This window comes from Magnolia sinica, chromosome 2, assembly GCF_029962835.1.
Source record: "Magnolia sinica isolate HGM2019 chromosome 2, MsV1, whole genome shotgun sequence".
In the NCBI taxonomy this organism is placed as follows: Eukaryota; Viridiplantae; Streptophyta; class Magnoliopsida; order Magnoliales; family Magnoliaceae; genus Magnolia; species Magnolia sinica.
In genome coordinates, this window is record NC_080574.1 from 130505657 (window position 1) to 130577745 (window position 72089).

The 72089-nt window shown below is 40.7% G+C and overlaps 2 protein-coding genes and 1 non-coding gene across 4 annotated transcripts; 2 read left to right on the forward strand and 1 right to left on the reverse strand.

Moving 5' to 3' along the window:
* The first annotated feature begins 32225 nt into the window (after window positions 1-32225).
* LOC131237650 (caffeoylshikimate esterase-like) lies at window positions 32226-38733 on the forward strand. 2 transcript variants are annotated; one of them, XM_058235539.1, is made up of 8 exons: window positions 32230-32606; window positions 33357-33386; window positions 33924-34053; window positions 34584-34730; window positions 35287-35417; window positions 36591-36728; window positions 37381-37479; window positions 38112-38733. In XM_058235539.1, the coding sequence occupies exons 1-8, from the start codon at window positions 32319-32321 to the stop codon at window positions 38334-38336; spliced, it is 1188 nt and encodes a 395-aa protein (XP_058091522.1). In that variant the 5' UTR covers window positions 32230-32318; the 3' UTR covers window positions 38337-38733. The 2 variants fall into 2 exon arrangements, with proteins under 2 accessions (XP_058091523.1, XP_058091522.1); XM_058235540.1 differs by lacking the exon at window positions 36591-36728 and having other exon boundaries at window positions 32226-32606.
* A 5469-nt stretch (window positions 38734-44202) lies between these two features.
* LOC131237652 (non-functional NADPH-dependent codeinone reductase 2-like) lies at window positions 44203-48476 on the reverse strand. The gene is made up of 4 exons (XM_058235541.1): window positions 47869-48476; window positions 46438-46681; window positions 44921-45094; window positions 44203-44678 (listed from the first exon to the last, which is right to left on the reverse strand). The coding sequence occupies exons 1-4, from the start codon at window positions 48405-48407 to the stop codon at window positions 44454-44456; spliced, it is 1182 nt and encodes a 393-aa protein (XP_058091524.1). The 5' UTR covers window positions 48408-48476; the 3' UTR covers window positions 44203-44453.
* Window positions 48477-62814: 14338 nt separating this feature from the next.
* LOC131238238 (small nucleolar RNA R71) lies at window positions 62815-62921 on the forward strand. Its single transcript, XR_009167645.1, has one exon. It is a non-coding gene; the product is annotated as a small nucleolar RNA R71 (small nucleolar RNA).
* The last annotated feature ends 9168 nt before the right edge of the window (window positions 62922-72089 follow it).

Consider the following 72089-nt stretch of genomic DNA (forward strand, 5'->3'; position numbering starts at 1 on the left):
GCCTCACTCAATTTCATGTTTGCCCCGCTGAATTTTCAGTTTGACTGCGAAGTGATTAAAATTGACCACGAACTGAATGAAATGGATTTTCGACCACCGACCCGGTAGAATCTTGGAAAATAACTAGGTTGGTTGGCTAAATTAGCTTCTCCTACCCCAAAATCATATGTGGTAAGTTAAGTAAATCATTTTAGTTTGGGAGATATGCTTATTAAATAAATAGACAAAGAAATGAATTAAAAGATAGAAAAATATTTTTATATAATTATATATACATATTTACATAATTATGTATTATAGAAAAATGTAAGGGGGAAAATGTTCTCCACGTAAAAAATAAAAATAAAAAAGAGAAAAAAGTGCATAGCTCATGCTCGAGTCTCAGCTCGTGCTCGGCTCGGATCGGCTTTCGAGCTCGGAACAGCAGCTCGTGCTCAACTCAGTCGAGTTTGAACTGCGTTCGAGTCCGGCCAGTGGTCACTGGTCGGATGGGTTCCGCTACTCAGACGACCGGAAAAAATGGAGAGAGTGGAGGATAGGACTCACTTTCGAAGAGAAGCTCGTCCAGACAGACGCTGGAAAAGGGAATGTCACCGGGCACAGAGTATTGGGCGGAACTCGTAAGGATGGAGATTTGGGCGATTTCGGCGAAAAGGATGGAGAACAGGTGGGGTTGCTAGTTTAGGCATACTGGGTAGGGTCGGGTGACTGGGTAGGGTTTTTTAAAAATCTTTTATATACTAACTTAAAGTCGAGTCGAGTCGAGTCGAGCTTAATACCGAGTCGAGCTACGTCCAGCTCGGACTTGACTCGAAATTTTCCGAGCACCCAAAATATGGCTTGACTCGGTTCGAACAGCGTTTCGATCCGAGTCGAGTCAAGCTTTTTCGAGCCAAGTCGAGCGAGTTATTGAGCTTAGGCTGCTTGTGTACAACTCTAACTGTGATATATATCTGTATCTGTTTATCCATGTCATCCATTTATTTTGCCAGCTCATTTTATCCACGCCATCCAAAGATTAAGTGGACTACACTATAGAAAGCCACCGTTGAAACTTTGTTAGGGTCCACATATTAGTCATCCAAATATGTTCATAAGATCACAAACCTAGATGAAGCGAAAAAAACAAATATCATTTTGATCCAAAACTTTTGTGGCCCTCTAGAAATTTTCAATGGTAAGCATTCAAGTTCCACACAATCCGCGTCCCTTATCATACACTTTGAATTACGACTAATGGCTTATAAGCCACAAGTTACACAGATCCAAGAATTCCAACAATTCAATTGGAGGACTTTTCAGAAATAAAATAGATGGTTGTAAAAGAGTCAACCACAGTTACTTAACCATCTATCCAAGGTTGGGACAATTATAATATGTAAATGTTTTGCATGTGTCAAATATGATACGGTGCATTTTCAAATGTCTTATATGTGTGATACGCTCATATTTCAATTTGCCCGGCTGTTTTTCTAGTTTGCCTCGCTCATATTTCAGTTTGCCCCACTGTTTTTCTTGTTTGCCCCACTCATATTTCAGTTTGCCCCGCTGTTTTTCTATTTTGCCCCGTTCATGTTTCAGTTTGCCCCGCTGTTTTTCTTATTTGCCCCACTCATATTTTAGTTTGCCCCGCTGTTTTTCTAATTTGCCCCGCTGTTTTTCTTATTTGCCCCGCTCATATTTCAGTTTGCCCCGCTATTTTTCTAGTTTGCCCCGCTTATATTTCATTTTGCCCCGCTCATTTTCATGTTTGCCCCGCTCATTTTCAGGTTTGCCTCGCTCGGGTGGTAGACTATTAGGAGTTTCAACACCCGGTCAAGCATTCAAGTATCCATAGGTGGTGAAATTCCACTAGTGTGAGTGTGTGGGGGTGTGTGAAAAAAAAAATCATTCTAACTTAGGAGATATGCTTGTTAAATATATAGACAAAAAAATGAATAAAAAGATAGGAAAATATTTTTATATACTTATATATACATATTTACATAATTATGTATTAGAGAAAAATGTAAGGGAGAAAAAGTTCCCCATGTAAAATAAATAAATAACAGTGCCGCGGCAGTATGTGAATTTTTATTTTTATTTTTTTGTAATGTTGCTTTTGTGGGTCCCATCATGAGGTCTGTGTTATATCCAAACCGTCCATCTATTTGGCGAGCTCATATTAAGGCTTGAGACGAAAAATAAGATAGATTTAACTATCAAGTGGACCACACTGTAAAAGGTGGTGGGGAATTGAACCGTCTACCATTGAAACCCTTTTAGGGGTTACAGAAGTTTTGGACCATTATGAAATTTGTTTTTCCTCTTCATTCAGGTCTTTGTGACCTTATGAATGAACTTAGACGGGGAGGATTTCTCACAAACATCACAGTGGGCCCCCTAAATGTTTCTAATGGTTGACACTCATTCAACATTGTTTCCTATAATGTAGTACACTTGAGATTTGGATATATCTCATTTTTCGTCTCATATCATAAAATGATGTGGAAAAATATATGGACGGCATGGATGAAAAGTATACATCATGGTGGGGCCCACGGACCACCGACCGTCCGCCATTAGCTGGTAGCAGGGGGAGTACCGAATCCGTTTCCGTCAAAGGGAGGGGTATTTTCGTCCTGAAATTCCGACTCGGTACGAGCAGGTCAAAGTGCGTATTCTAAGTTTGTATTGCTTCAAAAAAACCGCTGGATAAAAGATAGGGCCAACGGTCGTAAATTTCTCGGCAGCCACCGACGAGGAATGGTACGCGAATTTCCTTCGCATGTGGAGCCCGTGAAATATTCTGCAACAGTGGGAAGCCCGTAAAATAAAAAGATATCTAGGGCCCACCAGAATGTTTTTATGAAATTTTGTCCGTCCATGAAGTTCTACGGATCATGTTAGTACGAGATAAAAAAAAATCATGTAGATCCGAAACACAAGTGGGCCACACTACCAGAAACAGTGGAGATGGGGTCCACAATTGAAACATTCTTTGTGCCTACCAAAGTTTTGGATCCAACTTGATATTTTGGTTTTACCTTCATCCTGGTGAGACTCACCTTATGAACGGGTTGGATGGAATATAAACATGGCTATAGTCCCAGGAAGGTTTCAGTGGTAGGTGTCTGTGTCACTACAGTAAAACTGTGGTGTGGCCAACTTGAGCACGGGATCTGCCTGATTTTTGAGGGAGTGGATTAGGTGAGCCACGCCTCACCCAAGAGGGTGCGGCCCTTTCCTTGGGGCCTACTTTGAAGTATGTATTCTATATCCAATTCATACGCTTTTTAAGGTTATTTTAGGGCATCAGCCCAAAAACGAATAAGATCAAAATCTCATGTGGACCACGCCCCACCATTAAAAACTTCTCAGGGCTCACTGTAATGAATCCGTAATGTTTATTTGCACTCCAACCTCTTGATAGGATCAAGTAAACCCGGATGAAGTTCTAATAATAAATATCAGCTTGATCCAAAACTTACATGGTCCATTAATGATCAATTACCACTGTTTACTATAGTATGGTCCACCTGAGATTTGGATATTCTTTCATTTTCGGGATCATATCCTACCCTAAAATGATACGGAAAAAGGAGCTCGGTTTGGTAGTTCACTGAACTACCAAATTAGTTGCTCTCACACACTGCAAATTAAATGAAACTCATGGCCCACCAGGCCCTGAGACGGACGGTCCTGTCAAGGGCTCATGGCCCACCATGATATATGTGTTTTATCCACTCCGTCCAGCCATTTTAGATCATTTCAGGGCATGGCCCCAAAAAGATGCAGATTGAAGGCTCGAGTGGACCACACCGTGGGAAGCAATGGTGACAATGATCCCCACCGTTGAAACCTTATTTGGGCCCATCGTGATGTTTATTTTCCATCGAACCTGTTCATAAGGTCAATTAATCCATGATGAAGCTTGATCTAAAACTTCTATGGCCCCAAGTAGTTTTCAGCGGTAGACATTCAATCCTCACTATTTCCTGTGGTGTGGTCCACTTGAGCACTAGATTTGCCTCATTTTTTAGTTTATCACCTAAAATTATTTATAAAACTGTATGAACGGCGTAGATAAAACACATACATCACGGTGAGCCCCACAGAACCTCTGAGGATTATCCGTCTCTAGCTATGTCTTGGTGCGGGTAGTACCCAATCCGGATGTTTGAAGAAGCGGCACACGTGTGCAAAATCAGGATACACGTTGAACAGGCCCTGGCTGAAAAAATCAGGTGAGTCCCCTATCAGGTGGCGACATGTTGACTGTAGAAATGGACGGCTAGGAACAACAGGTCAATTGTCTATTTTCGAGTGCACGTGTTGATTTTTCTGGTTCACGGTCTAGGGCCCATCCACGGTGGGACCGAAGATATGGACAACCTGGGTCGGCGTGCACGTAAGCCATGTACGTATACCGTAGGCGGGTTGCAGCGTCTAGCAAGGCGCTTTTTTCTGTTTTTTGTACTTTTCGCGCATTTGTGGACATATATTCCCAAACTGTATACATTGCAGAAAATGAGGCTCCAATCAAAACGACGACATCTCAGCAGCCACCTCTCATGGGCGGATAGCTAATGGACGGTCAAATGATAAGTGTTCAACGGTCGAATTCACAAGAGACGTGTCCACTTCCCCAATGGACGGTCAAATGACAAGTATTCAACGGTCTAATTCACCTGAGATGCGTACATTAGAAGGAAGTTCCTACGGTCAGAAGATGTTTGTGGGAAGTACACCGTCCATCCATTTTTCCATCTCGTGCTATGATATGAGGACCCCGTTGGAGTATTGTACCACATAACGCCAACCACCACAATGTTGTATGTGTTTTATCCACGCCGTCCATCCATTTGCCAGCTCATTCTATGGCATGGGCTAAGATCCAAATCTCATTGGACCACACCACAACAAACAACGGTGGTTGCGTGCGCACCATTAAAAACTTCCAAAGCTCATTGTTACGTTGATTAGGTCATACAAATCTAGATAAGGGAAAACTTGAAATTGCATGGTGATAAACGTCCACCATGACATGTATGGAAGCTCGATGAAGCGATAGGATTATACTTAACTCTTAAAGAGAGGTAATTAGGACCGGTTTAAAAATTATTCAATTAACATGTCGACTCTATCTTCGTGAAATATACGGAATGATCCATCCTTCACTAACAAGGGCAAGGGCACGGGCTATGTACAAAACTCACCCTATAACGAGGGACTTATTGATGGCAAGACAAGGAGAGCTTCGCGACACAAGTCAATGAGGGAGACAAAAAAGAGTAGCGAAAGTAGTTGAGTAGGGAGCAACATATGCATTCTATTGGAAATTATACAGATTAATATTATTTTTGTATAATGTGGAAACCGAAAATAAAAAAATTAGCTTGAATAATGACAGGCTGAAGCACGTCTGAGACGTTGTCCTTAAAGCGTTATTGGCCCCTACTCAAGTGAATTGAGTATGCTGATAGGTTACAGGCAAACCACTTCTAGGATACGACAAGCCTGATGTGGGTCTGTGTTCAGGAAATACGAAGGCTCACTAATGGAACTCTGTTACACAGTCTGACAGAAATAAAAAAGGAAAAATCCCAGAAGAAAAAGAGAGAAGAAGAATATGTGATTTAGACCACTACATTGGTCAATTCTTCAGCCATTGTGTCACGCCCTGAACTTGGAAACCGGGCTCACAAAATTCTCGATCGCTGAATCCAGCGCCAACAACCTCCGTAGTACCCCATTCTCGGCTCCCGGTACTCATACACCAGGTTCCGATCCTCGAATACTACAAGGAGGATTTATAATCATCAGTCTGATTCATAATGAGCATAACCATAAGCATAACCCACGAACAATAACCACAAGAACACCATCACAAAATCTACAATGATCAAAAACTTTTGAGTACAATGCGCATGAAGGGAAAATACAATATAGTGAAAGTAACAAAACTTTAGAAGCTCGGCTGCACGCTCCAACTGCGGCGAGACTATGGCTGCGACTGCGTCCTAGCGTCACCTGCACGCATCAATCGTGCATAAGCTTATAGAAAGCTTAGAGGGTAGTGTAAGTGTGTGCGTAATATAAGCGTGCTCAGAATACAAGGTCAGAGTAATGTAGAATCATGCTGATGAGTACATGAATGCAATCAGCCGTACCAAGGCTATGCGATGCAAGATAAGAATGCTATCGGCCATAACACGGCCATGCGATGCGAGATGCAACTCAAGCATGCCAATCCTCATCATATATCAATACAGTTCTCATTTTGGATAATCACCGGAGTTTAGTACACTCCAAGTGGCACTGCCGCTCTCCTAGCCGCACAGTCCAAGTGAGCGTAAGAAACCTCACTATCCGCCTGGCTAATAGTCTGTCAATACCTATCCGGCACGTCGATAGCAGACCCATTCATGAGCTATTCAAACTCAGCCTAATATTGCCCCCTACCCTCGGGCGAGTAAGGCCACACCCCTTTCCAACCGACCGCGACACAGTGAGAAACGCGACCTCCTGGTATTCGGCCCTCGTGTGCTCATATATCCACTCGGTCTCGACGTTGGAGTCATCCTTTGGTACCATCGGGTTTAAAAATTTTCACCCAAGGACATCTGTGGTGCCCCGATGCTTAGTAACAATATTTTCGGTATCCAATCCAGCCACCCACGATGTGTCTGTGGAGACTATGGCCCTCATGTCACTAAGGCATACAGAAATCACAATCACATTAATGCAAATATATGAATCATGCTATCAGACATGCAACAATCCTGCGCGTACCGAGTGCTCATGTGGGGCAACTCCGCCTGTCAGGGAGCCCATAAATGATCTGCCCAAAGGCATATGCTATGATCGGTCACTTCTCATATCAGGCATACATATGATGCGTATGATCATGAATCATACATCTATACTATACATGTTATGTGGTGATGGGCTCTGATCAAAACGAAGATGGGCCTAGACGGCCTATATGCTATAGGTAAGGGCCTATTAATGGGTCCTAGGGAGAGAGTGACAATGCGGACATCTAACCAACATCATCCTTACAATGTGGACATCAAACCATCATTGCTCCCAAGGTATAGCCCGCTATAAAATTAACACATATACCATGGTGGAATCACTACAATGGGCCTTATATACGTTCTATTGGGCCTTGACCGATGAGCCTCATACATGGGTCTCGTCTATATATATATATATATATATATCAAGGTGGGCCTCAACGACGAGCCACAAATGCATTAAGATGGGCCTAGTCACATGGGCTTTGCATACATCACAATGGGCCTCATAATATGGGCCTTATACAAATCAAGGTGGGCCTCAACAAGGACTACCAATACATTAAGATGGGCCTCAACAATGGGCCTTAAATTATATCCAAAATGGTTAGACGATTTGGATGAAACACATGCATCATGATGGAGCCCACACTAATAGAGGGTGTGGATTACAATACATACACAAGTGGGTCCCATGTGGGGCCTACCATAATGTTTATTTTCCATCCAACGCATTGATAAGGTCGCTCAGACCTGGGGCCCACAGTAATGTTTATTTTCCACCCAACCTAGGCCCACTGTAATGTTTATTTACATCCAATCTGTGCATAAGGTCACGTGGACCAGGGCCCACCATAATGTTTATTTACATCCAACCTGTACATAAGGTCACGTGGACCAGGGCCCACCATAACGTTCATTTACATCCAATCTATTCACAAGGCCACGTGGACCTGGGTGGGACTGGGGCCCACCGTAATGTTTATTTGTCATGTAACCTGTTGATAGGGTCACACGGTTAGGGAGCCCACCGTGATATTTTTTATTTTTTTTTTTTTATTTTTTATCACGTGGACAGGGAGCCCACCGTGATGTGGTTCACAAATCCAGCCCACTCATTAGGTGCATCCCACTTGGTTGAGGGTTCAGACCAAGTTTCAACCACATCCAAATTTCAGGTAGACCCCACTAAGTGATTTTATATGTTTTAAGCATGTCTTCACATGATTTTAGATGGTATGGCCCACCTGAGTTCCGTGTACGGCCAATTTTTGGCGGGGGGGCCACTGCCCTAGGGGCCCACCCAATGCATGGCGTTGATGTTTGAAACGCATCACGGCGAGGCCCACAGCTGGGGTCGTGGGCCTAGCTCATCAGTCCGTGCATCAGGCGCAGGCGTTGCCTGCGGACGCTCTGCAGCAGCGTCAGTGCTGCTTCTCTTTTTTTTTTAAATTCTGTTTTTCTGCGGTTTTTCCATGATAGGGCCCACATTAGTTCGATCCGACCCAGCCATTGGATTCTACGGCCCATGATTGACGGAATGAGACCAATATGCAACGTGTTTTTGGCGAATAGAAGGATCAAAGTGGGTTTCAATGGTAATACTGCTATTTCCTATGGTATGGCCCGCCTTAGAGTCGGTTTGGTCCCAAAATTTGGCTCAACGCCTAAAATGAGCTAGAGAATGGAATGGAGGGCTTGGATTATATATATACATCAAGGTGGGGCCTACATGAACAGCCCACCCCAAAAGCACCTTTATATATGTATATATATTTTTTTGCTAGCTTGAAGTACACACCCACGTCAGTGCTCCATGTTAGCCAACCCATGTTTAGCGTCCAGGGACGCTGGACGGTGCAAACACAGGCATCATGGTGGGGCTTCATATGCATGTGGCCCACCTACGCCTATATACATATATAATATATATATATATCTTATATTATATATATAATATATTATATTATATATCATATATATATATATTATATAAAATATAACATATAACAAGAAGGGCATTGGATCCATTTCAACAGTGGATGGTGCAGACCTTCACCTACAATAGGGTGGGCCACACCGTCTGATGTTGATGAACGGAATAGATATCACACATTTTGGTGGGATCCACACCATCACAATGGAAAGAGAGAGAGAGAGAGAGAGAGAGAGAGAGAGAGAGAGAGAGAGAGAGAGAGAAATAAGAGAGACGGTGATGGAGAGGAGGGACCCCGCCACTATGGGCCCTCCATTGATATAACACATACATCAAGTGGGTCTCACAACAAGTGGACCCTAAAATTTGAAATTAACGGTGGATCACCCACCTCTAGGCCTCCTCCTTGCTCCCTTATCCTTCTATACTTCTTGCCTTGCCTTTTGATGGTGGTTGATGAAAGATGAATGGTTGAGATGGGAGATGAGAGAGTAGGCCACACTTAGAGTTGAGAGAGAGTGTTTGGACGTTGGAATTTTGGGTTGCTTGAGAGATTTGAGAAATAAGAGAGGAAGTGAGGTGATGGGAATAATATGGATGGGGTGATGTAAGGAAAGGTATGGGTTGGGTTGAAAATTGGTAAAAAATGTATGGTTGTAGTTGAAATTGTGTAAAGGGGAATGGTGAGGTGGAGAGAGAGTAAACTTTTGAAAAAAGTAGGGATGGGTTGTTGTACTTGGAGTAAGGCTTGTACTTGACATTGATTGATGGGCCATATCGTAGAGATTCCCTCGATAATCACAACGCGTGGCGTTTCTTCGGAATGAACGCAGGCCCACATTTCCTGGCCTGGGTATCGGTTCGGTGCGCAAGTCACGGTGTTAGAACCGCGGCAATAATGCGGTCGCTATAATACAAGTTTCAGTTCAAACCGACTTAGGTATGCAGGACCCGGTTTAAGATCGCGTGCAAACGTCAGATACGGTGTGAAGGTTGCCGAAATTCGACCGGAAGGACCGCGGAAGCTAACGGAACGGTACAAACTAGGATACGGGTCTTACACATTGGTTTAGTTGAACCGTTCTAGACTGCACCGTTGGTCTGTTCTTCAAGCAAAGATTCAACCTTTGCTGTCTTACTGGAATCACTAGAGTATAGGAGAGGAGTGGTGGGCTGTCTCAGTTGGTATAAGTCTACTAGAGTATGTTGAGAGATGGTATGGAAACCCATCTAGATCATCCTTTTATAGGCGATGGTGGTTGGGGGTTATGGTCCAGGGAAATAAATCCCATGACCGTTTTCTAGCTGTTGGAGAAAACTAGCCATTTTATGACCATTTTCTGACTGTTGTGCATGGGCTATTAAGCTGCTGCATACTGACTGTTGTGAGACAACAGCTAGCTGTTTTCTAGTTGTTGGCCTAGCAATGCAGCAATTATAGCTGGACCCTGCACTAATGGCACAGCTGTTATAGATCTGCTTAACAGCTCTTTTTCAGCTCTCTATATATACTAGAGGACTCTCATTCAGTCCTCTAATATCCCCTTTAGTCAGCCATCCCCCTTAGCCACTTAGTCACACCACGACTCGCATAGGTCTCGCTCCAGTTTGCTTAAGTGCAAAGTGCGCCACTAGCGCCTCTACAGCCACACTGCCTCACATGCCCACACCCTCTCACCGAACCCGAGACCGAGCCCTAGTGCGAACGCGCCCGCGCGGGTGTTCCAGTGCTACGCATTGGAACACCACAAGTTCCTTTCTCCTTTGGATCATGTGGGTAAGTATTATAATACTCCACCATTCTTATATAAAGTACTTTTTCTTCTCCTCTTTTTTCAATGTGGGACTATTCCCAAAACCCACAAAAAAGGTATTTTTCAAACCTTTTTATAATATATATATATATATATTATATTAAAATATATTTAAAATCAATATTTTCGCAACAATCCCCTACTTAATTTTTAAAATATTTTTTTCCTCAATTAAACATTTCTGCTAGAATAATCAGCTTATATGCATAAAGAAATATATCTTTCGATTTTAATCTTCCCTTAGTGTAAGTATCTCAAAACTCTATCGAAATGACTGGTAGTTGTAGCGTTGAAATAGTTATTCCTAGATAACAGAGTCAGAGAAGCCGCACACATATTCGCTATGTGTTTGTTAGAGTTCTCACAATTTTGCTCAGTACAATTAATGGCCATGTACTTATCCTAATTTATGAACGATCCCGAGAGAAAACTAATTAAACCAGTTGAGTAGCGAGCGGCGTATGCATTCCCATCACAATTGTCTTCTAAAACTAATTAAACCAATCAAGGCAAATTAACACTAAAACTTCCCAGTCAAATTAACGAATATATCGATCGGATCGAATGGCCCTTTGATGAGATCAAAGGTCCTTCGATAGGATCGAGATGGTCATCGACAGGATATGAATTTTCAGCTGAAATATTGCTAGATAGTTTTCATGCATCGAGTGGAACTTCGATCCCATTGAGTCTTATCGACAATCTATCGACAGGATCATGATTCACTCGAAAACTGTTGTTTTTTATATATGATTTCATAGCAACCTAACACTTCTTTCAACCTTACTTATCATGTTCTAATTGATTTCCTAAGTTTAAAGGATGATCAAACAAGATTTATTTATTAAAGTTAAGATTATCTGAAGGCTAAGGTTGTTTTAAGTCTAAGGTTAGGGTCACCAAAGCACCGTGTTTACCTATTTTTTACTTCCTTGGTGCTTTAAGTCTTCATGTATCTTTGGTCTTCAACTTCAAAGGGTTCAACCAACTGCATGACACACAAACTCATGTGATTGATAAATAAAGTGCACAAATCAGTACGCTTACAATCTCTCCCATTGTCAATTATGTGACTAAAACCTAGCCCAGACCTTATCATGGTCTATACCAATGACAAACCAAAACAACTCAAATATTATATGTCCAATATTATAAAAATTTACAACTTGAATATAATAAGACATGTAAGACCGCATTGCTCCCTCATAATTACTCTCCTTAACTATCTTCATCAATTTCCTACAACAATAAACAAATCCTATAAAACAGAATTTTACTTTTTTATGGGACTTTCTCTCCCTTTTTATCAGTATTTGACAAAGATTTAATTTCAAGAATATACTAATAAAAATATATATAATATGAGAAAACTCTATAAGTCATATATATTACTATAAGCACATACTTACAATGAATTATAGGGTGCATGTAAACATTAAATGCATAATTATAGGGTGCATATAAACATTAAATGCATGAAGCATAACCGCTCAAAAGATATTCATATCAAGAATAACGACCAATGATAGTCTAAACTAAAAACATATGATATTAAAATCAAATAATTTTAAAACTTAAATTATCAAAAGAAAATAGGCTAAAATCTTCAAATATACCTATTAAGCACAAAATAATGCTCTAATACTCGTATTTTCCCAATGAAACTGAAATGCTCTGATTTAAAAATTAAGCCCTCATGAACCCTCATGGGTAAACATAATTCTAAAGCCCCTTTGAATCAGCTCTAGCCAGTTACGCTCTTCAAGAGTTACCCTCTTTAATGTCAATTAAAATTGTATACTGGGATAAATGTCTACAATGACATACGTGAATGCTTAGCGAAGCTATAAAATTATGATCAAGTCTTAAAGGGGGTGATTACGACCCATTTAAAAAATCTACAATTAACATTACAATTGCCTACTTAAACTAATTTACCAATTAAACTAATCAAGGCAAATTAAAACTAAGGATTTCAAGCCAAAGTGGGTCCAATCATGTAGACTACAAAGATATGACAATTAAATAACTAGTCTATAGGGTGATTGTGAACTTATGTATGCTTTGCAAGTTAAGTGCCCAGCATAAAATTCAATTCAAGCATACATATAATTTAACTAATCATTCATATAAGAAATAATACAATTGTGCTAAAACGCAATCATAAACATAAGCATGTATAGTGATTCAGTTTCCTTACTCCACTCCCAACGGACGCACTCTCCTCGAGTGTACCAGTATTCACTATCAAATGTTTTAAATTAGGTTTACCTCTAACCTTTAAAAGCGTACACTTCTTCACGAGCCTACACGATGACTTACCCACGTACTCACCGATGTCGGTGGCTCCTATGGAAACTAAATTGATTTTCTATCGGCTAACCAACAACCATTAGTGGTCCTAATCTAAGGACCTACGTACACTCCCTCCGGAGGCTTACATGGAGACTAACACGTATACACTCATGCTCAATAGACTACGTACACACCCGTATCGGTGAATTTGACCATGTACAAGAGTCTAGGTCTTACACAAGAACATATCGAGTTTAGGTCATAAACTCTTACATTCAATCCTACACAATGAAATAGTGTATGTTGACTCTTACAAATGACAACTTGTTAGATCAAGACCCTGTTATACCCTTGCTTAAGTTCCTTATTCAAAGCTCTCCCTTGTTTGAATCTACTCCTTAATTGCTCCATTCCTACGAACGTTCATCTTGCATTTGATGTACCAATGAGGTGACCAAGGCAAGGGCGGATGACAAATCTCCTACAACTAATAAAAAATTAAAATATTAGAGGATTCACCTATGTGGATCTTCCTAGAGGATATAGACAATGTTATACTAATGAAAGTAGTGTTTAATATGTAAAGAATGTGGAAATTAAGTTCATCTTCAATACGGAGGTTGGAATCCTCATTAGAGTCATAAAGCTTAATAATATTAATTAAATCTTATTGATGTGGAGGATTATGATGTGAGATATGAGTAGAGAATCACTTAATTTTTATTTGCACTAAAAAGTCATCTTTTAGCCTAAGAACCGAAAACCTTTTTATAAGAAACCGTGTTCCAATAGCTATAAAACAATTGGTTAATGTTTCTATCAATCGAATCAAAGAGCCCTTTGATAGGATCGAAGGTCCATTGATAGGATCGAGATGGTCCTCGTTGGGATTGAGCAATATGAATTTCTAGCTGAAATGTTGCTGGATAGTTTTTACGCTTCCTACTCGATGTCATCGAGTAGTATTTCAATTCCATCGAGTCCTATCAATAGAATCGAGATTCACTCTAAAACTGTTGTTTTACACATATGATTTCACGAAGCTTAACTCCTCTTTTAACATTACTTATCAAGTTCTAATTGGGCTCCTGAGGCTAAGGGATGAACAAACAATGTTTACCTATTAAGATTAGGATCATTTATAGGTTAAAGTTGTTTTAGGTTTAAAGTTAGGATCACTAAGTTATCTCATTTATTTGTTCTTCACTTCCTTGATGCTTTAAGTCTTCGTATATCTTTGGTATTCAGCTTTCAAGGGCTCAACCAACTGTATAATATACAAATCGACTCACATAATTGACAAAAAAGGTGCACGAATCAGTGCACTAACAAAACACCAATACCATCTTGATCCAAAACTTTTTGTAGCCCCCAAAGAGTTTTTAATATTGTGTGTTCAATCACCGTTGTTTTCTCTGTATGGTCCACTTGATATTTGGATTTGCCTTATTTTTGGCTCATGCCCTAAAATGAGCTAGGAAAATGAATAAACATATAAACCTTTTCATACAGTATATAATTCGGACGTACTATACAATCCTAGTCCATGACACGAGGAGCCCCATTGGATGGATCATGATCGTGGGGCCACCATGATGTATATGTTTTATATCTACATTATTTATCTATTTTGCCATTTCATTTTAGGGCATGATCTTAAAAATGAAGCATATCCAAATTTCAAATGGACCACACTACACGAATCAACACCGTGTGAACATTTACTATTAAAAAACTTTAAGGCCACGAAAGTTTTCATTGAAATTATTGTGTTTTTCCTTTATTCGTGTCTGCATGACCTTATCAATAGGCGAATGGAAAATAAATATTGTGATGGGCTTTAGGAAGTTTTTAACCATGCATGAGATTCAACCAATGTTGTTTCTTATGGTGTGATCCACCTAAGATCTGGATCTACTTTTTTGGGTGAGGTCAAAATGAATGGACAATATATATAGATATATAAAACACATACATAATAGTGGCCCCACAACCATGGATACTAGGATCATGACGGCCGTGGTATTTACCGAGGAAGACATGTGCCCCAGAAATAAGGCAAATCTAAGACTAAGTAGTCACCCGAAGGAAATAAAGAAAACGAAGAGTGGGGTGGAAAATGCCCACTGTCCATTGAAATCTTCTCAGGTCCACTTAACGTTCATATGCCATCCAAGTAGTCATAAGGTCATTCCCACCTGGATGAATTGCAAACACAAAAATATTTGTTGATCTAAAATTTCTGTGGCCCTTTAATGTTTCAACGGCAAGCATTCAATCTCCACCGTCTTCTATCTTGTGGCCCACTTGAGTTTTGGATCTACTTCATTTTTGGGTTCATAGTGTAACATGAGCTAGCAAAACAGATGAATGGTGTGGATTTTTCACAAACATCACAGTCGGCCCCACCTATCTTCCACTGCAGGAGTTCGTGCGATTGGGGTGGCAGGCAAATCGCATCCTATCTCCACTGTCCAGCGTGCATATCAAAGTGGTCCTATCCAACCCCTACCTCAAAATTGGACGGTGGTGAAGTATTCACTAGATTTCCCCACAATCTCTTGGACGGCGGAAGATACGTGTGCACCAAGAGTTAGTGCACACTAGAGTTGGGCATTTTAGATCCAATTCGGTGGATCCGACCCGATCAGACCCGATCCGACCCGATTCGAACAGAACCGATGGTCTGGATCGGTCAGGATCGGGTAGCCCCATCCAGATCCAAAGCATTTTCGGGTCGGGTACGGATAGCGCCTGTTCTGAACCAACCCAATCCATAATCCGATCCAATTGGATCCGATTCAGACTGATCCGGACCGTATTATATATATACTTTATTTATATATATATATATATATATATATATATATATATATATATATATTTATTATATATATATATATATTTATTTATTTTTTTACTTTTAAGTTTTACTCGACCCCTTTTTTTACCCTACTCTAACTGCACCCGAAGAACGCTCGTCCCCGCTCTGAACCCTAAATCTCCAAAATCCTTCCTTCTCTAATCTACCCTACCCGTACCCGTAGATCTCGAACCCTCCTTTGCAACCTGTTTTTTACCCTACCCTGTCCCTACCCGCACCTGAAGAATGCTCGTTGCGCCGGATCCGGAATCCCCAACTTGTCTCGATCCTGATCTCTACCCAGCCGGGTAAATCTCTCTCTCTATATCTCTCTCTTTCTCTCTCTCTCTAATCGGGCGCGGATTAGCTACTGACAGGTTGAGTAGCGAGAGGCGCTACTGAAGTGACATCACTAAGTTTTGTGGGCCCCACCATGATGTATGTTTTGTATCCACGCCGTCCATCCATTTGGAGAGATCATTTTAGGGCAAGATCCAAAGAATGAGTTAAATCCAAAGCTCCAATGGACCCTAGCAAAGAAAACAATGGGGCAGTGATGCCCACCATTAAAAACTTCTAAAAGCCACAAGAGTTTTACCTAACTGTCTATTTTCAGGCCAACACATCAAAGGGTTGACATCATTCAAGCTAGAAAACTTGAAGGGAATCGCACATTTACAGTGGGTCATAGAAGATCTACGGTTTGGATGATGGACCCACTTTCTTAAATCTACACTTCCACATCTGATCCGGACACTAAAATTCTTGGTCCGTCTGCATCAAATAGTGAAGGCATCCTACCCATCTATTTTGTACCAGTGGAGCCCTTGTCTTGGTGATCCATATGTTCATATGATATGGCCCATGGATAGAGCATGCCCCAAAGATATTTGTGTTTTCCCTTCTTTCATGTCTTTTTTAACTTTGGAACAAGTTGGATTTCAAATAAACATTATGGTGGGCCGTAGGATAGTTTCAACGGTGAGAATCACTCTCCCCATTGTTTTTTGTGGTGGGGTCCACTACAGATTTTTATTTGCTTCATTCTTTGGTTCATATTCTAAAATGATATCTCAAAATGGATGGACGGTGTGGATAAAACACATACATCATAGTGGGGCCCATAAAACTTGGTGACGTCACTTCAGTAGCCTAATCTGCATCTCAATCGTTCGTACAACTCGGAGCTCGAGGAGTGTCAGTGCTCGTCTTCGCACGACACGTACCTAGAGCTGCTATATAGCCGGTGTCAGCTAAGCTATAGACAGCAGTAGCAGTACTTGAAGCTTCTTCACGAAGCTATAATTTAAATCTTCTTCAGTAGCTATAAGCAGTAGTAGTAGTAGTACATTTTTCTCCTATTGAGTAAACTATGTGGGGCCCGTCTTGAATTTTTTGGTTTATCCACACCGTCCATCAATTTTTCCAGATTATTTTAGGGGTTGATACTAAATTTTAAGTATATCCAATAATCAAGTAGATCGCACCATAGGAAACAATGAGAATAATTATTCCCACACTGTTGAAAAAAAATGAACAATCCGAACCTTCCCCAATCCGATCCACTCGGGTTTCCTGACTGAGTCGGACTCAGGATCGGTTCAAGCCAGCAGGATTTCGAATCGGTTTGAGTCCCATGACTCGAACTCGGTACTGGATCAGATCGAGTTCGGGTCAGGCCCTACAAATTTTGAACCGAGTCGAGTTGGACCCAATCCGATCTGACTCGGTCCGATGCCCAACTCTAGTACACACTCTGTTTGAACTTTGCTAAGCCCACCGCATTTACAAGGCTTCGCAAGTACACCCCACTGCATGTGCCAATGTAGCCAACAGGTGCAAAATCCAAGCCGTCCATCCGGTGGATCTGACAATATTGACATTGTCAAACAAAAATATATCTAGTCCATTCAGTATGGGGGCCACGATATTAGAAAAGCTGTTTGATGGGTAAGAAAAATTCATCCAGGTTTTTCTCAGCATTTGATTTGTTTCACAAACTGTGGCCCACCTTATTCTTATGAGAGAGAATCTACACAGTGGTACTCCAGGGTGAATAGATTGGATCTCAATGCCAATGTGCACTAATGGCTCATGTGATGTAAATCTCGGACGCGGATTGACCACAACCCAGCAGCAGGCGCTCAGATTCGGTGGTCCCTATTCCAGTACTGATGTCAGTGCTGGTCGGTGCTCGAAATGCTGCGTGGGCTCCGTCACAATGTGTGTCCTTTATCACAGAGTGAAAAAAAAAAAGCGGATTAAAATCTCAGGTATACCGTAGTCGTACCATAGGAAATAGTATTGATTGAACATCCACCGTTAAAATTTTCTGAAGGGCTACAAAAAGTTTTAGATGAAGCTGCACCTATACGTGTGTTTTCCCATCCTCCAAGTTTGTATGACCTAATCAATCGGTTGGATGATAAATAGAAATTACAGTGATCTTTGGAAAGTTTTTAATGGTGTGCATTCAATCACCATTGTTTTTGTAGTGTGGTTCACCTGAGATTTGGATCTACCTCTTTTTTGAGATTGACGTTATAACATCATCTAGCGAGATTGAAGGACAGCTTGAATAAAACACATGCATGTTGGTGGGGTGCACCGAGTACTGATAATACCGGAAGCGGATTGGCTGGTGTACTACACACCAGCTGTATACACCAGCTATACAGCTGGCGTAGGTACGTGTCTTGCGAAGACGATCGCTGACGCTCCTCGAGCTTCGACTTGTACGAACGGTTCAAAGGAGATTAAAGTTGCATGGGCCCACAGTGATGTATTTATTATATCCACACGGTTCATATATTTTTCGAGGTTATTTTAGAGCATTATCCAAAAAATGAAGATCAACTGGACCACACCACAAATAGCAGTGGGGATAATAATTTTCACTATTAAAAAATTCTTAGGGCTCGCCGTAGCGTTTATCTTCCATCCAATCTGTTCATAAAGACCCAGATGAAGAAGAAAAAAAAAATTTATATGGATCCAAAACTAATGTAACCCCTAAAAGGATTTCAATGGTAGACTATCAATCCTCCACTGCCTTTTGCAGTGTGATCCGCTTGATAGTTAGATCTATCTTACTTTATGTTCCGTGCATTAAGACAAGCTCTCCCAATGGATGAGTGGTTTGGTTGTAACACATACCTCGTGATGAGATGCACGAACTTGATGTCAATACACCAAAACTGGTGTGCTACACCAGCCAATCCGCTTCCGATAATACCGACGTTGGTACTATACGGTCACTGCCAGGTGGGACCCATTTTTGTGAGAAAACCATCAAACCATCTGCTTACCGGAAATGGATTGGCTACTCCTCAGTGCTTTGTGGACCCCACTATGAAGTATGTGTTTTATTCATGCTGTCCATGTATTTCTATAGATCATTTTATGGCACGAGACCAAAAATGAGTTATATCCCAATCTCAAGTAGACCACATTACAGGAAAAAATGTTGAATGAATGTTGACTATTAAAAACTTTTTGGGGCCATAAAAGTTTTGGATCAAGCTGATCTTTGTTTCTTCCCTTCATGTGGGTCTTTATGACCTAATCAACAGGTTGGATGTCAAATAAATAGTACAGTGATCCTTTGGAGGATTTTAATGGTGGATTTCCAATCACTATTGTTTTCCTGTGTTGTGGTCCACCTGAGATTTTTATCCCTCTTATTTTTGGTATTAAAACCTAAAATGATCCGTAAAACTGGATGAACAGAATGGATGAAACACACCCATCATAGTAGGTCCCACAGAGCACCGACCACGAGCCACCGGGCTGATGGCAGGGAGAGTAGCCAATCCGTTCTCCTTTTCCGGAGAAAATGACCACCGTAGACGAAACCTTTTATCCACCGGTTTTTATGAAGGAATACAAACTTAAGTTACCAACTTAGACTAGCACGTGCGGACAGTGACTTTGAGGACGAAACTACCCCTCCTTCTCACTGTGAAGGCGAGCGCTGACGCTCCTCCAACTGAGAGAGTTGTACGAACGGCTTAAAAGAGATCAAAGTTACATGGCCCCACAGCTATGCATTTATTATATCCACAGCGTTCATCCATATTTCGAGATCATTTCGGAGCATTATAAAATAAAAAAGAAAAAAAATCATATCCAAAGATCAACTAGACCACACCACAGAGCAGCGGGGAAATTGATTTTCACAGTTAAAAATTTTGTAGGGCCCACCATAACATTTATTTTCCATCCAATCTATTCATAAGTCACAAAGGCCTGGATGAAGAGGAAAAAAAATTTCATAATAATCCAAAACTTCTGTAACCCCTAAAAGGGTTTCAATGGTAGATGTTGGATTCTCCACTACCTTTTGATAGTGTGGTCCACTTGATAGCTAGATTTGTCTTATTTTTCATCTCAAGCCTTAATACGAGTTCTCCAAATAGATGGACAGTTTGGATATAACACATACCTCATAATAGGACCTACAAAAATCACTAGGGATTACATCAGGGAAATAAAAAAAAGGAAAAAAAAAGAAACCAGCGTGTTGTGGTCAACCGGGTCAGAGCTGGGCCTATGGCTATAGATTATAACTGTAGCATAATTGTAATGCTATGCACTTTTTTCTCTTTTTATTTTTATTTTTTACATGGAGGACTTTATTCTACCTACATTTTTCTCTAATGTGTGTGTGTGTGTGTATATATATATATATATATATATATATATATATATATATATATATATATATATATATATAATTTCTTATGCCTTGGTTAATCGTGTCCATCCTGCAGTGACCGAATGGACCTAAACAAAAGAAAAAGCTCGTTAATCGGGTCAGAAGCAGCTGTGCATATGGGTTAGTCCATGATAACTTCCCCATATATGGTCGAAAATCCATTTCATTCACTTTGCGGTCAAACTAGAAATCGAGCGGGGCAATCATGAAATTGAGCAGGTAAACTGAAAATTGAACGGGGCAAGATATGAATTGAGCGAGGGAACCTAAAAATTGAGCGAGGCAAGGTAGGAATTCAGCGAGGGAAGCTAGAAATTAAGCAAGGGAAGCTACAAATTGAGCGAGGGAACTTATGAATTGAGCGAGAGAACCTAGAAAATGAGCGAGACAACCTAGGAATTGAGCGAGGGAACCTAAAAATTCAGCGAGGAAACCTAGGATTTGAGCAAGGCAACCTAGGATTTGAGCGAGGGAAGTTAAAAATTGAGCGAGATAAGCTAGAATTTGAGCGAGGGAACCTAGAAATTCAGCGAGGCAACCTAGGATTTGAGCGAGGGAAGCTACAAATTGTGCAAGGGAACTTAGAAATTGAGTAATGCAACCTAGAATTTGAGCGAGGCAACGTAGGAATTGAGCGAGGGAACCTAGGAAATGAGCAAGGCAACGTAGAAATTCAGCGAGAAATCCTAAGAATTGAGCGAGAGAAGCTAGAAATTAGGTGAGGGAACCTAAAAATTCAGCGAGACAACTTAGGATTTGAGCAAGGGAAGCTAGAAATTAAGCGAGGGAACATAGAAATTGAGCGAGGCAAGGTAGAAATTCAGCAAGGAAACCTAGGATTTGAGCAAGGCAACCTAGGAATTAAGCGAGGGAAGTTAGAAATTCAGCGAGGGAAGCTAGAATTTGAGTGAGGGAACTTAGAAATTCTGCAAGGCAATGTATAAATTGAGCGAGGCAACATAGGAATTGTAACGGAGTAGTTCATAAATTTGATGGAGATATCATAAAAACATGATGGGGAACTTCCACGGATTCATGTAATGCAACAGAAAATTTTATGTACAGGTATCAGTCTCTTGGGATTCGACCTCGATCTCACTGAGTTTATCACTACATCACAACCTTATACTTGGAGAGTGAACAGTCAATTACATTTAAAGTTTATTCCAATTCATGTTAGCCTCACCCAATTTCAAGCTTGCCTCGCTCAAATTTATGTTTCCCTTGCTCAATTTCTAGGTTTCCTTGCTAAATTTCAACGTTGCCTTACTCAATTCTTAGGTTCCCTCGCTCAATTTTTGGGTTGCCTTGCTCAATTTCTAGCTTCCCTCACGCAATTGAGAAGACTTCTCTTTTTTTTTTTTACTGTATAAATCTTATCTTCCAGAACCCCAGCCAAGGAATGAGGTTAATCTCATTTGACAGCTCAATCCTCGCGGTCATAATTATGCTAATTCTGCCTACAAATCTCTTCAGTTGATCAAAATGACCCCCTTTTCCTGTAGATGAGATTAGGATGAAAGGTATTATCTCAACGCTTCTTTTCTGTCTTGCTCTTAAAAATCATTGAATCCAAAGCCCTCGGAGAAGAAAGATCTCTCCTGATAAAAAATGAGAGAGATCTCTCTTCTATATTATATCTATGAGGAAAGATATAGAGATCTTCTCTGTTCTATCTATTCCTCTATCTATGAGAGGATAGATAGTCTCTCAAAAAAAGTCGTTCTCATCTTTGTTGATGATTTAACTAGCGCTCAATCTGTTAGTTGCCTCGCTGAATTTCTACGTTGTCTCGCTGAATTTAAAGGTTTCCTCGCTCAATTTCTAGCTTCCCTCGCTCAATTCTTAGGTTGCCTCACTGAATTTCTACATTACCTCGCTCATTTCCTAGGTTGCCTCGCTCAATTTCTAGGTTGCCTCGCTGAATTTCTAGCTTCCCTTGCTAAATTTCTAGGTTGCCTCGTTCAATTTAAAAATAGCCTCGCTGAATTTCTAGGTTTCCTCTCTCAATTTCTAGCTTCCCTCGCTTAATTTCTAGCTTCCTCTAGCTTCTCTAGCTCAATTCCTAGGTTTCCTCGCTGAATTTTCACATTGCCTTGCTCAATTTCTAGATTGCCTCGCTCAATTTATAAGTTGCCTCGCTGAATTTCTAAGTTCTCTCGCTCAAATTCTAGCTTCCCTCGCTCAATTTCTAACTTCCCTCGCTCAATTCCTAGGTTGCCTCACTCAAATCCTAGGTTTCCTAACTGCATTTCTAGGTTCTCTCGCTCAATTTCTAGGTTCCCTCGCTCAATTGTAGCTTTCCTCGCTCAATTCCTAGGTTCCCTCGGTTGCCTCGCTCAAATCCTACGTTGTCTTGCTCAATTCCTACGTTGCCTTGCTCAATTCCTAGGTTGCCTTGTTTAATTTGTAGGTTCATTCGCTCAATTTTTAGCTTCCCTCACTCAAATCCTAGGTTGTCTTACTGAATTTCTAGGTTCCCTCGCTTAATTTCTAGCTTCCCTTGCTCAATTCCTAGGATTCCTCGCTGAATTTCTACGTTGCCTCGCTCATTTCCTAGGTTCCCTCGCTCAATTCCTACGTTGTCTCGCTCAAATCTTAGGTTGCCTCGCTCAATTTCTAGGTTCCCTCGCACAATTTGTAACTTCCCTCACTCAAATCCTAGGTTGCCTCGCTGAATTTCTAGGTTTCTTCGTTCAAATTCTTGCTTCCCTCGCTAAATTCTAACTTCCCTCGCTCAATTCCTAGGTTGCCTCGCTCAAATCCTAGGTTTTCTCACTGAATTTCTACCTTATCTCGCTCAATTTCTAGGTTCCCTTGCTCAATTTCTAGCTTCCCTCGCTCAAATCCTAAGTTGCCTCACTGAATTTCTAAGTTCCCTCGCTTAATTTCTAGCTTCCCTCGCTCAATTCCCAGGATTCCTTGCTGAAATTCTACATTACCTCGCTCATTTCTTAGGTTGCCTCGCTCAAATCCTAGGTTGCCTCGCTCAATTTCTAAGTTCTCTCGTATAATTTGTAGCTTCCTTCGCTCAAATCCTAGGTTGTCTCGTTGAATTTCTAGGTTCCCTCGCTCAATTTCTAACTTCCCTCGCTCAATTCCTAGGTTGCTAGCTCAAATCGTAGGTTCCCTCGCTCATCTTCTAGGTTCCCTCGCTCATTTTCTATGTTACCTCGCTCAATTTCTAGGTTGCCTCGCTCAATTTTTAGCTTCCCTCACTCAATTTTTAGATTCCCTCGCTGAACTCCTACCTTGCCTCGCTCAATTTCTAGGTTCTCTTACTCAATTCCTAGCTTACCCCGCTTAATTTTTAATTTGCCCACTCAATTTTATGTTTGCCCCGCTCAATTTCTAGTTTGACCGCTAAGTGATTGAAATTGACCGCGAAGTGAATGAAATGTATTTTTGACCATCAACCTAATGGAATCTTGGAAAATAACTAGGTTAGTTGGCTAAAGTAGCTTCTCCTAACCCAAAATCATATGTGGTATGTCAAGTAATTAATTTTATTTTAGAAGATATTCTTATTAAATGAATAAAGAAAGAAATGGAAAAAAAGAAAGAAATATATATTAGAGAAAAATGTAAGTAGAATAAAGTTCTCCATGTAAAAAATAAAAATGTGCATAGGATTATAGTTATGCTACGGTTATAATCCGTAGCCATAGACCCAGCTCTAACTCGGTCAACTGGGTCGTGACCCGACACGCTGTATTTTTTTTTTCCCCAAATGTAATCCCCACCGATTTTTGTGGGTCCCATTATGAGGTATGTGTTATATCCAAACCGTCCATCTATTTGGAGAACTCGTATTAAGGCTTGATATAAAAAATAAGACAGATCTAGCTATCAAGTGGACCACACTGTAAAAGGTAGTGGGGAATGGAACATCTACCATTGAAACCCTTTTAGGGGTTACAGAAGTTTTGGATCATTATGAAATTTGTTTTTCCTCTTCATCCAGGCCTTTGTGACCTTATGACTAGATTGGATGGAAAATAAATGTTATGGTGGGCCCTACAAAATTTTTAAAGGTGAAATTCAATTTCCCCGCAGCTCTCTGTGGTGTGGTCCAGTTGATCTTTGGATATGATTTTTTTTTTATTTGACCATGCTCCCAAATGATCTTGAAATATGGATGAACGTTGTGGATATAATAAATACATAGCTGTGAGGCCACGTAACTTTGATCTCTTCTAAGCCGTTCGTACAACTCTCAGTTGGAGGAGCGTCAGCGCTAGTCTTCGCAGTGAAAAAGAGGGGTAGTTTCGTCCTCAAGGTCACTGTCCGCACGTGCTAGTCTAAGTTGGTAACTTAAGTTTGTATTTCTTCATAAAATCCGCTGGATAAAAGGTTTTGTCTACAGTGGTCATTTTCTCCCTTTTCCCGTTCATTCTAAGACATGAGTTCAAAATTAAGGTATATCCAAAATTCCTGCACCATAGTAAAAAGCCCGTAAGGAAATAGCTACTGTCAAACCTTCCCGGTCCACCCTGATATTTATATGCAATCCATAATATTTATAAGGTTTCGTTGGGATAAACTAAAAATATAAAAGTATTAACCTGATCCTAAACTTATGCTGATCAACAGTAGGCGTTCAGTCCTCCATTTTTAGCTGTCTTGTGGTCCACTTGAGTTTTCGATCCACCTCATTTTTGGGATCATGTCCTAACATGAATTTAGAAACGATGAACGGTGTGGATTTCTCACGAGCAGCACGGTGGGCCTCACACAGCAGGAACTTCCTGGTTAGCGGGTCGTAGGCAGTCCACATCCTGTCTTGATGTTTACGAAGAAACGGCTATTAGCTCACGTGGAAAGATGCACTAAAGGTTCTAAGCTAGAGCCACGTGTTTAGTGCTTCAAGAGAACAGCTTCGATACTCCGGCCGAGTGTGATGGATGAAACGCAGGCACTTAAAAATTGTATGGGTGGCATGCAAGCAGACAAATTAAACCACTCAGTTTATGGTACACACTATATATATATATATATATATATATATATATATATATATATATATATATAACGGACTCTCCACCAATCAGAGGTTAGGATTGTGACTAGGAATCCATGGGATACTAAATATAATCAGTTTATTTGAGCAAATGTATTCTATGCCAGTGACTAGCCATTAGGGCTCAGTCTCATAGTACTACGTAGCAAGTGTTGGCATGAGTTGTACGTTAGAGTGATTTTAAGAGTAAATGGTGGCGTGAATTGTTTGATTGTAATATTAGAAAGATTGTAATTCCCTAATTAGAGGGCTAACTTTAGCATGTCTAGGTGTAATATATGCATGTAGCCTAATATAGGATATAAGAGACTACTATATGTAGCATTCATCCATGTACAATGAAATATGAAGATATACATAAAATATTCTCTAAAAGTTGTCATGGTATCAAAGCAAGGTTTGATCCTCTACTCCTTGCTATCCGTGGCCTCCTAAACTAAAGTCTTCCCAACCAAAGTCTCTCATGGCCAATACTAATTCCAACCATGGTGAGTCTCCATCATCTTCTACCCTGATGGAACTGACCACGAAGGTGACTGAAGCTTTGAATAAAGCCTCCATCTCGACACTGACAACAGACGTGGGTGCTGCACCGATTGGCATCAAATTGGATGGATCCAATTATGCTCTTTGGTTCTAAGTGGTTGAGATGTATATCGCAGCCAAAGATAAATTGGGATATATCAATGGTGACTTTCCTCAGCCATCTCCAACGGATTCCACGTTCAGGCGGTGGCGAACCGACAATACAATAGTCAAAGGATGGTTAATCAACTCTATGGAAGCCTCTCTTATCAGCACTTTCATTCGATATCCAATCGCCAAACGAGTGTGGGATGCTATTGCCACCACATTTTTTGACGGAAGTGATACATCCCAAGTCTACGAACTCCGGCGGCGTGTAAGTAGATTGAAGCAAGCTGGTGGTTCACTGGAAAAGTTCTACAACGAACTGCAGGGACTTTGGCGAGAAATCGATTTTCGTCGCCCAAATCCCATGGAATGCCCGATTGATGTGCAACACTATAACTCCATCCTTCAAGAAGATAGGGTGTATGTTTTCTTGGATGGTCTTGATGATCGCCTGGACCATATCCGCAGTGGAGTATTACAGATGCAACCTTTCCCTACGGTAGAGCAAGCATATGCCCATGTCCGTCACGAAGCCGTCCGACAGGCTGTGATGACAGCAACTGGCGGCACAGATGACACACCTGGAGCGGTCTTAACTTCCAAAAGCGTCAAGACTGTCTCAAGTTCTGCCTCTAATGGTGGATCTTTGTCTCTAACCAGTAGCAGGTCAAATGTTAGTCCACATCAGAAGCAGAAGACCAATACTGAGGCGGCAAATGCTCTCATTGTGAGAACACTAAGCACACCCGTGACACATGCTTTAAATTGCATGGATATCCAGATTGGTGGCATGATCTTCAAGCCAAGAAGAGGCGTGATAGAGCCACTAATGATGTCATTACTGGTAAGGCTGTAGTGGCGGCAGCAAAACCACACTTGTCTCTAATTTCGACCGAATTCTCCACCTCTAATACAGGTATGACTCTACTTGGGTTTAAAAGCAATGATGATTGCAACACATGGATTCTTGATTCTGGAGCAACTGACCATATGACATTTGATGCACGGGATTTCTGTCAACATACTCCTCCTCGGCGGGCTAGTATTACCAATGCCAATGGGGTTATCTCTGCGGTAAAAGGGGCTGGCACTGTAATGTTATCACCAGCTTTATCATTATCTAATACCCTACTTGTGCCTTCCCTTTCTCACAAGCTAATATCTGTGAGTCAAATTACAAAAGAGCTCAATTGCACCGTACTGATTTACCCAACATGTTGTCTTATTCAGGATATTCTCTCGAAGGAGATCATTGGGCGTGGTACTAAGAGGGGGGGCTCTATTATATGGATGATTTCAGCATGGGCCGAGTACATCATGTTGGTCCGTCGTGTGATAGCAAGGCGGAGCAGATTTGGCTTTCGCACCGTCGGTTAGGCCATCCTTCGTTTGGTTATTTGCAGCATTTGTTTCCTGATTTATTTTCAGAGTTGTCGGTTTCGGATTTTAAATGTGAGACTTGCATTTTAGCCAAAAGTCATCGAGTACCTTATCCTTTACGTATGAATAAAAGTGAAGTTCCATTTGCTTTAGTTCACTCTGATGTGTGGGGACCTTCCCCGAAGCCTACTTTATCTGGTTTTCGCTGGTTTGTGATTTTCGTTGATGATTGCACTCGAATGACTTGGCTATATTTATTACAACATAAGGATGACGTCTTTACTATGTTTCGATCTTTTCATGATATGATTCAAACTCAGTTCTCCGCTAAACTTCAGATTCTTAGGTCTGATAATGATGGTGAGTATTTAAATCATCAGTTCCGTGAGTATTTCAATCATCATAGACTGATTCATGAGACATCGTGCCCTCAGACACCTCAGCAGAATGGTATTGCCGAGCGAAAAAATCGTCACATTCTTGAAACGGCTCGAGCACTTCTACTTGGGGCGCACGTTCCGTGCTCCTACTGGTCTGATGCAGTGGCTACTGCGGTGCACCTAATCAATCGAATGCCCTCCAAAGTACTCGAGTTTAAGACCCCACTGCAAACTCTGTCCACCTATGTCATCTTACCCACGACATTGATGCTTCCACCTCGCGTCTTTGGGTGTGTTGCCTTTGTTCACCTCCATAAAAATCAATGCACGAAGCTTGACCCGTGTGCTCGTCGTTGCCTCTTCTTAGGATATGCCGTCCATCAGAAAGGTTATCGCTGTTACGACCCGACTACGCGACGCACCTATGTGACTATAGATGTTTCTTTCCTTAAGACCGACACTTTCTTCTCCCCTGCATCCCATTCTTCTCTTCAGGGGGAGACACAAGATGAAGAGTTGAATTGGCTGAAGTTTGACTGGTTTGGTGGCACTGAGAATACAGAAACAGTTGTACCAGTTAACAACCCGTCTCCTGATATATCTCCTGACGCTGCACATATATCTCCTGAAGCTGCAATAGTACCCCCCACTCCTCAGTGCCTAACGACCCGTCTCCTGAGAATATCACCAAGGTAAGTTCTCCTACCATATCTCATGTCTCAAATAATGAGGTTAATCGTGGTTATGAGCTACCTTGCAGGCATAATCGTGATATTCCACCGAATAAATACTCACCTGAGATCGAGGCACCGAAATCAAAATATCTCATTGCCAATTATGTCTCTACAGAGAGACTTTCTGAACCACTTAAGAACTTTGCGAAGGATCTATCTTCGCACTATATTCCTACAAGTGTTGACGAGGCATTAAAGGACCTAAGATAGGTTCAAGTAATGAAGGAAGAAATGGAGGCACTAATAAAGAACGAGACATGGATCCTTGTTCCTTTACCTGAAGGACAAAAGACAGTAGGGTGCAAATGGGTATTCTCTATAAAGTACAAAGTTGATGGAACAATCGAGTGCTACAAAGCACGACTAGTAGCAAAAGGCTATACTCAGACATATGGGGTAGATTATCAGGAGACGTTCTCACCAGTGGCCAAGTTAATACTATTAGAGTTCTGTTATCTCTTGCAGCAAACCTGGACTGGCCGTTGCATCAATTCGACGTGAAGAATGCCTTCCTCCATGGAGATCTTGAGGAGGAGATCTACATGGATGTTCCCCCGGGATATAAGGCGACCTCTGGTCGAGTTGTGTGTAAACTACGACGAACACGTTACGGCTTGAAACAATCTCCTCGAGCCTGGTTTGGACGGCTTAGCTTGGTTATGAGGAAGTATGGTTTTCGACAGAGTAATTCAGACCATACTCTCTTCCTGAAACATCAAGGAAGCAAGATAACAGCTTTAATAGTGTACGTAGACGACATGATTATTACGGAGGATGATCAGGAGGAAATCTCGAAACTTCAAGAACAATTGGCAGTCGAGTTCGAAATGAAAAATTTGGGAGGGCTCAAGTATTTTCTGGAGATTGAGGTCGCTAGATCCAAGCAAGGTATATTTCTTTCTCAGCGAAAATATACCCTCGACTTATTATCAAAAGTTGGATTACTAGAATGTAAACCTGCAGATACACCAATAGTCCATAATCATAAACTGGGAGAATACCCCGACCAAGTGCCAACAGACAAAGGAAGGTACCAAAGATTAGTTGGGAAGCTCATTTATCTCTCACATACACGACCTGATATTGCTTATGCAGTGAGTGTAGTGAGCCAGTTTATGTATTGTCCGAGTGAAGATCATATGAATGCAGTGATCCAAATCCTCGGGTACCTAAAGTCCTCCCCTGGAAGAGGACTTATGTTCTCAAAGACCAATCATCTAAGGATTGAAGGCTACATAGATGCAGATTGGGCAGAAAATATTTTCGATAGAAAGTTTACCTCGGGGTATTTTACATTTGTTGGAGGGAACTTGGTGACGTGGAGAAGTAAGAAACAGAAGGTAGTAGCATTATCAAGTGCAGAAGCAGAATTCCGTGGGATGGCTAAGGGTCTTTGCGAACTCCTATGGCTAAGAAGGCTGTTGACAGAAATTGGCTTCACTCCAAACTATGAGATGGATCTCTTCTGTGACAACAAAGCTGTTATCGATATCTCTCATAATCCTGTCCAACATGATCGAACCAAACATGTGGAGGTAGATCGACATTTTATCAAAGAGAACCTTGAAGCCAAGATAATCCGATTCCCGTTCGTCAAGTCTGAAGATCAATTGGCAGATATTCTTACCAAAGCCGTGTGTAGCAAGAACTTCTACAACTCACTTGACAAGTTGGGCATTAGAGATCTATACGCACCAACTTGAGGGGGAGTGTTGGCGTGAGTTGTACGTTAGAGTGATTTTAGGAGTAAATGGTGGCGTGAGTTGTTTGATTGTAATATTAGAAAGATTATAATTCCCTAATTAGAGGGTCAACTTTAGCATGTCTAGGTGTAATATATGCATGTAGCCTAATATAGGCTATAAGAGACTACTATATGTAGCATTCATCCATGTACAATGAAATATGAAGATATACATAAAATATTCTCTAAAAGTTGTCAGCAAGGGTGCACATCTAACTGGTTGAACAATAGAACAGGATCGGAACCAACTCCAGTTGATTCATGTTTCAAAAATCAAAGAACCATTTAGTTCAATTCAGTTCTTGGTTTTGGAGTATATAGAACTGCATCGAACTGAACCATGAACCGAACTTGGAACCGAACTTATATATTTTTTTTTTAAAAAAACCTAATACCTTTCACCTATTCACACCGGCCCTTACCCCAGTCCCCCTCCATTCTCACTCCTTGGTCCTCTCTCTCTCTAATCCTCTCTCTCTTGCTGGTGTTCTCTCTCTCATTGATCTTCTCTCTCTTGCTGGTCCTCTCTCTCTCTTGTTCTCTCCCAAAAACTGTGCAACCAATCCGGAACCAAATCGGTTTTAAGGGTCTGAATCTAGGGTGCTAATGGTCCGATTCCAGTTCTAGTAACAGTTTGATTCTGGTTTCACCCATAACCGAACCGAAGCCGGTGTGCACCCCTGTGGTGCGGCTCTTTCCCATTTAGTACCGTTTACTGGCAAGTTGGGATGTCAACAGCCGGGCCTGGTAGATTTTGTCCTGGATTTTTAACTGTTTTGGGCTTGGCCATCGGGATGTTTCTATTCAAAAATTTAAATTTTCAAGGTCGAGCCCGGTCCATTGAGACACGTACAAGTCTATCAAAGACTTTCACTGCAGTCCTCACTGTAGGCTTGCTGAAACAGGCTACACGAAATAGGGGTGTCAATGGGCGGGCTCAAACCTGAAAAATCAGAATTTGCAAGAGGACCGGCCCGTTACAGCCCTAGATACACTGGCGGAGATTGATCGACCACACGCACGCATACTGCAAATGCACACCTGGCAAGAACGTACCTCAATCAAGACGGTCCATATTGTAGGCCCCACTGTGGCTTGACACGTGGGTCCCCATCTAGTTACCATCAAACCGATAGCGAAAATAGAAAGATCGACCATTCAAATTTAACAAACAAAAACTCCACTCTCCCAATCGACGGTTAAAATTCTCCTATCAATATAATTTTAAAGATGAGCCCCACACAAAGAAGAGCACGCGATTTTACTATTCGGATCGTTAAACTCTTCGGGTATCGTTACCATGTGGATGCACGTGGACGGTCACGCACTTCCAGACCGTCCATGTTTAGCTCATGCTGAATTAGGAAGCGGTTTCGGTGTGGCCCGGGAAATACCGACTTCGGTGAGGCCGCGACCGTTGGACCCATCTTAATATATATCTCTTGTATATCCACGCCGTCCACGTGTTTTGAAAGCTCGTTTTAGGACATGGGCTCGAAAAAAAAATCCGATACAAATTAAGATGAACGCTGTACCATAAGAAACGGTGGTGATTGAACGCCCACCATTAAAAACTTTCTACGGCCCACCGTAACGTTTAAGATCATGCAGGCCTGAATAAAGAGAAAACATATATGCCAGCTTGATCTAAAACTTTTTTCGCCCAAACGAAAATTTTAACGGTTGATGTTCAATAGCACTGTTTCTTATAGTGTGGTCCACCTGAGATTTAGATCGGCTTCATTTTTGGGACCATACACTAAAATGAGCTGGAAAAACAGATGGACGGAATTGATATAAAATACATACATCAAGGTGGGTCCCACGGTTACGACCTCATCAAAGTCGGTGTTTCCCGAGCCATTGCTGGCCGTCCAGCCATCCGTGGGGCCCACAAAAAAGGTCTACATTAAAGGTGTCAAAGTTGCTACCCTTTATAATCACTGGAAAGCTGCATCCATCTTCGACCATCTGATTCTCCTCTGTTTTGTATTCTTCTTCTTTGTTCTGCTTTCTAGTCATGGAGCTCTCTTTCAGACACCAACCTGCAAAACCACTTGAGCTCTTCCGAAAATCCGACGTTCCGAACGCCGAATCCAAATTCCGTTTAATACCCATTTCCAATTCGAGAGGAATGAATGGGAGGAAGCCGAATCTGTCGATCTCCGCGGCCCGGAAGGCGATCGACGGCCTCAACGATGAGATGAACGCCGTTGCTTCCAAGAACATGGATTTCGCAGCGGCACGCAGGCAGGTGCGGTCCGCTTTCATCGACTTCCAACAGCATCTCGATCATTTGCTATTCAAGGTTCGATCTAATCTTTGCTTTTATTTTATTTTATTTTATTTTTTTTAAAATTTTTTGTCGCCTAGATGGGCCATGTAGAAGAATTTTGCAGCTTTCAAAAGGGAAAGGGTCGTAGTCCGCGGCCTATTTTATGAAGGTAGTCCGCGGACACCCATTCGCTGAAGTCTTGTTTGTCACTTCAGCCATTTGGGGCCCGAGGACTACCAAATCGCATCTCTGTTGTTGTATGCTGTGTTCTAACACTGGGTGAGTGGGCCATATTGTCCAGTCAACGATCTCAGCCGTTGGGTTTGAAATGGACAAACGGGGAACAATAAACATCTTTTACATTTTCATTTTCCCCCCTTATATATATATGCAACCTTAAATCTAGAAAGGAGAGGTTGAAGTATACATGTAATCCAATCAGCCCGGACCGTTCATCAGGTGGGCCGCCCATTTATGGGAAAGAATGATGAATGGTATATATTCAACGTAAATTTGTGGCCTACCTGATGACTGACCCAGATATTTCTCATGCCTGCTGTTAGGGTAGATTAGAGTATATGTATACAGCTGTATACATTATCTACAAAATACTATACTATCCATGCAGCTGTATACATTATCTACAATATACTAACTATCCTATCTAATGTACTCTAACATTTGTCATGTGCCGTGAGATGTGTGCCCCATGTGCAGATTATAATTCTTTAAATTATGATATGAACTTCTACTTATTTATTTACATGTGATCTGATGGTGCAGATGGCCCCATCTGGAATCCGAACAGAGGAGGTAATCCGTCTATTTTTAGTCAATTTGAAATCAGTGAAGTTTGGTGGTTTGCCAGCCACTGAATTAGTAGGTCCCTTATGATAGGTTCTGTGGAAATGATGGGACCCACTTGTATTCAATTGGGACCCACGCAATGGTTTTGTGTGTCATTTTGTTTCCACCACTGAGAATAAGGGACCCACTAATTTTGTAGAAGGAGAAGGACAGGCTTGTTGGAGCAACTGATTTGGTTGCATACATCTATCTACCCAGAGCCATTTTACTATGATCTGAACCATTCAGGAGGTGGGCTCTATTTCTGGTGGGCAATGGACCAAAAAATCAGACTGATCAGACAATCCCAACCATCTGTTTTGACTGTCCACTTGCATGCTCCTTAGCAGATTCTTAAAATTGTCCAACAGTAAGGCTTTTGGCCTGTGGCCTATCGACATTAAGGGTCCAGATCTTAATCACTTCCAATGAAAAATGCAACTGCATTTAGAGATCACGAACTGATGTCGCCTGGTTTTGTTGCATGCTGTCTGCAATATACAGAGCTATGAGATAAACTCAAGGGGTTTAGAGATTTTCTGCAAGAAATGGCTACCAGCAGAAGGTGTTCCCATGAAGGGTATTCTTTGTTTTTGTCATGGATACGGCGACACGTGCACTTTCTTCTTCGAAGGTGAGAAAAAAGAAAAGAAAATCAAGGCGTTGTAGTAACTATATAAATAGTTGAAGAAGATGTGATGTTGAAAACTGTTTAATCTGTTACATTGCTCATTTTCGATATTAAAATCTACAAGGTGTGGATAAATCATGAATATGGCTTTTAGTCTATGTTTCGATGCACAAGTGAATCGGATTGTGAATTGCAATCTATTTCGGTCAAGGAAAAGAATGAACAGATTGTATAGAAGAATTTCTAGAATTTATACTAAGGTAGTGGTCCTCAGTTTGCAATTTGGTTCCTTTTAGTTGCAAACTTAAAGGCAATGCGATCCCAATTTGTAGCCAAAAGCAGGCAATTGCAATGTGGTTGTTCCCACTTTTCTGATCTGATTATTGCAATCCAATTTGATAGCACATCCAAACTTCACTACAGCATTATCTTTTACTATCAGACATGTATGTAATGCAGAAACATTGCCTACTTTGAAGTATCTGGGTATTGTAGATTGGAAACCAATGAATTTGGGATGGTGACAATTTCAGGAATAGCCAAACGATTCGCTGCTGCCGGGTATGGAGTTTACGCCCTCGACTATCCGGGTTTTGGCCTCTCCGAAGGTCTACATGGATACATCCCGAGCTTTGATGTACTAGCTAATGATGTTATCGAGCACTATACAAAGGTCAAAGGTATATTTGTCATTCTTCTGCTAGTGTTGCCATCTGGTTCAGTTGTTTGAGCCGTACCGGTATGACCTCAAAATTTTAAACGGTTTGAATTCTCGCAGTGCATAAACACATAAGGAGACACAAATGCATGTGTGACTTATCAGTGCACGGGCCTTCTATTATCATTTGGGCTATATGTCTCTGAATTGCAATGCGACTGAAGGTGGTGTTTGGATGCTAAATTTAACTGAATAGCAATTTATCTATTCGTTATGGAGGAAATAACCAACATGGGTTGGCACCATTTTAATGTGGGGGGGAAAAAAATCCTCCAAATGCAATTCTGTGGATGTCAAGCTGGACTGGAAATGATAACAAGTGTGGAGTGGGGCTAGTCTCACTTTGGTTGTTCTCTTTATTGAATTGAACCACGAATTCAACTCTGTGCTTTAGGAGCACAATTCAATTGAACCAAGCATCCAAATGCAGCCTAAAGAATGAGCAATAAGAGAAACCATGCTGGAAAAGGCTACATGAATGATGGGTTTTTTTTTTTTTTTTTTCTGGTGAGCTGTAGGAAGTCCAGAAGGAAGTGGGTTGCCTCACTTCCTCTTGGGGCAGTCCATGGGCGGAGCCGTTGCTCTCAAGGTTCACTTAAAACAACCACGCGCATGGGATGGAGTTATTCTTGTCGCCCCTATGTGTAAAGTAAGCCTATTGATCTCTTAGCCATACTCAAATAAACATTACTATCAAATATTTCGTGAGACAATGTCAATGATCTGTTGTTCTTAACTCATAGAATGGATTATCATGTTGTGGTTCTTTTAATCCATGTTTGGATGCACAATTGAATTGAATTGCAATAAACCAGTAAATCGCCTGGGCTTAATTACACATCCATTTCTAGTTCTGTTACAGGGGAGTTACATGAGGAGATTTTGTCTTCTGATATGGAACATCACATGTGCTTTTTGAAAGTTTATGGTTCTTTTTTTAGATGCACTATCCATTTTATGTAGTCTAAAAAATCTGCATTTCTTTTTGTTGCGGTACCTTGTCTCAATTGAGAGTCTTACCTTCAACGGCCTTTGAAATTTCTTGGAATCTTCAACTTGCAAAAGTACATAAGCTTGACTTTCTCAATGATCTTCACTACCATGTTAGATTCACCTCCATTTAGTCCACTCTGGCATGGATTGTGCTTCCTTGCTGAAGAAATAGAGGTTGTAATATTAGCTTCTGCTTCTTCTTGAGTCACTGAATTCATTAGAGTTCTTGTTATGTTGTTCTTGAGGGAAGTTTCCTCCATTAGATATGACACCCAGTAATGGGATTGACTTGAGGCTGTACTAGCATTTTAACGGCCAATATATCATTGTGGTGCTACATGAAGTAAAATTCCGTGACCATACCGTGATAACAGCCATTATAACATTTTCATTATTTTCTATTTTTAGTGGTACATATCTGTTTATTATTGGAATGGTCATAGATGATTTGATGATAATGGCGTTGATTCTGGTGCTAGTTTGTTTGAGCTCCGCGGATCTGTTCTTCTTGCTCCTAAATCATATATTCGGTCGCCATTGAATCAATGTTTTACTGAATAACTGCGGCTGTGCTTGGATGCACCATTCAATCAAATTGTCATAAGTAGTAATATTTGTATTGAGAGACTATGCTCCAAATTGCAATTATATGATATCCAAGATAGACATGAAAGGAATGTGGCTGCAACTCAAGGCTGCTTCTCCATTATGGATATTCTGGAAGCTAGTTATGTTACTAGTTGTTGCAATCCAATGCACCGGTGCATCCAAACGCTGCCTAATAAGAAATGAAACTGCTACAATTGCTGACAATGTGGAACCAATCAAGATTGCAGAGGATGTTACACCCCCAGCAGCAGCTATCAAGTTGATGACTCTCCTGTCAAAGGTTCTACCAGAAGCTAAGTTGGTGCCACAGAAAGATCTGGCAGAGTTGGCATTTAGGGACCCCATCAAAAGAAAAATGGTGTGTTTTCTTTGACTATCTTACATGGATGAAAAATGGAAGTTACTTTAAGTCTTGTGTCTTGGCAAACATACAGTTTGCTGATGTACAGGACTCTATTCATGTGGGCCATTGTTCAGACTGTTGATCTAAAGGTGCCCAAATGGGTATGGGGTGCACCACAAGTCTACCCGACATGGATTGGTGGATTGTTGACAGTGGACAGTTGCCTTCTTTTGTTACTTAAACCATCTGTTTTTAGGACATGATCAACAGGTTACGATATTCCAATTTGGGAGTCTCTTGGGGCACCCCCATTCAACTTGGGGCCGATCGGATCAATGAGCCATGGTCCTCACATTTATAAAATCTAGCACACCATCAAATTGCATTTGCCAAATGGGGCGAGATTCTGGAATTCAATGGAACTCGATGAATCCAAATCCCTTTTTCCCCCCTCATTTCAAAGGAATGTTTGATTGGTAGTATTGTTTCCTTAAAACCTCAAATTCTTGAGTTTAGCAAATTTCTGTTTATGCTATTTGCTTTTATCTAGAAAATCACCAGTGTCTTAAATAGTCATTTCCTTTATCAGAACATCCATTATTCTTGTACCTTTTCTACCCAAAGGAAGTTTTGAGAATTATATCTCTGCTGATGTTGACGTTTTCAGGCCTACTATAATGTGATTGCATACTCTGGTCGAGTAAGGTTAAAAACTGCAGTCGAACTTCTAAAGACCACACATGAAATCGAAGCGCAGGTGGAGAAGGTCAGCTTCTCTTCAACAAGCGACCTGTGTCATTTATTTATTTATCTATGAACAATCTAAGAAAACGCTGCAACACACACACACACACACACACACACGACATGATCAGTGTATTCTAACCATCATCACCTTCCCTTATTACACGTTTTTTGTTCTTAATTTTGGTGCCACATGTTAATGAGTTCATCTTTTAATGCAATACAATCATCGTGCATGTTCTTGTCAACCATAGCCGCAAACTCGGACTAATTAGATGACCTTAAGTGTCCAAAAACTTACCTATAGGATACATCAAACATTTTGGATCTTACGGGCGAACTTCAACCGTATCCTGTTTTTGGGATATGGCTGATCCAAGAGGTGACATGTCAGTTGGATGGCTTGGATTGATGAGCACGTTCACCAATCATGTTGTGCCAAAGATAAGCTTATGAATATGAACTATCATAGTTAAGATACACACCACATCATATTAATTTCGTGGCTGTTTATCTTTGACATTAGTAGATTATCCAGGCGAAGCAAAAATATAAAGCGGACCCCACATAACTGGGACAAGGCTATGATTATGATGATGAATGACGACGATGATGCTTAGTAGAGTATCTTTAACCCATGACATTGCATTGCAGGTTTCATCTCCATTGCTAGTTCTTCATGGAGCCGCAGACAAGGTGACTGATCCCCAAATAAGCAAGTTCCTCCATGAGAAGGCTAGCAGCAAAGACAAGACTCTAAAGCTATACCCAGAAGGTTATCATTCTATATTAGAAGGGGAGCCTGACGATCGGATTCTTAAAGTCATTGATGATATAATCTCCTGGCTAGATTCTCGTTGTGATCTTCCAAAGCAGTAGGTTTGATTTGGTAGGAAATTACATGATCATCCAGCTGAGAGTCGGCAGTCTGCTTAGATTTTGAATTTGTAGAAATGGGGCTCATCGTTCATTGGTCCAGATTGTTGGTCTGCTGAGCCCAATCAACTCCCAGATTGGAAGATTCTAGCCACCAATCTTGGGCCTTTTCTCTGTTGGACATGAATTGTTGTTGTATTTCTCTTCTTGTAATTATTCAGTTGAAACGTTATTGGGATTCGCCTATTGAGGAGGTTCTTGGGTCATGGTGTGGCCTGACAAGATTAATGATCTGGATCACTGAACCATGTGTGCTGTTTATACAAACTGAAAACCTGAGTATGCTGTTGAATTATGGATTGTGGATGGTGAAAAATAAAGAAATTCATTGCACTGACTACTCTTACTAGATGTTGAACTTCTGGATTGTCAAAAATAAAGGAATTCATGATCTGGGGGAGTCCCTTGGATTGTCAAAAATAAAGAAATTCATGACTTGGGCGAGTCTCCTTCACACAGGCCTGCATTGCGTGAGCTTATTTTGGTTTCATAAAAAAACAGAACTGAATGGAAAAAGTGTGCGAAACTAAGCGAATTTATTGTATCATATAAACTAATTTTGATGTGAATACCGGATTTGGCACAGTAAATCAGGGCAGAGAAAGGTCAAGGATTAGGTGAGCAAATGAAATTTAATTTCTAAGTGGTCCTTTGGTGCCTTGGATTTGGATTTTAGCCTAGGATTTTCAATCCCCGAGATTTTCATTTCATCAGCTGTGTTTGGTTGCTTAGATTTTCAATCCCATGGAATCCAGCAACTATGTCTGGTAGCTTAGATTTTCAAAGCTGTATTTGGAAACCTGAATTTTCTAGAAGGCCACTTCATACAGAGGAGAAGAGATCAGTTATGACAGTTGGAGGGTTTTGAAAATCCTCGGATTTTACAACCCACCTTTTAGAAAAGAATAAAAGGGGCCCGTTTTGAGGAATTTCAATCTTCCTGCTAAAATCTAGGTTGTAAACACAAATTGGATTAAAAAACAGGATTGAAATCCTAATTTCCCAAAATTCATACTGCCGAATGACCCCTAAGGGTGCAAATTTACAATCTAAGTAGATGTGCTTTCCCCATATTTTGGATTCCAACATGGGTCCCACCTTAATTCATCTATGCTGCCCACCTTTGATTCATATTGGTGAAACATGCTATTCTCCAACTAGACGGTCAAAATAAAATATAGGTAAGGCAAGAAGCCACCTTCAAGTGCAAATAAATAAATAAACAAAAAAATAAAAAATAAAAAATTTAATGTTGCGTGAGAGTGGATAGAGATGAAGCCAAGCCTTGTATTCTTAATTTTTCTTGTTCGAGTGAAGCTCCGCATTGCTACACTATTGCCAAACCATATAAAATCTAAGTGCCTCTTATATCTTGTATTTTGGTTGCTCTTTTCTTTGTAGTTTTGCTTTTCTTACATCAATTGTATGTGGGTGTCTTTCAATAATAATCGGTATCAAAGTTAAAAATTGAAAAGCCTTTAGCACAATATCAGAATTGGTGTTCATGTGTCATTTTTTTTTCCCTTCAAATTATTGGATCGAGTTTTACTATATTCAAGGCATTGAAGTTCATGAATGCAATTATGTGTAGTGAAAGTTAAAGATGAACATAGTATTGTTGAAGAAAGACTATGCAATTGCGATAGAAGAATTTTTTTTTTTTTTTTTTTTAAAGCTTGTAGAGATGAAAGATGAGATTTTGAGGAAAAAAATAATTTTCTATGATAAATCTTTTTCTTACATTATATGATTCAGTGTCGTTTAAAATTATTTGTAAAATTACTACCAAAGGTTTATATGACAAGTTGCAAAACCTTTACAAAGAAAATTTTTTGTCAAGCAAGCTATTTTTTTGAAAGTAGCTATATAATTTGAAAATGAAGGGTTTTTTTTATTTTTTTATTTTTAAAATTTTAAATTTTAATTTGCAAAATCACTTGAAAGGGTTTACTACCCAATTCACATATTGACAGTGATCAAATGTTAAAATTAACAATGATATAAAAAAAAAGAAGTTACTTTCTATTTTATTAGATGCTTGACTAGCAAGATGTTTTGCATATGAATCTTCTTAATGGTCTAGATCTCAATGTGTAGTTAGTCATGTCTAGTACCAAACAATCTCTAAAAAAAAACATCTGAAGGATCTTTTGGAGATACTGTAATAGTCAGAGGAAGATTTATTGAGAGGCATTAGTGGGAGAGAATGAGATAAGATCCAAGTCGAAACGGCACAAAATAATAAAAGTATTAGAATTGTGTAAAGAATGATTACTTGTATAAAAATAACAAATTCAAGAACGTAAATTAGCAAAATTCTAAAACTGATTCACATGATGAAGCATTAAATTCAAAGGGCGGAAAAATAGTCATTTGGATAAAAACTATAAACTTAGAAAAACAAATCAGGAAAATATTAAATTTGATTCACATGATGAAGCATTAAATTCAAAGGGCGGAAAAATAGTCATTTGGATAAAAACTATAAACTCAAAAAAACAAATCAGGAAAATATTAAATTTAATTCACTTGATCAAATATTGAATTCTGAGTTGAGAAAAAAGAGATTCATACGAGGGTGGAGAAATATTTTCTATGATTTCCCCAGAGAATCTAAACTATCAATGAATTTTGGATTCAGACACTTTTCATTTTATATGACACCACATAAGGACCAGTTATATTCACGTCGGTTGTGTAATGACAGCACAGTTTACATGAATGATGATAACACATATAAATTTATGGAGATTTAAGATCTCAGAATCAATGTGTGATGTTATCATCTGTACACTTTCGAGTGTGTTGTATGTACTAAACTTATAAAAGAGTCTTCTCTTATAGAAAAATTCGATAAAGATAAGTATAAATTTTATAGTTAAAAGGGTCAGGTAAAAATTATAAAACAAGTGATGTAAATTTTGAAGTGAGAGTTGATAGACGATTCATATCGGTAGATTAGAAATACTGGGGTTAGTGATACTATTGTTGTTGTGAGGGTGTATGCTACTATTTAGCATTGGTTGTTTGGCTATATGAGCAAACAAGGATTAAAAGCACTTCTTCATTGAAATTTACTTCTTGTTTTAAAAATCTATTAATCTAAATTTTTGTAAGGATTGTTTAATTGAAAATTAGCTACGTAGAGCTTGGTTCTCATCTTCGATTGTTATAAATAAGATGTATTAGATTTAATCCATTTTGATACCTAAGTGACACATATTAAACTTTTGGGAGGTTCGAAATATTTTATTTCTTTTATTGAATATTTCTTTAGGATGATATATATTTAAATGCTAAAAGAGAATAGCAATGGTTTACTTGTTTCATGAAGTTTTAAGCATTAGTTGAAAACCATAATAGAGAAGATTAAGTGCTTGATAACTGATGTTGAAGGAAATATATACACCTTGAAAGAGTTTCATGATTTTTATAATGAGCATGACATTGAAAGGCCCTATATAGTCATCGGAACTTGAGCAATAATAAAACATAATGGTTGAATGCTTGAATCATGCATATATATATGAATCATGCTAGGAGTATGTTGAGTTTGTCTAAGCTCGAGCAATATTTTCAGGCGGTAGGTATTAATACAGCTCACTATTTGTTGAATCTCTCCTATAACTATTTTAGATTGTAAGATTCTTAAAGAGGTATAGTTTAGAGAACTTGTTAATTTTTCATTCTTTTGAATTTTCAATTTTGATATTTATGCCTAGATTTCTAAGTAGTCAATGATTAAGTTGAATCATAAGTCTAAAAAGTATAATTTTCTTAACTCTACAAATGGAATAAAGGAGTATAGATTGTAGGACCTTGTTGCTAACAAGTTAGTATTAGCTATGATGTTGTAAAGGAAGTTTCCACACAAAAGACAAGGAATTTTTAAGCATGAAGTTACAGAAGATGACTCAGATGATCAGTAAGTTGACTTAGATGATCAGTAAGTTGAACAGTTAAATGTTAAAACTACCCTTTTGCGCATTAATCTTGATGAGAAATTTTATATGGCTAAACTCGAATGCTTTGATGAGGAAAAAAATAAAATTTTGTTGGCTAGCTGAATAATTTTTACGATTTAAAACAAGTGCCATGGTATTGTGCAAGTAGTTTGATTATTTAATTGTAAGTTTATGATTCAAAGATGTGAGTGTGATCATTGTGCCTATGTTTATGGCTATCGTAGATGTGGCTTTAATATCTTGTTATTGTATGTAGATGACATGCTGGTTATAGCCTATGGTGCTAATAGAGATAGTATTGAATTGGTAAAAATTTGTTTGACTAGGGAATTTGATATGAAAGATTTATGTATTTGTAGTCAAATTTCTTTTATAACTACTCTTATAGACAAAAAATAGAAAATTCTAAATAATCCAGAAAGGTTATCTTGAAAGAGTTCTATGTCACTTCAATATGTAGAATTTCAATCCTTCGTACATATTTCACTTATTGTAGGCTGCGAGTTGTCTTCATATCAATCTCCTAGAGAAGACAAATATATCTTTAGTACTATATTCATCAACTGTAGAGAGTCCTATGCTTGTCATGATGTGTATCAAATGAGGGATTGAGTAAGTACTGAGGACACTTACTAAATGCATGATGAATTCAAATATAAATAATTGGATTGTAGTAAATGGATCATTAATCACTTAAGGGGTACTTCTGAAATTTAGAGTGGGTTTTTTTTTTCTCATGTAGTTTATGCATGAGATTGAAATAAAAGAAGATTAGTATTAACATTTTCTCTTTGATAGGCGGTGCCATGATTTAGATATTGATATTATAGTCTATGGTAGTCTTGTTTACTATAGAAGTAAAGTACATGTCAACTACACATGTATGGGAGGTATTCAGTTGAAGTAATAACAAAAGAAAGTTCTATTATTAACATGTTTACTTCCATGGTGGGTAACGTATTTGGGTTCAAGGCCTTATGACCTCTACCTCTGAAGGATCTACGAATTTCATTGAAAATCAAGTAGATAATAATTGTGATTCATTATCGTAGTTAGAGCACATTACACTTAGCTTCAATATGCTCGATGAAGTAAATTGCAGTACAATTTCACTTTGTTTATGATGTCTTGAAGATGTGCAGATCTCATTGTAGAAAATTCATACTAATAACAACGTCATAAATATGCTGATGAAGACTCTTACCAAAGAGAAGTTTATTTAGTGTAGGATTTATTTTCAACTTATTACTTAATAATTGGTGGCATTTTAGCAGTTGTCATTGGGAGTGTTTTTCACATTGTAAGAGAAACTAATCTTCAAGTGAGGGAATGTCATGAAGCTGTTCTAACTACATATGTTGGGAATGTTTTCTAATTTGAAACTTCTCTCTCTATTATTTCTAAAAGTGTTTGAAACCTAGTTTTAGTAGCTCTGGGATGAGTGGCCTCTCTTTGGGTTGTATGTTGTCTGTAAAAGAAAGCACATATGAAGAGTGGGCAATTCCTTTATGAGAGATCTTTGTATATAATGAGAGAGTGGAAGAGTGACCATATCTTGTGTTTTTTATTTTTTTCTATTTTAGTGAAGAAGAAAGTTGAGTTGTTTTCTATAAATGTAGGCAATTTGTTGAACCATAAAAAGTTTCAGTGCCCTTTAGCTCTTGTTACTCTTTTGTTCTTTTCTTTTTAAGGTTAGCTTTGCTTATATCAATTATGTGCATGTGTTTTTCCATAACACTATGCAAAATCATACATATGCACTAAAGTTGTGCATTTAAGATGAACAAAGCAACCACATTTATGAAAAGGATTACTGAAAAAGAAAAAGAAAAAGAAAAAACAAGGAAGAAAGAGTGGGCACCCATTACTAATACAACACTTGATTCTCTCTTACAATGAGGAGATTGAAGAACTCACCCATACAATGAAAAAGGCAATACAAGCAAGACCCATTAAAGTGTGGAAGACGAGTCCGCACAAACACACTAAAACTATACAGCCACTTCAGGAATTGGGCATGCATTTTCTTAATAAGGCTGCTTATTTCGGTTTATTGTGGTCCAACTAGACTATGTAGAGAACCCAAGTGAAGATCTCACATCTCTCCATCCCAGAGCTCTTCAGGTGACTTGAATATGCCATCCGGGAATATGAACTCCGGTGTAATCATAATCCTCTTCTGTGGGATTGTTCCTATCTGCTGTAGCTCTTCCTCAGTTAGCTGCCAGTCCAATATCGCGAAGTTCTGTTTGAGTCTCCCCTTGTTGAAGCTCTTGGGAATCAAACTGACACCTTGCTGGAATCCCCATCTCAATGCAATCTGCTTAGGCAATGCAAATTTAAAGATTGGTCATGGCTAGTGTATGCAATGTTTGGCCTCACAATTGAATTAGATTACGATATAGAAAATGATCCAGTTGTGATCACCTTCCTTAGCATTCAAATTATAGTTACAATTATTTCAAATGTAACACTAAGATAGCTGATTGTGATTTGGTCATTTCAAGTTTATTGTTTAAAGAGAATGCAAATAAATAAAGAAGAATACAGATGTCTACGCACCTGGGCAACACTTTTTCCTTTGGCACGGGCAATGTCAATGAGCAATGCATTGCCAAGAACGACATCAAAGCCCCACTCTTTGGCTCCTAGAGGTGAGTAGGCACTTACATGGATGCCCTTTTCTGCATAAAAGTCCCTCAGTTTCTTCTGCTGCCAAACTGGGTGCATCTCAACCTGATATGTGGTCATGAGAACAGCCATCAAATTGCGAATGAAGGGCGTTTTTACTGCCGTCCGTTCTTGATTAGAATCAAGAACAGCCATAGCGTGTGGATACACATGTTGGCGGCCAACGTAATAGAGGAGGGAAAGAAAGGAAAACAACTCCTTTCCGAGGCATCAGGCCTCTGGTACAGTGGTTGAGAAATTATAGCTCATGATGCACCATCCATGCAGGTGGGGCCCATAATTCAGCAATATTGACTTGATCTGCAGGCCCCAAAGTCGATTGCGGATGCCCCAAAAACCTCACAGATCGGAAGATCATGCAAGTTAAGGAGGAAAAACAGGAAGCGTAGTTCTAAAACCCGGTACTTGACTTGAAACTAGGCTGAGTCAACTCAATAACTCTGTCAGCTTAGATTCAACACGACTCGATGACTCGAAGCAGTAAGCTGCTTGAGAAGGGTTTTTCTTAACCAAAAAGCTCCTTTTCTTTCCATGTTTTAGGCTCTATGAATATGTAACTATTTAAAAATATTTATATGTTCTTTCCGACATTTGCAGATTCTCCCTGCATTTTGGAAATTTGTGTTTGCCTTCGTTACTTCCACTAACTTTTGTAAATTCCTCTTGCGGTTAGTGTTGTCTAATGATGCAGATAGAATCGACCATCTCCTTTGTTTTTCTAATGTTGTTATTCCTTGAAGAAGCTTTAGTTAGAGTGTTAGGTGTCGGCTGTTGCGCTGTCGTACTAGCATTCGTTTTTCTACCAGCAGCATTGCTGCTGAAGTGAGTGGTGCCGTTGGCAATGAGAAGAGCTTGTTTAAACGGGTGTAGGCATGGGTCGGGATAGGAGGTCTGGGTCATGGAATTTATAGGAGGGGGTTTAGACACGGGAGGTGTGGTAACGGTGGTGACTTGGGAGGTGGTTTTGCTGGTGGGCCCGGCGGAGCTGGTGGCGCCGGCAGTGGATTAGTTGGTGGTGGTGGACTGGGAGATGGTGGTCTAGGTGGAGGAAGTGGTGGTGGTGGAGCTGGAGCAGGTGCTTCGAGTCAACCCAACCTGGCTAGACATCGAGTTGAATCGAGTTTTTAAACTATGCTCTGAAGATTTTTGGAGCCATACGCAATCAAATTGGGGCCCATCAAACCAACGATCCGAAGTACTGAACAGTCAACCTCTAGCATGTGTGTTGAGCCATCAGATACACTTTAATACCTCTCAAGGGTTAGGACATGAATTCCAACTTGCGCATGGTAACAAAAACGAAAAGGAGAGAGAGAGAGAGAGAGAGAGAGAGAGAGAGAGAGAGAGAGAGAGAGAGAGCGCAGGTGGCATAATAGACAGTGGCCCACCTGATTGACGGCGGGTGGGATCTTAGCATGGGCCAGTAAATCTGTAAGCTTCTTACAAGTGAGGTTGCTGACTCCAATGGACTTTGCAAGGCCCAGCTTATTGACCTCTTCCATGGCTTCCCATGTGGATTTCATATCAAATGGGAGCATGTCATCCTTCACACATGGCATTTCCAATATCTCTTCCTTAAATCTCGCTGGGAAATGAATCAAATACAAGTCCACATACTCCAACCTTAGCTTCCTGCAATGAGGGCCAAAATCACATGGGGCCCATGGTCAGTATGAGTGAGATGATCGAATCCGAGCCACCCATCATGTGCATTTCAAGGAAGTCCAATGAAGCGGGGACCACCTTCACCATGCTATATATGGTACATGTAGGGTCTACCTTTTAGTGATCCACCCTATTCATATGGTGTTCCCCAAAATGGAATGGCCCAAAAGTAGTACACGATTCGAACTGAGAGTCGAGCTTGGTATAGCTCGACTCGGCTTGGCCACTAGCTGACCCTAGCTCAATCTCGGTTCGGCTCGGTCTTCAAGCTTGACAGGCCAGCTCAGCTCGGTTCGGTCAGCAGCTCGGGCCAATTTGAGCCGAGTTCAAGCCAAGATCGAGCCTGTACGGCATTTCTCAAACACATAGAATGCACCTTCAATTTCCCACAGAATGTAAAGAAGCAGCTCCAGTTTACAGGTATTTCATCAAACACTCAGCAGATAACATACAAATCAAAATACAAGGGTATTTGTTTCATATTCATACCTTCCTCGTCACCAGCTGACACTTCGTTGAGTCATTTCATCAAACACTTGCTGAGCAACATCAATATCAAAATAATCGAGTCACCAGACTGGTTCGATCCGAGTTCGATTCGAGTTGGGGTTTGATCCGAATCGAGTCGAGCTCAGGCAAGCTCAAACGCTAAAAAAATCAGCTCGACTTGGGCTTGAAATTTTTTCGAGCTAAAAAAATTAGCTCGACTTGGTTGTAGTGCATTTACTCTTGTATTGAGATTCTTCGTCAAGAGTATAAAAATGTACTTCATGTATATGGGATGCAATAAGAAGAGAAATCATCCCTTACCACAATTCAAAGTATTGTAATATAATCTCATAATTCAAAATATACAAAAGCATTCTACCTGCAATACTCTTCAATCCAAAAAATATTTTCTTCCTCTCCTCTTCTCCAACAATATTTCGGCTACCAGATCATCATACCAACTCGGTCGGTGACTTTAAAATGGAGAATTGCAAACTGTGGGGTCCACTTAGACGGCCAGGATCATCCCACGGGGAACCGAAATTTTGGAACTTTGAGGAAAAATGGTACATAATATAAATAATTAAATGGGAAAGCTAAAATGAAGTGTGCCGTCCGCTGAAATCTATGATGATGATCATGATGAAAGGCTATAAGACTACTACCTGAGCGATTCACGGATAGCCGGGAGCACACGCTCCGGGCATGCATTGTTGCACCATAGCTTAGTGGTGATGAAGAGCTCATCTCGGCTCTTGATGAGTCCCTTCTCGAGGGCCTCAGCTATTGCCACTCCCAGCCCTTCTTCACTCTGATAGGAGGCCGCAGAGTCGAAATGACGGTACCCGACTTCCATAGCATCAAGAATCGCCTTCTTTAGATCTTCGATAGGCGGTAAAGGGAAGCAAGCTGTTCCCGTCCCCAGTAACGGCATCTTCCTACCGGAATTCAGTGTAACAGTCGGTTGGTTGCCGAACCTATCATCCTTCTCTTCTTTCACCAGCACAGCCACGCCTTCGAGTTGGGTGTCACATTTTTCTTCCTTGGCAGGGACCGCTGCTTCAACTTTCTCATGAATCACTACTTCCTTCGCCAAAGTGGGTCCACCCAGCGATTGGACGGCTTTGATACTCCCTGTCTCCTTCTCAGTTTGTGGTGGGAAGTTGATTGCAAGGGCCACACCGTTGGTTTCTTTACCAGCCATGTTTTGTTTCTTGTTCTTTCTTCTTCTTCTTCTTCTTCTCCTTTTTTTTTTTCTTTTTTTTTTCTTTTTGTTTTTTGTTTTTTCTAACTTCTTGGTGTCATGAGTTTGAATTCTTCCAATTTATAGGGAAGATTCAAGCCGCCACCTCCATCTGTCATTCAACATAGACTTTTTTTTTGCTCGTCATTCCATCCACTTATCTTTAGCAGCCACTAGCGGTGCAAGTCGGTCAGGTTGATTATTAACCTGAGTCTGACCCGAACTCAAGGGAACCCAACCCACAAACCGACCTGGCTCAAATTAAAACATGACTGCTCAACCCGAACCCATTCAGACTTCCTCTCCAGTTGATCCGACCCAAGTACATGTAATTAGTCCCAATCCAACTTTGCTCGGGCCCTCTCTAGTTTCTGCCTCCGTTGGTCAAATTCGGCTCAGCAAACTCAAGACAGGGATAGGCTAACTCTCCTATCCTCCGGCTATGCCCCAGCTACTCTCCCTTTGCTCGGGCCCTCTCTAGTTTCTACCTCTGTTGGGAATGCAGTGTAGTCTCTTTGTTTTTGTTCTCTGCTCACTGCCAGGCCCTCTATGTCTTCTAATTTTTTGGTCTCTCTTGTTTAGCTTGCTCGTCTTCTATATGATAGGTGCGGCCCCGGTCTTTTGTTTATAGGGCCCCACCCGAATGGCTACACATCTCAAGTTCCATCAATACAATCTCTATCTTTTTTAAAGTAATAATAATAATAATAATAATAATAATAATAATAAAAGTCTCAATCCACCTTAACCTGACTCGAATTTGCTCGACTAGAACCCAACCTAACTTCAAATCAAGTTAGTGTTTTCCAACTCAAACCTAACTAAAGACCTGGACAACTTTAGAGTCAAACACGAACCCAAGTTGCACCCCTAGCTGCCATTCAACACATATGGAATGACTCAATAAGGGCCCATCTGATTGGGGCGCCAGACGCACTTACTAGCTAAGGAGCTGCATCAAAAGTTCCAAACTCAAACAGGCTCACTAGCCAAGTAATGGGCCCAACCTCTTATATAGATCCAGGCAGTTGATGACTTTTTTCTGCCTTTATGATGGGAATTTTCTCCTCATTGCTGGGTTCAATGAAATCGAACTAGCTTCGATATCATCGATAATTGTTGGGATTTTTCACCCCTGGTCGCTGGACAGTTCTGGTCCGATTTCGATATAATCGAAGGACCTTAGATGAAATCGAAGGTTGTCATCGAAGGACCTTTGATATCATCGAAGAGTTACACAGATGCGATTGCGGAAATGCAGATTCTGCTGAATTTGTTTCCTATTTTGATTCTACCTCTTTCTATTCTTATATAAAGGGGTGTATGCAGGATTTGGGTGGATTTCAGGGTATTTTAAGGTTTCCTAAAGGTTTTCTAGGAGGACTTAGGGCTATCAAAGGTGAGAGAGAGAGAGAGAGAGAGGAAGCTTGTGGAAGGGAGATTCTGCTCATAGAGGTGATCTACTTCGCAGTCCACGTCTCAGCACTTCTACGTCCTCGTGATCAGTGAGATCCCTCTGTTTTTTATTATTCTCTTATTGTTCATCCACTTTTGCATGAGTGAAAAAGGTTTGATCCAAGCGGTGTGTGCTTGTGATCGGTTGTAACGTTCTGCTTTATAGTGGATTGTTGATCTAGACGAGATCCCATGGTTTTTACCTCTTTGAGAGTTTTTCACGTAAAATTCCCTGATGTCATGTGGTTTATGCTTTGATTTATTTCATTGCTTTATTATCCTATAATTCTGGTTTGTTTTGGGAGGCTAGATCCCAAGGTTTTGTGCAAGCCCCCCAACAAAGTGGTATCAAAGCTAAGTTTATTGAACGGAGTGGGATCGATTTTGAATTATGGAAGGTGGCTCATCAAGGATGATTAGCCTCAATGGTTCTAACTGGAGCAGATGGAATGCTAAGATGGGGGACTTGCTTTATTGTAAGGACTTGTATTCTCCAATTCAAGGCATATCAGCAAAGTCAAAGGATACGTCTGATGATGATTGGAAGAAGATGGACCGGAAGGTGGTGGGGTTTATTAGACAATGGTTGGACGATTCCGTATTCCACCACGTGTCTACGGAGACCTCAGCCGTAAGCCTATGGCTGAAATTGGAAGGGCTGTATAAGAGGAAGACAGCCGGTAATAAGATTTTTCTGATAAGGTGACTTGTGAATCTCAAGTTCAAAGATGGTGGTTCTGTGGCCGAGCACATGAATGAGGTTAGAAATATAGTGAACCAACTCTCTGTTATGAAGATAGTCCTGGATGATGAATTGCAGGCTTTGTTATTGCTTAGTTCTTTGCCTGACAGTTGGGAGACATTGGTGGTGTCTCTAAGTAACTCCGCGCCAAACGAAAATATATTCATGGAATAGGTAACCAGTTGTCTCTTCAATGAGGAGACAAGGAGGAAGTCTCAGGGGTCTACTCAGTAAGAGGCCCTTGTGACACAGGAACGGGGGAGAGGAAAGAACAGGAAGGGCGAGAAGGCTCGAGATAAATCAAGAGGCAAGTCGAGTACTAGGAAGGATGTTGAATGCTGTAATTGTGACAAAAAGGGCCACTATAAGTATGAATGTCATAAGAATAAGAACGATAATAAAGGAAAATGAAAGGAGAAGGAAGATAAATCAGATTCCACTGCGGTCGCTTCAGATGGCGATGTTGTAGTTATTATTTTTACAGATCATGATGTTTGTCTCACAGCTACGAGTCAGGACACTGACTAGGTGATAGAGTCGGGAGCCTCTTTTCATGCGACTCCACGCAGGGACTTCTTCACAAGCTACAAGTCAGGTGACTATGGGACCGTGAAGATGAGAAATTCTGGCGTATCGAAGATCGTAGGGGTCGGTGATATTTGTGTGAAGACCGATGTGGGTTGCACATTGGTTCTCAGGGATGTGAGCCATATCCCAGACCTTCGCCTTAAATTGATGTCGATGGAAAGGTTGGATGATGATGGATATGAAAGCCGGTTTGCTGGTGGGTGCTGGAAGCTCATCAAGGGTTCATTCATCGCAGCCAGAGGAAAGAAGTGTTGCACCCTTTACAAGGCAAGTGTCAGTGTGTACAAGGGTGGGTTGAACGCAGTGGAAGATTCAGCTATTGACATGCAACACAGGCGTTTAGGCCACATGAATGAAAAAAGGGCTTCATCTGTTAGCGAGAAAGCAGCTCCTTCCAGACGTGACATGTATACTTCTCAAAACCTATATTGATTGTTTATCAGGAAAACATCATAGAGTTTCATTCGTTAAATCTCCTTCTCATGTTAATAAAGTGCATGCATTAGATTTGGTTTATTCTGATGTTTATGGTCTTATGAGGACAAAAACCTTGAGTGGGGAATTGTATTTTGTTACTTTTATAAATGATGCATCTAGGAGGGTTTGGGTGTATGCTTTGAAATCTAAGGATGAGGTCTTTGGTGTGTTTAAATTGTTTCATACTATGGTCGAGAGAGAGACAGATCGATCATTAAAGTACATCCGCACTGACAATGGTGGTCAATACATTGATAACTTTCATGAGTATTGCATGTCCCTGGGTATACGACATGAACAGACGGCTCTCAAGACCCCCCAACATAATGGTGTAGTTGAGCGAATGAATCGCACTATTGTAGAGAGAATCAGATGCATGTTATCTCATGAGAAGTTGACGAAGACGTTCTGGGGAGAAGCAATGCACACGGCAGTGTATTTGATAAACAGGTCTCCATCAGCCTCGTTGAATGGAGAAGTACCTGAGAAGGTGTGGACTGGACAGGATCCATCATACAGTCATCTCAGGGTGTTTGGATGCAGGGCATCCATTCATGTACCAAAGGACGAGAGGTCCAAGCTCGATATGAAGATCAGGCAGTGTGTGTTCTTGGGGTACGGTGATAAAAAGTTCAGTTACAGATTGTGGGATCCTACCGAGAAGACGCTCGTCAAGAGCAGAGATATGATTTTCTTTGAAGATCAGTGTATAGAAAATATTGGTAAGCCAGAGAAGAACCAACCTAGTTCAGGTGAACTATAGGACATGGATCCGATTATTCCTCCTGTAGTGCCTGATGACGGGGGAGTACAGTAAGGTGAAGAGGACGAGGGAGTTCCTTTAGAAGATGGACCAGGGGAGCAGCCCCCACTTGATCCACCTGTTGAGCCGTAGGTGATGAAGTCATTTACGTTACAGCATGGGTATGACAGAACAGAGTCTGACCACTGTGTGTTCACGCGCAAGTTCTCAGATAGTGAATTCTTAGTTCTGCTGTTATACGTTGATGACATGCTCATCATAGGAAAAGACATCAAGAAGATCGACAGGTTGAAATAGGAGTTGGGCAAGTCGTTTGCGATGAAAGACTTGGGCCTAGCTAAACAAATCCTAGGAATGGAGATAACCCGTGATAGAAGAAGTAGAAAGCTTTGACTGTCATAAGAGTGGTATATTGAGAAAGTCCTATAGCGGTTCAATATGAATGCAACGAAGCCAGTCAGTACTCCACTGGATGGTCACTTGAAATTAAGCGACAGACAGTGTCCCAAGATGAAGGCAGAGGTGGAAGAGATGTAGAAGATACCTTACATATTAACAGTAGGAAGTTTGATGAATGCTATTGTGCGTACATGCCCAGACATAACATATGCGATTGGTGTTGTCAGCCGGTATTTTGCCAATCCTGGCAAAGAACATTGGGCAGCGGTGAAGTGGATACTGTGATGTCTAAGAGGCTCATCCAGGTTGAGCCTATGCCATGGTGACGGACAACCTATGTTAGAGGGCTACACAGATACATATATGGCAGGCGACATAGACTCTACGAAGTCTATATTGGAGTTCATGTTTACGTTTGTAGGGAGAGCAATTTCTTGGCAGAGCAAGCTGCAGAAGGTCGTAACATTGTCGATGACAGAAACCCAGTACATTGCAGTACAGAGGCATGTAAAGAGATGCTTTGGATAAAGAGGTTCCTACAGGAACTTAGCCTGAAGCAGGAGCAGCACATGGTCTATTATGATAGTTAAAATGCTATACACTTGAGTAAGAATCCAAGTCAACACTCCAAGTTGAAGTACATAGAGATTCGGTATCACTAGATTAGGGATACTTTGGAACAGAAGGTGTTATAACTTGAGAAGGTCCACACGGACGATAATGGGTCAGACATGATGATCAAGGCTTTGCTCAAGGGCAAGTTTGAGGTTTGTAAAAACTAGGCTGGCTTGAAGAAAGTGAATTTCTCCTGAGTCGAAAAGGGAGAGATTTGATGGAGATTTTTTCCTCATTGCTGGGTTCGATGAAATCGAACTAGCTTCGATATCATCGATAATTGTCGGGATTTTTCACCCCTGGTCGCTAGATAGTTTGGTCCGGTTTCGATATCATCGAAGGACCTTAGATGATATCGAAAGTTGTCATCGAAGGACCTTCGATATCATTGAAGAGTTACGTAGATGCGATTGCAGAAACGCAGATTTTGCGAAATTTGTTTCCTATTTTGATTCTACCTCTTTCTATTCTTATATAAAGGGGTGTATGCGGGATTGGGGTTGATTTCAGGGTATTCTAAGGTTTCCTAAAGGTTTTCTAGGAGGACTTAGGGCTATCAAAGGTGAGAGAGAGAGAGAGAAAGAGAGAGGAAGCTTGTGGAAGGAAGATTCTGCTCGTATAAGTGATCTACTTCGCAGTCCACGTCTTAGCGCTTCTACGTCCTTGTGATCGGTGAGATCCCTATGTTTTTCATTATTCTCTTATTGGTCATCCACTCCTGCGTGAGTGAAGAAGGTTTGATCCAAGCGGTGTGTGCTTGTGATTGGTTTTAACGTTCTGCTTTATAATGGATTGTTGATCTGGACGAGGTTCTGTGGTTTTTACCTCTTTGACGGTTTTCCACGTAAAATTCCCTAGTGTCGTGCGGTTTATGTTCACACCCCAAGTGCAGGGTTGTGATGTAGTAATAAACTCGGTAAGACCGAGGTCGAATCCACAGGGACTGATACCTGTACGTTATCTGAAATCAAGCAGAACTAGAACTAGACTAAGATGCGATCTAAATCAAATAAAACTTAGGGAATAATTTGTGGAATAATTATCTAAAACTTAAGTAATTCAAAGGAAGGGAACTGGGGATTCAGAGGATCCACTTGTAGAGATCAGGGAGATCGTATGCCAGGATCCCAAATTATGAAAATTTCCTGAACTGCCATTGATATAGGTTTCAAGAGATGAAAGGTGTATGAATTAGAATGGATTCCATCATCTAACCATGCCCAGGAGACAAAGTAAACAACAAGATTAAACTAATTACCAACCATTCAACAATGTATGAAGATCAGGAAGGGTACTGGCATCCTACCATGCCCAGGGGACTATGGTGAACAACAGGGATTCCTGACGTCATGAGCATCAAAAAGAAGAAAGAAATACTCAAAATCATTGCAGATCCGTTGTAATTTCAGTCACAACAAACCCTTAAAAATAACTGAAAGTACTCTTTTTTAATTTGAACAAAAATCAATATCAGTCCATCTAAACAATAGGCACCAGCAAAGTTTCTCCCATCAGACCACAAGCTTCACCTCTTAGCCCCAGCTAAGAGGTTCAGCCACACATTGGCATGATGTGGATGAATCTCTTAAACAATTTAAAATGAAAGAAAATAAATATAGCACAGTACCAACTCAGCCACTTTTCTTCTTCCTTTTCTTCCTCACGTTCAAAACCCAAACCCAAGCCACCAAACTTCTGCTCCTCTTTCTCTCTCCCTAGCTCGTCCACTCCTGCCGTCTTTCTCCCTGACCGTACACAGCAGCAGCAACTGCTCCAGCCGTTCCAGTACGCACAACAGCCACACTCTCCTTCCTCCTTTCAACCAAACCGTAACTCCTTCTCTTATAGAACTATCGTCCCCCAAAGGAATCTCTCTTCCGGACTGCTGTCGAGTCCTGGTAGGATTAGGTAGCGGAAGCTGGAGACTCCTTGCGAGTTTATTTACGCAGCCACGAAAACAGCAGCGCCCAGGTTCTGTTTGAACACATAGCCTGCGCTGGGACGATGGTGGGCCCATTTCTTCTATCATTTGAAAGATCCATGCCGTCCAACAGCTTCTCCTCAGAATTTCGACCGAACATGGTCTGTTTTGATCCTTGTTGATGCTGCCCATGGAAGAATTCCTGTTGTAACGCTATTCGAACGGTCCTTTTGTGATCGTTGTAGCGGCCACGTATGCGTGAATGGCTGAAAATCAGCATGGTTCTGACAATATTGAGTCCCTCTACATGATGGACGGACCGGATTGATGATTTGGTCCGTGATGATGGCCCACTAAGGTCGTCCGCAGCCTCTGTTACGCAGCAGAGCGTGCGCGGTCGGGCGCTGTGAAGGCGGCGAACCTCTGGTTGGTGCCGTGTGTAAAATCCACTCCGACCATTCGATTCGCGTCGAAAAACCAGTAAGATTTGACTGGTTTCATGTTGAATTCCGTGTGGCCCATTGATTCTTTCGCTCCACCGTTAATCATCCGTTTTAACAGTTGAAATCCACTCCCCGTTATTTTCTGAGATTACGCCACCTAGGCGATGTTCACGCCCACCCTCTTGATACAATGGACGGTTCAGATCATCACTCCAGTTGACGAGTGGGCCCCACTGAGAAGGACCGGCGGACGACAGCGAAAACGCTGTTGCGTTTTTGGATTTAGAGAAGAAGCAGTCGGTCAGCGTGAGCTGACCGACTTTGGCTGTAAGGGTGCACGGCTGGTGCACGTGCACCTTATGTACACTCAGTATACATGTGGGTCCCACTTGATGTATGTAAGAAATCCGCTCCATCCATTCATATTGTCAGCTCATTTAACCCGTTGAGACCAATTTTTAAGAATATCCAAATAGCAGGTGGGCCCAAAAGTAATGGTTTATGGGCTGATCTGTCCGTTGGGTCACTTCCACAGGGATCGAACGGATGAAATTCAAATTGTACGGTTAATTTATGGCCCTCAGGGCATGTATGAAGTTTCGACCTGAACGGATAGTGGGAACCCTGTGATCTTTCATTATGAACCAATTTTGGGCCACTTGAACTTCAGTTTCTCAATTTTCGCGGATCTCCAGTGTGTAAATTCGATGATATTGGTCCCCTGGGGTCCGTCCCTTGCCTTGGTGTCATCAGAGCGTTAAATCCCAGCTTTAAACACCCTTTCTTAGTCTCAGTTCGTAATTACACCTTGCATCACATACACAGTTAAACCAAGCCGTTAAACAGAGTCATGCTCATAAATCCAGGTAATAAATGGGGTCTGATATGCAATATTTGACCCTCAACAACAACCCCCAACCAGCATTTTGCTAGTCCCGAGCAAAGTATGCGAAAAATAAATTGAGAATTATATCATAATTTTTTAAAAACTCGAATGATATTGGGGAACAATCCAGATACTAGAAGTTTAAGATTCATGAATGTGGCATTACTTTCTCCTAAACTCAAGCGCACGGTAAACTTCATAATCAAGTTCAAAGTATTATTCCATTAATTAGAAAAATTCTAACCATTGAGATCTATGAATGCATAATCTAATCTCGATTTGTCAACATTAAGATTCACCTTGATATTTAAGGATATCATTGGTAACTAATAAGAAGATTCATGATAACCAATACTTGCCTCACAGATCATCTTTTCATTCCTCAACTTTTGATTTTTTTCATTAAAAGTAATGCAAGAAGAGGAATCAAATCCTCACCTACAGGAGCAAACCTATGATGAAGATTACACCCAAAATTTTCACATATCTCATAGGGAATTAAATCTACACCTATAGGGAGTAAACCTATGGTGTAAACCATTCGCCCAATCTTTTCAAATTCTCAGGTTGGTTCCTTTCAAGCTTAGTGATTACCAAATTAACCCTTCCATATCAAATTGAAACCTTTATGTGAAAGCAAGATGTGTCTTGTGAGATCATGACTCAATCAATGTTTAAAAATTCTAATAATGGATTAATAATTCAATCTTAGTTGTGAAATTTAATAGATAACTGAATCCAAGAGTCATAACGTACCAACATCACGCATCTTGTAGTTCTAAATCCAAGATGGCCGTTAAAATCGCTTCGAATTCATATGAAATTCTAGAAATTTTTTTTTTTTTTTTTAAAAAAAATTTCCACAATCTCTGCTCATGACTAGGAACATACTGATTAGGAAGCCTAATCTCCCACCCCCAACCTAAAATCTACATTGTCCTCAATGTAAAAGAAATAAGCATGCAATGCACATAGGACAAAATGAGTAAATGAGAAGTAATGAGAAGATAGTACCTGGATGATGCATAGAGAGACACTTTTCAAGAGAACACAGCCTGGGCACCGATCAGCACGAGAGAAAAGGCAACAAAAATGACACAAAATAAAATCCTACCTATACCACTTTCGTAGGTGCTCTCGATTACATTTAGCGTATGCAACAAGCCTTTAAACCCCTAGGTTACCCCTAGTGGACGAGTTGTAGTCTCGTGAGGGTTTGCAGTAATGTTACCCACAAACATTGAACTAATGAATGAGAAAAGTGAAATGGAATGAAAATTTGGGTTGCGTCCTAGGAGCGCTAAGTTTAACGTCTTCAACTAGACAAGAATGGACCATGAATTAATCAATCTTGATAACCTGGGTCCGCCAAATAAAAGATCGATCCTGGTAAACAGGATCACGTATCAGCGACATGTCCTCTCGAATCAAATTTCTCGACAAATGGTTTCAATCGATGACCATTGACTTTAAATTCCTTACCATTGTCGGGATCTCTTATCTTAACGGCCCCATGAGGAAAAACAGTAACAACAATGTAGGGGCCGGTCCAACGAGATCGAAGCTTACCCGGGAAGAGATGTAATCGAGAATTGTACAAAAGGACCTTCTGACCAGCCGTGAATGATTTTCGCAAAATGTGTTGGTCATGAAATGCTTTCATCTTGTCCTTATAAATTCTCGAATTATCATACGCATCATTCTGGATTTCCTCAAGTTCATTGAATTGAAGTTTGCGTAGCGAGCCAGCGTTGTCCAGATTGAAATTAAGATTTTTGATCGCCCAGTATGCTTTATGTTCCAGCTCTACAGGCAAGTGACAAGCTTTCCCATAGACAAGTCTAAAGGGAGACATTCCAATAGGAGTTTTAAAGGCAGTACGGTATGCCCATAAGGCATCGATCAATCGGATTGACCAATCCTTACGATCAGGGTTAACCGTTTTCTCCAAAATGTGTTTAATCTCCCTATTAGAAATCTCAGCTTGTCCACTTGTCTGTGGATGGTATGGGGTGCTCACCTTATGAGAGATACCGTATTTCTTCATTAAGCTCTCGAATGGTCTATTACAAAAGTGTGAACCCCATCACTAATGATGGCTCGAGGCGTTCGAATCGAGAAAGGATGTTCTCTTTTAGGAATTTAATGACCGTGCGATGGTCATTCTTTCGACACGGAATCGCTTCAACCCATTTAGTGACATAATCCACGGCGAGCAAAATATCAGATTTCCAAACGATTGGGGAATGGTCCCATGAAATCGATGCCCCAGCAATCAAATGCTTTAATGATAAGGATGGGATTCAAAGGCATCATATTTCGACGGGACAATGCTCCCAACTTTCGACAACGCTCACAAGCTTTGCAAAACTCATGAGTGTCCCTAAACATAGTGGGCGATAAAAGCCACACTGCAGAATCATGGCCGTGGTCTTTTTAGCAGAAAAGTGACCACCACAGGCCTGTGAGTGACAGAAGGAGATGACACTCTAATGCTCATCGTCTGGCATACATCTCCTTAAGATTTAATCTGGGCAATATTTAAATAAATATGGATCGTCCCAAAAAAAGTTGCACACCTTGGTAAAGAATTTCTTCTTATCTTGCGCAGTCCAATGTGTTAGTATAGAACCTGTGATAAGAAAATTAGCAATATGAGCGAACCAAGGTGAATGGGAGACTCTAAACAATTGTTCCTCAGGGAACATGTCATTGATATGGGTTGTCTCAAGGGAATCGAGGTATTAAGGCGAGAAAGGTGATCGGCCACTACGTTCTCTACTCCCTTTTTATCTTTAATTTCCAAATCAAATTCTTGAAGTAGAGGATCCATCGTATCAGCGGGGCTTAGAATCATTCTTAGAAAGAAGATACTTAAGTGCCGCATGATCTGTGTAGATAATGATCTTGGATCCGATCAAGTAGGACCTAAATTTGTCCAAGGCGAACACTACAGCTAAGAGTTCCTTTTCCGTAGTCGAGTAGTTTACCTGGGCAGGATTTAGAGTCCTACTCGCGTAATGAATGACGTAGGGCTTCTTATCTTTTCTCTGGCCTAGGACCGCCCCAAGAGCATAATCAGAAGCGTCACACATAAGCTCAAAAGGAAGGCTCCAGTCGGGTGGCTGCATGATAGGTGCAGTGGTTAACGTGCCCTTAAGCTTGGTGAAAGCTTCCTGGCACTGCTCAGTCCACTCGTACGGAGCATCCTTTTGAAGAAGATTACATAAAGGGCGAGAGAGAAGACTAAAGTCCTTTATGAATCTCCTGTAAAATCCTGCGTGTCCTAAGAAGGATCGCACGTCTCTGATGTTCTTGGGTGGAGGTAGGTTAGAGATAAGATCGATTTTTGCCTTATCTACCTCGATTCCTTTGGACGAGATGATATGCCCAAGGACAATTCCCTTCTGAACCATGAAATGACACTTCTCCCAATTAAGTACCAAGTTCTTTTCTTCACATCTTTTCAGCACACATTTAAGACTTTCCAAGCACTTGCTGAAAGATGGACCATAAACAGAGAAGTCGTCCATGAAGACCTCTAGATATTGCCCCACCATATCAGAAAAGATACTAAGCATACATCGCTGAAAGGTGGCAGGGGCATTACATAGTCCGAATGGCATCCTTCGATAGGCAAAGGTGCCGTAGGGACATGTAAATGTGGTCTTTTCCTGGTCTTCAGGGGCTATCTCTATCTGGTTGTAGCCCGAATACCCGTCAAGGAAACTGTAATAGGAATGACCAGCTAACCTTTCCAGGATCTGATCAATGAATGGTAAAGGAAAGTGGTCTTTCCTTGTGACGGTATTCAACTTCCTGTAGTCAATGCACATTCTCCAACCAGTAGTGACTCTAGTTGGCACGAGTTCATTATTAGCATTGGCTACGATGGTGATTCCGGACTTCTTAGGAACCACTTGAGTTGGACTCACCCATTGACTATCGGATATAGGGTATATAATACCCACATCCAATAATTTAAGAACCTCGGCCTTAACCACTTCCTTCATGTTTGGGATTTAGTCTACGTTGTGGTTGCGAGCGGTTTTTGCATTATCCTCAAGGTATATGTGATGAGTACAAATCGAGGATCGATTCCCTTGAGGTCCGCTATCGTCCATCCAAGGGCTCCTTTATGCTCAATGAGAGTAGATATGAGCATACTCTCCTGTTCTTTCTCCAGATGGGCAGAGATCACCATCGGGTATGTCTCATCTTGACCTAAATATGCGTATTTTAAATCAGAGGGCAAAGGTTTTAGGTCAAGCTTCGGTGGCTTGAGGTTAGACGGTAGAGACACTATATCGGTTTGTGGTAATTCTTCAAATTGTGGCCTCACCGGTTAACTTCAAGTACCTGTGCAGTATCAAGCAAGGCACGCGTCTCCCTAATCATATCATCATCAAAATCATGGGAGTGGGCCAAGCACGTCTCTAGAGGATCAGAGGATAAGGTCAAAGGTGTCGTATCTTCCACGAAAGAGTCAATCATGTTAATGTCATGAAAATCGTCATCATCCTCTAAGTTTCTGCCGTTATTGAAAAAGATGTTTGACTCCAATGTCATATTCCCAAAAGACATAGTCATGACACTATTCCTGCAATTGATTATTGCGTTTGAAGTGGCAAGGAATGGGCGACCAAGAATGACGGGAATCTGAGTGCTCATGTTATTGATGGGTTCGGTGTCCAGGATGATAAAATCTACAGGGTAGTAAAATCTATCAACTTGGACCAACACATCCTCAATTATCCCTCTTGGTATACGAACAGAGCGATCAGCAAGTTGTAGTGTGGTTAGGGTGGGTTTTAATTCACCCAAACCTAACTGTTTGTATATCGAGTAGGGAATCAGATTGAAGCTCGCTCTTAACACGAAGTGCGCGATCAATTCGATGGTTCCCGATTACACATGATATGGTTGGGCTACCGGGATCCTTGAATTTCTGTGGCACGTCTTGCTTCAGGATGGCACTCACTTTCTCAGTCAAGAAGATTTTCTTTTGAATAATTTTCCGTCGTTTGGTCGTTCATAAGTCTTTCAGGAATTTGGCATATGAAGGTATCTGTTTAACGACATCAAGTAGAGGAATGTTGACTTTCACTTGTTTCAACACCTTTAAGATATCCTGAGAGTTAGAGAGAGGTTTTGGTGAAACCAACCGTTGGGGGAATGGAGCAACTGGCTTCTCTAGAAGTTCCGGTTCTACTTTTTGTGGGGGATCACTGGATCCATCATTGTTGTCCTCTTCTGGTTCTTGAGGCTTTTCGGGCCTAACCGGAAGAGTTTTATCAATGATCTACCCACTCCTAAGAGAGGTGATGGATATAGCATGTCCTATCGGATTTGAAGAGCTGGGATCATTATTCTCGTACTGCGGTTTAGGATTGGGGAGAGGTTGTGAAGGAAGCATTCCCTTTTCTATAACAGTCATACGAGAATCTATCTTTTGCATAAAATCTGTAATTCCACGCATTGCCTGAGCCGGCTCTTGTATGGGATTTTGAACCGGTTCCTCTGGAGGTTTCACTTGATTTGGATTTTGATTGAAGAAACCGGGAGGAGTCGCCGTTTGTACATTCCTCCAACTAAAGTTTGGATGATTTTTCCAGCCAGGTTTGTATGTGTTGGAGTTAGGTCCAGTAAAAGGTCTTTGATAGTTATTTACGGCATTGGCTTGTTCATTCAACACTCCTCGAAAGGCGGTATTGTAGGACAGTTTTCAGTTGTGTGAATGTTGCAATCATAGATGCCATAAACAATTTCATTGACCTTATCCTTCTTTCCTTCCATGGCCTCAACTTTCCTTATGAGCGTAGTCACTTTACACTTGAGATCATCCTCTTCTTTCAAGAGATATAATCCACCTTTCTCCTTTAATTGAGTCGGCCTAGACGTGGTGTTCGACTTTGGGTAATAGTCCCAAGATTGTGTTTTTTCAGCCAAACTATCGCGGTAGTCACAAACCTCTTCTAGATCTTTATTAATGAACTCTCCATTACACATTGTCTCGACCATTTGGCGCATGGAAGATGTCAGTCCATCATAGAAAAAATTTGTAATGCGCCACGTTTCAAATCCGTGCTGTGGGCTTGAACTGACCAAATCTTTGAACCTTTCCCAACATTGGAAGAATGTTTCATCTTCTTTTTGGGCAAAGTTCATGATTGCTTTTCTGAGGGTAATTGTTTTATGATGTGGGAAGAATTTTTTATGAATTCCCTCTGCATGTCGTTCCATGTGCCAATGGATCTAGGACGTAGTGAATGTAACCACGTCTTAGCTTTCTCTTTTAAGGAAAAAGGAAAGAGTTTCAGCTAATTGTATCCTCAGATACATTAGGAAAACATAATGTAGCTATTATCTCATCGAACTCTTTCAATGTAAATATGGACTTTCAGATTCAAGTCCATGGAATTTGGGAAGGAGTTGGATAACTCCTGGCTTGATGTCCATTTGTCCTGTGTTTTCAGGAAAAATCATGCATGAGGGCGTACTCACTCCCGCCGGTTGTAGAAAATCTCGTAAAGTACGAGGCGGGGGTGCCTGTTGCACCTCATTTTCATCTTGGGTATCCTCCACCCTTGGTGGAAGTAGAGGAGGTTGGTCTTCAGCCATAACCTCAGTTAACTCAGGGGATTTTGAGCGGTGTCTAGTCCTGCGATGGATAGTCAACCCCTCCACCAATCCTCCTTCAGTCAAGAGACGTCGAGTGTTGTCACGGGCCCACTTGGGCATGAAACACTCACAACCCTTAATTAAAAACCTAATCCTAAGAAAGGAAAAGAAAATCTAGAAAGAAAGAGAGGGAGAGTTGGAAAGGAATTACCAAATTGAAGCTCTTAAGTTAAGGACCTGCAAAATAAAACAAAAATAAGTTAGATACTAAAAAGAAGAGGAACAATCCTTTAAAATAAAGGTAGTAGTAAGCTAATTTCTAAAAGAAAGTATTCCTAAAAGAAAGTGAAAATTTCTAAAATAAGTTAAGAGAGTCCTAAACTAGAAAGTAGATTACTAAAAGAGAATTGAAAAATAGAAAGTAGGGAAGGAGTGTACCGAATTAGAGATTTCTATCTTAAAGGCCTACAAAATAGGAAGGTTAGTTCCTAAACAAATATTCTAAAAATAAATTAGGAAACAAAATTAGTTTCTAAAAGTGTTAGAATTAGAAAGTTACTAAAATAAAACAAAAAAAAATAAAAATAAAAAAAAATAGAAAGTTAATTTCTAAGAAGGGAAAGAAATAACCTAAATTCTAAAAATATGAAAAAGTAGAGAGATTAGGAAGGGATTACCAATTGAGAAACTTATATCCAGATCCTATAAAACAAGAAACAAGTTAGTTTTGAACTCAAATAAAAATAAATAAATAAATAAAAACTAAGGTTAATAAAATCCTAATCTTAAACTAATCCTAAAACCAATTAATTTCAGAAAATCGTAACTATCAGTCCCCGGCAACGGCGCCAAAAACTTGTTCACACCCCAAGTGCAGGGTTGTGATGTAGTAATAAACTCGGTAAGACCGAGGTCGAATCCACAGGGACTGATACCTGTACGTTATCTGAAATCAAGCAGAACTAGAACTAGACTAAGATGCGATCTAAATCAAATAAAACTTAGGGAATAATTTGTGGAATAATTATCTAAAACTTAAGTAATTCAAAGGAAGGGAACTGGGGATTCAGAGGATCCACTTGTAGAGATCAGGGAGATCGTATGCCAGGATCCCAAATTATGAAAATTTCCTGAACTGCCATTGATATAGGTTTCAAGAGATGAAAGGTGCATGAATTAGAATGGATTCCATCATCTAACCATGCCCAGGAGACAAAGTAAACAACAGGATTAAACTAATTACCAACCATTCAACAATGTATGAAGATCAGGAAGGGTACTGTCATCCTACCATGCCCAGGGGACTATGGTGAACAACAGGGTTTCCTGACGTCATGAGCATCAAAAGGAAGAAAGAAATACTCAAAAATCATCGCAGATCCATTGTAATTTCAGTCACAACAAACCCTTAAAAATAACTGAAAGTACTCTTTTTAATCTGAACAAAAAAAATCAATATCAGTCCATTTAAACAATAAGCACCAGCAAAGTTTCTCCCATCAAACTACAAGCTTCACCTCTTAGCCCTAGCCAGCCACACATTGGCATGATGTGGATGAATCTCTTAAACAATTTAAAATGAAAGAAAATAAATATAGCACAGTACCAACTCAGCCACTTTTCTTCTTCCTTTTCTTCCTCACGTTCAAAACCCAAACCCAAGCCACCAAACTTCTGCTCCTCTTTCTCTCTCCCTAGCTCGTCCACTCCTGCCGTCTTTCTCCCTGACCGTACACAGCAGTAGCAACTGCTCCAGCCGTTCCAGTACGCACAGCAGCCACACTCTCCTTCCTCCTTTCAACCAAACCGTAACTCCTTCTCTTATAGAACTATCGTCCCCCAAAGGAATCTCTCTTCCGGACTGCTGTCGAGTCCTGGTAGGATTAGGTAGCGGAAGCTGGAGACTCCTTGCGAGTTTATTTACGCAGCCACGAAAACAGCAGCGCCCAGGTTCTGTTTGAACACATGGCCTGCGCTGGGACGATGGTGGGCCCATTTCTTCTATCATTTGAAAGATCCATGCCGTCCAACAGCTTCTCCTCAGAATTTCGACCGAACATGGTCTGTTTTGATCCTTGTTGATGCTGCCCATGGAAGAATTCCTGTTGTAACGCTATTCGAACGGTCCTTTTGTGATCGTTGTAGCGGCCACGTATGCGTGAATGGCTGAAAACGGTCAGCATGGTTCTGACAATATTGAGTCCCTCTACATGATGGACGGACCGGATTGATGATTTGGTCCGTGATGATGGCCCACTAAGGTCGTCCGCAGCCTCTGTTACGCAGCAGAGCGTGCGCGGTCGGGCGCTGTGAAGGCGGCGAACCTCTGGTTGGTGCCGTGTGTAAAATCCACTCCGACCATTCGATTCGCGTCGAAAAACCAGTAAGATTTGACTGGTTTCATGTTGAATTCCGTGTGGCCCACTGATTCTTTCGCTCCACCGTTAATCATCCGTTTTAACAGTTGAAATCCACTCTCCGTTATCTTCTAAGATTACGCCACCTAGGCGATGTTCACGCCCACCCTCTTGATACAATGGACGGTTCAGATCATCACTCCAGGTGTCGAGTGGGCCCCACTGAGAAGGACCAGTGAAAACGCTGTTGCGTTTTTGGATCTGGAGAAGAAGCAGTCGGTCAGCGTGAGCTGACCGACTTTGGCTGTAAGGGTGCACGGCTGGTGCACGTGCACCTTATGTACACTCAGTATACATGTGGGTCCCACTTGATGTATGTAAGAAATCCGCTCCATCCATTCATATTGTCAGCTCATTTAACCCGTTGAGACCAATTTTTAAGAATATCCAAATAGCAGGTGGGCCCAAAAGTAATGGTTTATGGGCTGATCTATCCGTTGGGTCACTTCCACAGGGATCGAACGGATGAAATTCGAATTGTACGGTTAATTTATGGCCCTCAGGGCATGTATGAAGTTTCGACCTGAACGGATAGTGGGAACCCTGTGATCTTTCATTATGAACCAATTTTGGGCTACTTGAACTTCAGTTTCTCGATTTTCGCTGATCTTCGGTGTGTAAATTCGATGATCTTGGCCCCCTGGGGTCCGTCCCTTGCCTTGGTATCATCAGAGCGTTAAATCGCAGCTTTAAACACCCTTTCTTAGTCTCAGTTCGTAATTACACCTTGTATCACATACACAGTTAAACCAAGCCGTTAAACAGAGTCATGCTCATAAATCCAGGTAATAAATGGGGTCTGATATGCAATATTTGACCCTCAACAGTTTATGTTTTGATTTATTTCATTGCTTTATTATCCCATAATTTTGGTTTGTTTTGGGAGGCTAGATCCTAAGGTTTTGTGCAAGGCCCCCCAACACTTTAAGCTAGCATAGGTCTGAGCCCAGTATAAATGGGTTTAAGACAACCCAACTCCCGTGCCCAATATAAGGCAGCAATACCACGACTTTTGTTACCATACCATCTTTTCCATCAACATGCCACTTGTATAAGAAATCAGAACGGTGACAGAGATAGACCCACCATGAAGATCACCCTTGGTCGAGTGACACAGAGTTGAATTGAGTCGACTCAGCAAGTCCTGCCGGACCTGATCAAGTCCGGCCTTATAGCCATTTTCCAAGAAACTCAACAAGAAATATGGTGATGCAGGGGTGGGCGTGATGAGGTCGATCACCATCTTCCTCAAGGGGATAATTACTCTGAGTCCACATAGCTTTTTTGGACTCATCATAGAGATTCCTCATATCCACGAGGGAAAATAGGAAAATAGAAATAAATTCTAAGAAAATCAAAAATTAATTGATAACTAATAAAAACGAATTTACAATTCTTTAACTAATACCAAACCTAGGAAAATTTTCCAGAATCAAACTCCCTAAAATTAATGACTTACTATAAATAGTAAACTTATTATTTATATATGGGCATGATTCCTACTAGTAAGTGTCGTATTTGGCTTAACTACGTTATTCTCTTAATTTTAACTAAGCCGTTTTCATGTTGGGCACAACTCCTAAAACTCAAACGATGAAGAGTTATGATTGAACTAAAACTTACTATAAATAGTAAAAATGAAATTAAAAAAGATTTTTGACCATTGATATGATGGAATCTTACAAATTCGGCATTGACAACCTTGCTTAGAGGATTGGGTGGGTAAAGTAGCTTCTCCTATCCAAAATCATATATAATATGTCAAAATAACTCATTTCAATTTACAAGATATGTTGTTTTAGGTTTTGACCATCCTGATTACTTCTGCCTCCAACAGGCCTTCTTTGATCCATCTTAGACATGGAAGTGTCCACTACCGGCTCTACATCATATGGTTGAATCAAGTTGACTCGGCCAACTTTCCAGGATCCATGGAGTTTTAGAACCATGGTGAGAAGGCCCACTGAGGTCCAGACAACCTCTTACTTTCACTTCCTAATTACAACGGCATAAAATGGAAGGTCCGCCAGTCGGCAAATGTCGGGGGGAATTTAAGAGTAGCTAAAAAACCATGCCAGCGAATATATAAAAATACCCACGTGAAAATGATCGGTCTATCACCAAAGGCGAATCTTCAACATAAAAATGTTAATAATACGTAACCCATCACAGAATTTCTGTGCATCTCTCTTCCTACAGAAAGTATGAAAACACTTTGATTTGATCTAGCCTGTTCATGTGATCGAACACTACATTGATGTGCTGTTTATATGAAAAATGCAGCGATGAAAAGAACTACGGCTATAAATTTGCCGCAAGTTTTTCTAGTTAAATGTGGACGTTTAAATAATAATTGATTTTGTAGGGAAGTGATTTCGTGATACAATCCAATAATTTCTCATATATTTCTTATTCACATGTTGGTCCACCAGATAAATGGACACGATCATCTTTTATGTTTTCCACGTGTGCATACAGGATGGAGCGGCATGAAACTTCTGAGACGGTAGCAAGATATTAGCATTTCTCTTTCGTCAAAGGCGGCGGCTTGAGACGCACACCTGGTATTTCCTGTAGACGGAAGTAATGTGGGGCCCGCCGAGATGTCCGTGAGAAAGAAATCCACTCCGTCCATCATTTTCTCAGGCGCACAATAGGACAGGGGGATAAAAATGAGGCAGATGCAAAACCGTTTGGCACGCGACTGGAAACATTGAGGACAGAAACGGCCAACTTTTAAACCTTCCTCGAGCTCACTATGATTTTTAATATCTCATCCAAACCGTTCATAAGGTTGTTCCCACTGGGATGAACTGAAAACACAAATATTTGCTTGGCCAAAACTTTTCTAGCACACGAAGCTTTCAACATAGCATTTCCACACACACACTCTCTCTTTTCTATCGTGTGGCCCACTTGAGTTTTTGATCTGCCTCATTTTTTTAGCTTCTGTCCTACCGTGGGCATATGACACTGATAGACAGTAGATTTATCATAGGCATCACAGTGGCCCAACATAGCCTCCGGCTATGTGAACTTTACTGTTGACTATTTGCCATTCTGTTAGAAGGGCCGCATGCAATTCTCGTCTGCCCTTTTTTTTTTTTCTCTGAGTTAGGCTGTGTTTGTTAACGCTGAATTTATACACTTAATGAAGAATTGGAAAAAATTTTCGTGTTTAGTGGTGTTTGTTAATGCGTTGTTAACGTGGAAGACGGAAGGTGCTAAGTGGTTTTTCACTGAATTCTTTTCGTGATAGGAGTCTGGCTTAATGGTGAACACGGAATGTGCTCAATGATTTTTCTTTAAATAAAAATTTTACTTACAAAAGTACTCCTTTTTAAGTTAATATGACAATTTTTTCTTTTAAATTGTTTGCGCAATACAAAATCAACCTTTAACCTGTGAAACTTCTTTATGCCCCACCATGATTTATGTGTTTGATCCACACAATCCATCAACTTTTTCAGATAATTTAAGGTGTGATCCAATAAAAGAAGCAGGTCCAATGATCAATTATTTATAATGTAAAGCATTTTCGAACAGGAGATAGATAGGGGTAAATGTGTCAAATTAACATATTTTAGACATTTCAGATGTTTGTTAACAAACAGATTGTTTCAAATTCAGTACTTAATTTTTAGACTTCAGCCATAGTTACCAAACATGTTTTTTGACTTCAGATTTCAGATTTAAGCTTTAGATTTCAGATTCAGGCTTCAGCTTTCAGATTCAAGCTTTAGACTTCAGATTTAATAAACGGGGCCTTAGTGGCCTGTCAAATTTATTTTTATTTTTTTTCAAAAGACTCCTCAAAATTTCATTGATATAGAGAGTTTTTAACAATCTGTGCATGAGGCTCAGGCCATAAATAAAGGCCCAAGACTCTTAGCTTTTCAAGGCATTCACATTCGGGAGGCCCACTCCAATGGGCCCTCCTATTATATTGAGGGAAAAATAGAAATAAAGACTAAGAAAACTGAACTGCACCTCAACCTGTCCTATCTAGGACCAAATCCCCTCGGGAGAGGAGAGGGAGGTGTAAGACTATCCAGAAGAATTTGGTCTTCTGATTAGAACTGCCCCAGCGAGCTAGGCAATTTGGCACGGTATTGGCCTCTCTATGGATGTGCTTGATTGAAATTGTACCCATGGCTCTGATGGAATCAAACTGATTTTTCCAATTGTACACATTCCATGGGATGTTCCCTGCTGTAGAGAAAAGGCCAACCTCTGCCCGGGAGTCGCTCTCCACCTCGACTATTGAAAATCCCAAATCCTTGCAAAACTTGGTACCATCTTCGTGGATTGGCTATAAAAGTTTTTCAGTATGTGAACGGAGTACAAAGACATACACATGTAAACAGCTCGTGCAAGATCTTTGAGTCTAGGAGGGGCGCGGATTAGCTACTGAACGCTTCATTCGAGACATATCTAATGCAGCAATATGGTCGTATTTCGTATTTCATTGGCGCAGATGTTGGGGGCCACTTGGAAGCATTTAACGCTCCTCCGTCACTAAAAAGAAATGCTGTTTACTGGCCGCATTTGCACTCGACCATAGAAAACACTTATTTTCTTTCCTTTTCCCTCTACAATAATGTTGTTTCTTCCTCTTTTTTTTGTTTTCTTTGCACCTAACACATCTCGAGCTTCGGCATTTCTTTTCCTACAAGTCGGAGGACCGATGTGGCCGATTAGCCACGTTGTTCCCAGTGGTCTAGCTTCTAAATCATACATCCGCTTGAAATTCAAATCTCAAACAGAATAAATTCGAAGTACTAGAAAATCATAACCCTAATCCATGCCGTCCATCCGTTTTTACAGCTAGTTGGAAGGGTTAAGCCCAAAATTGAAGAATATCCAAAACTCAAGTGGACCATATATACCATAAGAAACAGTGGGAATAATGATTTCCACCGTTGAAACCTTTTTAGGGCCCACACTGATGTTTATTTGTCATCCAACCTGTTCAAAAGATCACACGGACATGGATTAAAGGAAATATAAATATCATCTTGATCCAAAACTTCTGTCCCCAAAAGAATTTTTCAACAGTATACGGTTCAATTCACAATTTTTACGGTGGTGTGGTCCACTTGAGCTTTGTATATGCTTCATTTTTTATCTCATTTTATTAAAATGTCTATAAAATGGATGGACAGAGTAGATAAAATACATATATTACGACGTGGCCCAAAGAATTTACTTGCCCCGAGAATTTACTTAGTATTCGGCATTCAGAGTCAGTGGACGCGGATTGCGTCCTGCCCCCGCCGTCTCTAGCCCTGAATGGGCAGATCTGTCGGTCGCCCACCGTGATGTATTTGTTTATCCAAGTCGTCTATCCCATTTTTCAAATCATTTTAAAATTTGAACAAAAATATCAGGTAGATCCAATGCTCGAGTGGACCACACCAAATAATAAGCTTGGTTGCGTTAAACGTACGACAGTTGCATTGAATGCAAGAGTCATACGTGGTGTGGTCCATTTGAGCATTGAATCTATCTCATATATACATATGTATAGTTAAAATAATATGAGAAAAGGGATGGACGGCTTAGATACACAGATACATTACAGTGGGCTGCCCACAGAACTGCCCGTTCGGGGCTAGAGACGAGCTGGGCATGGCGCAATCCACGTCCTGAGTCAGTACGCAATCCGCTTTCGAAGATAAACGAAGATGTTTTCGTGGCCGAGTACGAATGCTGCTTGTAAATGGCGTTTTCTTTTTCCACGGAGGAGCATTAAACGCTTCCAGTGAGTCTCAACTTTTGGGCCAATGAAATATGACCACATCACTTCATCAGTGATGTCACTACTGAAACGTTCAGTGGCTAATCCGCGCCCGTCCAGGAGAATTTTGAAGCATGGTTCATCAATAGAAAGACAAAATAGGCAAATTAGTGAAACAAGGACCCTGCTTGTCGGAAATGAGGACCAGGGTACAACGTGCGAAAGCTCCAGGTTGATGATCCTCTAATTCCTCTAATTCAGTTTTATTTATTTATTTATTTATTTTAATGAAAAAGATGGGAGCATACCATGATGTAACTTTTTTCTCAGTAATCATGGCTTTATAATTTTAGGGCAGGTGCCAAATAAAAAAGATAAGGTCATACATTCCTAGTATAGTTGGAACAAAAGAAAGTGAATGGTAAATTAGTCATAACTTTTGATCCGGTATTATTACGGAGCACACAACCTATTAATCTTTACTGTAACGGGCCATCCAAGGTGAACCGACCTGCATATGTTGTTTTTGCCAAAAAATAGACGCTTTTAACTCAAAAATGAAAATTTAAGAAAAAA

Coding starts and splice junctions, on each gene's coding strand:
- LOC131237650 (XM_058235539.1), top strand. CDS start 32,319: ATGGAGCTCTCTTTCAGACACCAACCTGCAAAACCACTTGAGCTCTTC. Junction 34,054..34,583: donor GTGCACTTTCTTCTTCGAAG/GTGAGAAAAAAG, acceptor TGACAATTTCAG/GAATAGCCAAACGATTCGCT. Junction 36,729..37,380: donor ACCCCATCAAAAGAAAAATG/GTGTGTTTTCTT, acceptor TGACGTTTTCAG/GCCTACTATAATGTGATTGC.
- LOC131237652 (XM_058235541.1), bottom strand. CDS start 48,407: ATGGCTGGTAAAGAAACCAACGGTGTGGCCCTTGCAATCAACTTCCCA. Junction 46,682..47,868: donor GCTATCCGTGAATCGCTCAG/GTAGTAGTCTTA, acceptor CCCTCATTGCAG/GAAGCTAAGGTTGGAGTATG. Junction 44,679..44,920: donor AAGGAAAAAGTGTTGCCCAG/GTGCGTAGACAT, acceptor TTGCCTAAGCAG/ATTGCATTGAGATGGGGATT.